Below are 71651 nucleotides of genomic sequence, written 5' to 3' on the forward strand. Positions count from 1 at the left end.
GATTTCATATGGATATGGAAAGCAAAAATCCCTCTTAAGATTCAAATCTTTCTCTGGCAATTGTTCCAAGATGCGGTTTTGACTCGAGAAGTCATGAAAAAGAGAAAATGGACAAGAAATCCCAAATGCTCTTTCTGCAATGAGGTGGAAACCTCACAGCATCTTTTATTTACTCCACCAAGGCAAAAAAGCTTCGAGAATGTGTTTACCTCCATCGACGACGAACTGATTCTACTCCACCAAGGCAAAAAAGCTTCGAGACTGTGTTTACCCGTTTGGTGGATCGCACTCCTGCGCGAGTGTCTTTTGCTCTCCTGTGTTTTGCCTACGAGCAGGGCGTTGTAGTACTGTTATGATTCCTGTTGGAGTTTTCCTTGATCTGGTTAGGTCTTGTGGTTTGCGTGATGCTAGGTGTCACTGGGTTTTCGCCCCGCGATGGGCTGCTCGATGAGGAGTGCTCATAGTGGGTTTCCGAGTGATGCTTTGATCTCGCCTTACCCCTTTCTTGCTTCCTTATGCTGTAGTCGTTTATGCTGGGTCTGTGTTCGTTGAACTTTAAACTTTGTATTTCCGTTATGCAATTAATGGAAAGGGGTTATGGCCCGGGTCAAAAAAAAATACAAGCGTCCTTGAGACTGCCCAACATCACAGATTCGTCCTTGAGAGTGCCCAACATCACAGGTGTTTGGCATTTGAATCTCCCTCCAAACTTTCCCCTCCATGTCGACTGTGGCTATTCTCTTATCAAGGGTAGGCAAATGGATAGTGCCATTCAGGAAGACCTGGGTGTATATACCATGATTCACGAGAGGATCTTTTGTCCACTTACTTTGCACATGAGTCCACCCTCCAGTTTCTGTCGAGTAGATTGACACTTTTCCGGAATCGTTCATACCAACCATCTGGCTCTCGGGGGCAAACACCACAAAGCGGGATGGAATAGCATGGTCGAAACCTAGGAAAGGGATGGGATCGGGACCTGGAAATCCGACAGGAGGCAGCACAGTCCACTCTTGGGTAGCAGGATTGCAGACAACATAATAGGATTCATCTCGCAGATTATCCGAGCAGCTGCACAGGAGAAGGCCGCCGCAGACGTGTTGGACAGAAATGTGGCGGTACCTTTGGCGCAAGAAAGGGAGAGAGGGGTCGACAAGTGGCGGACATCTTCCATTCAAATTGCGGAAATTGAGGACACGGGCGTTCTTGTAGAAGAAGCCGGAGAGGGTCTGTTGCGACCTCTTGCGGATGTCCGGGGCAGAGCAGAGGGCGAGCCACAGCTTGGACACGCACTTGAAGCGGCAGAGCGACCTGTAGGGCACACGCAAAAGGATCTCGACGAGGGCGCCCTCGGGGAGGCTCGGCATGATCTGCTGCTCTTGCTCCAGCTTCTGCACCTGCTTCTTCTTCACATCCTGTAAATGATGGAGATGATGACTCGTTTAGGCTCCCGATCCCCTTTCTTGGATCGACGACAATTGACGGGGCCAGTCGAGGATCTTGTTCTAAAAGAGAAAGAACATTGCAGAAGCATGGAGCAAACCTCGGAAGCCACCGGGACAATGGCGAGGAGCGGCGGCGTAGAATGGGGCAGAGCGTCTTCGTCGCGACGGACGATGGCCGGCGGGTGGCTCTGCACCGTGCAGCCATGCTCGCCCCCTCCTTCTCCTCCTAGCGGCATGACCTCCTCTCCGGCTGGCGCTAGGGTTCGTGAAATCGTGATGGGGCGTGACTGCGAGTGGAGTGGAGTGGCCCCGCTGATAATGGGCTCTCCGATTTTTTTCTTTATTAGCTGTGGTTCTAAAGGCGGCCCAATTGATTCTGATGATTTGTTGGCCCTCTCCACTGAATAGTCGAACAATTTTCTTGGTTGGTTTGTTAATCTACGAGCCGATGATAAAAAAAAAATTGCATCAGCAGAATGTGCATGTACTAGATATGTTTTGAATTACAACTTGTTGGCACCTGTTAGTCTTGCCTAGCTTTGTAGAAGAAGATATCAATATTCATACTATGAAATCAATATTATTAGATGCATGATGAAATTAATTTTCACAATATATAACTTTAGTATTGTGATGTCGATATTTTTTTACTAAAAAGTTGGTCAAACTTTACAATGCTTGACTTTGACCAAATCTTATATGCAGACTAAAAAGAAACGGAGAGAGTAATTAAACTCATTAAGCTACGCGTGAAGGGCGACCAACCAGCTATGCCACATGGCGCAAACTGGTTGGGCACGGTGAGAAATCTTTTGAATTTTTTTAGATGAAGATGTGGATTATTTTTTAAAATGTATTTTTTCTTTTTAGATGGAGGTGAGGAGCTCTGGTATTTTTTAAATGGAGGGTTGTGCAAAGTGGCACTCGCTGGTTGGCTGCGGTGATATTTTTTCCGTTTTACTTTTTTTAGATGAAGGTGAAGATTTTCTTTTGAGATGTTTTTTTAGACGGAGGCGATGACTCTATGTATATTTTGTTAAATGGAGACATGCGCATAGCTTTCTCTCAAGCGGCGTCACACCCCAACCACTAGTTTTACAATATAGTGCAACTACCTTCCGAGGGCGCACAAGGCAAAGACGCTTCTCTTGCCATTCGGCCCGCCTCCAGGCCCTCTCTCGCACTCAGTAGGGTGCTCTCCGGCTGGTAGCCACTGTTGACTGCTGGCCAAAGAGGACTTCGACGAGTCAAAGAGGGATGACTCATCGGCTAACTCAGGTACAAACCCGATGCCTTACTAATACTTAAGTGATTCGGTGCTATCTGATTATAGTAAGAGAGATTCTACTATTAAGGGGAAATTAAGAGAAAAATGAAGAGATGTAGACAAATTAACACATGGTCTCATGATTTTGAGGCTAGATGTGACGGGGAAATCCAAACTTCTTGAGTTATCTGATTAATAAACAGAAGCAGAGATTGTTGATTGGCCAGGAGGATATCAAAAGGAATGGGTACTACCCCCCCCCCCCATTTTGAACTATTTTGATGATAATTATGCTGATTTTGGGAAAATTACATTAATCTCCACCAGTGTTGTTGCCCTGAACAAAGGTGGAGGGGAATTGGAGAAATTGGGGGGGGGGCATTAAAGAGGCTGACGAAAATGGGTTTTGGGGGATCAGTAGGTAGGTTTTTAGATCATATTGAGGAGGAAGTGGAACTGGGATTTAGATGCTATGGGCCTCCAACTTTGGAAGCTGGCCTAGTAGTGGCCCAGAATTTATCCACTCCTGCTATATATATGCTGGAGAGGGCGAGCTTTTAGAAACATACAACTTCTCTAGGGTTACCCTGACAACCGCCGCCTGACTCTGCCATGTCAGTGAACTATGGCAACTTTCGAGGTGGATGGAGATTCGGTAGGGGTGGTGGAAGAGGAAATTTCCAGTACCAACCGAAGGATTTTGTTAACAAAGATGATGTGAGTTTCGTAAGAGATCCAATCCCCCACCCACAAAATAATAATTCGGGTAGGGGTAGAGGACAGATCGACGCAACTGTGGGTGGTGATGGAAATCTGATGCCAAGAAGGTCTCAGGCATTAGGTGGAAATCAGTCCTGGAGAGGTATGGTGGGTGAAATTGAGATAGTTGGTTCTTCTGGTGATAATAACAAGTAAGAACCTGAGAAGAAGAGGGATTAGATCTGGATCCAGTAGTAGCATGGTTCTTAATTTGGCCGCATCCCAACAACAGTAGCCCTTGGGCGCGCTGCTTTCACAAATACCCAAGACCATGGCTATTAGAGAACTGGATATAAGTGACAGAAATGGTGTAGGCAACAAGGGGAAGGATCATGTAGGTGTTGGAAATGGTGGTGGGGAAAATCAAAGCAACAAAGGATCATCACCTGGCAGTGGAAACGTGGGAGAATCTGGAGACTTCAAACATGATCACGGGCTTGGTAACTCTCTGTAAGGGAATGAGATGAATAAGAAGCAAGGGGGCAGATTTTGAAAGCAAGTTTATGGGAAATGTAAAGATCCCAGGCACTCTACCAGGGAATGCAAAGTGGGGCATTGTTTGATTTGTGGCAAGGATAATCACATCACAGAGGAGTGTAACTAGTTGTGACAGATGAAGCCCTTGCCAAAATACATTGGATATGCCGCCAAGGGTTTACGAGTGTTCTTGGTCCAAAGTGCTAAAGATATTTTGTTTGCTGATCATATTCATCCACTGGCCATTGTATCTTTGGAATCGATGTACTTGAATGAGACTGATTTTGTACAAGAATTTGGGGAGATGTTTAACTGGAGATGGAAATGGAGAGCTAAAAGCTATGGCCAAATCTATTATCTAATGAGGTTTCCAAACAAAGCAAGGCTGGTGGAGTTGGCTAAATTCAAAACTTTTAACCTGTTAGGAACTGGGGTAATGATCAAAGTTCAAGGGTGGACACTGGATCATTAGGCCATTGGCAAATTACACACTGCTTGGGTAAAATTTGGTAGTGTGGCTGGTTGTTTTAGGCACTTTTTTGGGATGTGTGAAGTAGCAGGGGCTATTGGGCCAGTGATGGAAATTGAAAAGGATACCAACACACAGGAAAAAATTAAAGCAAAAAATTGGAGCAAGAGATGTGGAGAAAATCTCACCTTCCTTTGAAATCACTTCAAATGACGTGCTAATTTTTAGAGTGACTTCTGAATTGGACAATGTGGTGGAAATGGGTTTGTATAAAGAGTTTAAAAGAAGTGAATCTCCTGAAGATGATTTGATGGACATGTATGAAAAAGAAGATACTAGGAAAAAAGCAAGGTAGGGGAAAACACCAGAGTGCATTTGACATTGGGGAGCTTGTCTTTGGCCCAGCTTGAAGAGGTTAATAAGAAAATAATGCAATGAAAACCTCCATTGAAAATTATTTTGGCCCCATTCTTCATAACCTAGCAAAAGAATACAAACCGGCTTGAAAAGGATATAGATGTAGTACTGAGAAGAGTTCAATCTTTGGAAGAGGAAAAGACAAGGCAAGCTGCTTTGTGGGCAATTGAGGGGAAGAAAATGATTTATTTAGAAAAATATAAGAAGATGCTGGAAGCTGACTTTGCTCAACAGCAATAAATGACACAACAGCTGATACGAGAGGATGAGAAAAGAGATCAAATGGAATTGGAGCATGCTAATATGGATGATGAGGAAATTGAGGGGTATGTGCAAGATAAGAAAAAAGCAACTGAATTTGATAAATATGGGGAGAACAGTGATTATAATGCTTGCCAAGAATCTGCGGAAAACTTTGGACAGAAGATGGCCGACAAACATGGACCTGAAACTAGAGATTTGGAGATTGGCAAAGAAGAGGAATTGAGAACAAGCTTCAGTATGAAGGTGGAGGACTTGGCCAAGAACAGAGCTGAAGCAAGGGATAATTATGGTAATGAACCTAACTCCCCTCCTTCTATATCTCCTTTAATGCATATGACATCTTTCATAGGAAATGGTTTAGGATGCACTATTGATATGGTAGAGAAAAACATTGGGATTATCCAAAAATGCAGGCTGCTAGAAAAGAGTTTTATTGGCAAAATATACTAACCAGAGAGAAAAAGGAAAAGGTGAGGCCAGCACTCCAATTCAGATTGATATTGGAGATGCTAATATGGCTGAACTCTGTTTTGATAAAGAACATTCAGACGCCAAGGTAGAAGAGAATTATCATGATCAATTGAAAAAAATATTTGTTGGGGAATTTTTTTCAAGAGGGATCACCAGCAATTAGCTATGTGAAACACTCAGTTGCTATCAACTTCCTTGAAAAATGGAGGAAGAAGACATAAAATTAGAGAGGCTAAATATTTGCCTCTTGTTTTTTGTGAAACTGTGTGTCTGTGGATATATAGATTTGGATAATAATAAACCATTTATATTGGAAAAATGAAAGGTTTTTTTGGAATGTTAGAGGATTGGGGCATGATCATAAAAATAGATATGTTAAGGATATGATTGTAGAACATAAACTTGACTTTGTGGGGCTGATGGAAACTATAAAAACTAGGTATTCCAAAACTGAACTCACTTTGTGTGTGGGGGGGTGGGGAGAAATTTTGAATGCACTTGAAATCCACCTAGTGGGAAATGTGGAGGTATTCTGGTGGGTTGGAATAAAGATATTTTTGACACTATTCGTCTTGAACATGGTGAATATTTTGTCAGGGTACATGTTTTTGATAGACATGCAAGTTTGAATGGAATTTAATCACTATCAATGGTGATGCTCAAATTGAAAGAAAAGCTAGTTTTTTAGCTGAGCTGGCTAGAGTCTATCATGATATTGCCTTGTTTGGTGGGGGGGGGGGGTTAATATCATTAGAAAGAGTGATGAGAAAAACAAACCTAACAATCCAGATCATTGGAGTTTTGTGTTTAATGTTATTATAGAACATGTTGGGCTTAGGGAGATGTCTCTAAATGGCATACAATACACTTGGGCTAATAATCTTCCTCATCCAACTTATGAGAAATTGGATAGGGTTCTATGTTGTCCAGATTAGGAGGAAAAATAACCCTTATCCATACTCCAGGCATTTGCTAGGGAGGCCTTTGATCATACTCCACTTTATATTTTGACACAAGAGCCCACACAAATACTGAACCAATTTTCATATCTAAAAATTCTTGAGTGCTTAGAGAGGGATTTAAGGATTTTGTGGTTAAAGTATGGAATGGGGAGTATAAAGTAGATAATTTGGATAGATGGTAAGAAAGATTCAGAAACTTGAGGAAAAAAACTAAAGGTTGGAATGAAAATGTGGATGCTTGGTATAGGAAGATGAAGAAAGAAATTATTGATAGACTTGATGATTTGGAATAAAATGCTGAAAATATGGGATTAACAGCTGCAAATAGAGATGAACAAAAAGAGCTAAGTGCTCAAGTATCTAGGCTTATGTAGTAAGAAGAACTTAAATGGCTTCGAAGATATAAAGATAAAGAGATTAAAGATGGATATGGGAACACTAGATACTACAATGCCAAAGTGAATGGAGAAGACGCATAAAATAAAATAATATCTTTAGAACAAGTAGAGGGGGTGATTGAGGGAGAGATTGAATTAATGGAGTATATTACTAACTTCTATAAGAGACTATTTGGACAGCCAGACGAGTGGAACATTATGCTGGGAGACCTAGATATGCCAAAAAATTCTGCTATAGAAGCTGTGGAGTTGACTGCACCTTTCTCTATGAAAGAAATTCATGAGGTGATTTTTGGTATGGAAAAAAACAAGAGCCTTGGTCCGGATGGATTTCCTGCTGATTTCTATCTAGAATTTTGGGATTTGATAAAATGGGATCTCAAGGACATGGTTGACGATTTCACTTCTGGCAAATTTGACATCACTAGGCTTAATTATGATACCCTAATCCCAAAAACCTCATATGCTAAACAAATTTAGAAATTTAGACCATATGCCTCTTGAATGTCAGTTTTAAGATTATTACTAAGGTTTTTCATGAATAGATTGAGTAAAGTGGTCTCTCATGTTATTTCTCCTACTCAAACTACTTTTGTTAAAGGGAGATTCATTATGGAAGGGGTTGTGGTACTTCATGGAGCTTTAAATATAGTACATTACAAAAAACAAAATGCTCTGATCATCAAAGTGGACTTTTGTTATCAAAATGTTGAAAATGAAAGGATTTTTCTGATAAAGGTGTGACTGGATTATGCTAACTATGAGAAGGGGACATGTAGGAGTTAGGGTTGATGATCAAATTGGGCCTTATTTCAAAACCTTTAAAGGCCTTAGACAAGGGGACTCTATGTCCCCCTTGTTGTTTGACCTTGCTGATTATGCTTTAGCTCTGATCGTGGATAAAGCAAAGAATGAGGGGGGTTGTTAAGGGGGTGCTTGGTACTCAGTGTAACATGGGGATAAACATGCTACAATATGATGATGACACTATTTTCTTACTTCAGGATGATCTTGATGATGCAAAAAAAATTGGAGTTCATTATTTGTGCTTTTGAGCAAATGTCTGGGCTTACTATTAATTTTCATAAAAGTGAACGGTTCCTTTTTGGAGAGGAAAATAATAAAAGACAGACATATCAGGAATTTTTCACTTGTGGCATGGGATCTCTCCCTATGAAGTATCTAGGGATGCCAGTGTCACACACTAGAATTAGAAAAAGACACTGGTCTGGGTAGTTGAAAAAAATGAGAAAAGATGTGAGTGATGGCAAGGTAGACTCCTAGGATCTATTGCTGGGAGAATAACCTTGGTGCAGGCCTGCTTGTCCAATATACCTCTTTTTTATGATGTCGTTTTACCCCATTCCTGCTGGGGTACTTAAGAAAGTAGACTCTTATAGAGCTAGATTGGTTTGGCAAGAAGACGAAGATAAGAAGAAATATCATTTGGTAAACTGGAAGACCTGTTGCAAACCCAAAGACTTGGGAGGTTTGGGTATTTTAAATTTAAACATTATGAATAAAGATTTACTTGTGAAATGGTTTCGGAATTTGGAAATGGAGGAAGGACTTTGGCAGCCAGTCCTCTAGGACAAATATGTAACTGATGGATGCTTATCCAGGACACAACATAAAAATGGAGATTCACAATTTTGGACTAATACTATTAAGGTCAAAGAGATATTTGACAGATTTTGTAGGAAAATTTTGGGGGATGGCAAAAACACAAGGTTCTGGGAAAGACATATGGGTAGATGATAAACCTCTGAAAGAGGCATATCCAAGGCTATATATGCTTAGTTTTGAACACAATATCAATGTGTCTGAAGCCTTGGAGAACGAGTGGAGATGATTTAAATTTAGAAGAACACTATATGAGGAAACCATGGAATTGTGGAAAAGCCTAGGAAGAAGATGTGAGGAGGTTAATATGGGAAGAGGTAGAGATCAGGTGGAGTGCATGCTAACTCCGGATAAACAATTTATTCTCAAGTCCTTATATAGACTAGAGATATTTTTAGAAGACCTTTTTATGCTAAAAAAACAGATGATCCACACATAATCATATCAAATCTTCAAAATGCATTAAAACGGAGCATCGATGGATAACAAACTATAGACTGGAGATATTTACTTGCATAAAACAAATGGAAATGAAGAGGTGAAAATAACGCAGATAATGTACTCTCAGTGACTTATATTAGCCACATCAGGCCCAAACGACTGGCCACAATAACTAGTGCTACATGACAGCAAACAGATGAAATGGCTAGGTGGATTCTTACAACTAACTAGTACACTCACCCTTACAAAGTTTGGCTAACAACATTGTTCAAAGCAACAAAGGCATATGCACCGAACTCAAGACTGTAGACATAGGAGTTGGGACTTCTCCACGCAATGCCAGGAAATTAGGAGAGTAGGCCCATGTCAACCACTAATTTCAGCAAAAGGTGTTGTCCCATGCTGAGCACGTAATGTAGCACTGGATCTCAGTGACCAGCTGAGGGCAATTCCGCAAAACAGGGAGTATAAGGCAAACCATTCATGCCTTTGGCGCAGATAACATGCACTTTTTGATTATCCATGTCATACGACAATGTCATGTTCTTCTTGTCGGTAAGAAAAATCACGTTGCAATCCGGATGAATTGCAAACATCGCATAAGAATCTCCATGTTTACGGCAATTCCTTCCAAACAACTCCAAAACCTTAAAAGTGTGCTTTAGGGTCCACTTTCCAGTATCATAATCCTCAAGGACCCAAATATAGAGTTGGCAATCATAAAAATTATCTGTCTTCCACGCATACAGGCGTCCTTGAGACTGCCCAACATCACATATGTTTGGCAAGTCATTTGGCATTTGAATCTCCCTCCAAACTTTCCCCTCCACGTCGACTGTGGCCATTATGTTATCAATGGAAGGCAGATGGATAGTGTCATTAAGGAAGACCTGTGTGTCTCTACCATGATCCACGAGAGGCTCTCTTGTCCACCTACTTTGCACATGAGTCCACCGTCCAGTTTCTGACGAGTAGATTGCCACTTCTCCGGAACCGTCCACACCAAACATATTGGGCTGGGGCGCAAACACCACAAAGCGGGATGGAACAGCAGGGTCAAAACCTAAGAAAGCGATTGGATCAGGACCTGGAAATCCGACAGGAGGCAGCACAGTCCACTCCTCGGTCGCAGGATTGCAGACAAGATAACAGGCTTCGCCTAGAAGATTATTCGAGCAGCTGCAGAGGAGGAGTCCGCCGCAGACCTGTTGGACAATAATGTAGAGGTACCTTTTGCCAAAGAAAGAGAGTGAAGGGTCGACCAGAGGCGGGCCTCTCCCATTCAAATTGCAGAAACTGAAACCTTCGCCTTCATCCTGGTAAAAGAAGCCAGAGAGGGTCTGTGGCGACCTCTTGCGGATGTCAGGGGCGGAGCAGAGGGCGAGCCACGGCTTGGACACGCACTTGAAGCGGCAGAGGGACCTGTAGGGCACTCGCGAAAGGATCTCCACGAGGCCGCCCTCGGGGAGGCTTGGCGCAGGCTGCTGCTCCTGCTCCCGCTCCAGCTTCTGCTTCTTCTCCTGTATAAATGATAACGGCTGGTTTAGGTTCCCGATTCCTTCTCTTGGATAACGGCTGCTTCTTCTCCTGCTCCAAGATTGGAAGGCCCTTGTTAAACAAAAGGAAGACTGGAGCAGCGCGAGCGAACCTCGGAAGCTACCGGAGCAATGTCGGGGAGCAGCAGCGTAGAATGAGACGGAGCGTCGTCGTCGCGGCGGACGGTCGCCGTCGGCTGACCCTGCAGCGCACAGCCATGCTCGCCTCCACCTCCTCCTCCTGGCGGCATCGCCTCCTCTTCGGCTCGCGGATCAGTGGCTCGAGGCAGTCGAATCGACCGTGGCGGCGCTGGCTGCCGCTGCTCGCCGGGGCTAGGGTTCGTGAGGGGGAATGGGGCGGCGGCTGTTATGGGAGCGTGCGTGAGTGCGAGTGCAGTGGTTGATTTGTTACTCTGCTGACAATAGACGGCCCAATGGACCCTGATAATTTGTTGGCCCACTCCGCTGAATAATAATCGAATAATTTCCTTGGTGCCTCTAAAAAAAAGAAGAACCCAAGCCACGCTGCTTGCTGCTCTGCTTCTTATTCTATCCTAGTGTTGCAATTTGTACTGAACTTAGTGTTGTGTTTTATGATATAGCCATTAGAAATATTTTGGTAGAGCAGTCTCTCAAGTGATTTGATAGAAAATGATGATTGTAAAGAGCATGGACTGAAAACATCGTGTGTCATGTCATGAGGTTCAGACTTGGGACTTCCAAGGGATATGCCTCTGATAAGCACTAAGCTGATTATATATTGTACTTATATCATGATTTGCATTGAAAGGGTAGAAAAAAAAACATAAGATTGTATGGTTTCTTTCAGAAAACTGAAGCCATCATGTTGTACTGCTCAGAAATAAAACCTACACGACTAGAAGGCACAATGGAAGGAATTGAAGAAGCATCCGCGGCTCATCAGGCAAAAGGTAAGCAGTTTTCTCTCCGAGTAAACATTTTTCTCTGGCTGCTTTCATCAAGGACAGGTTCGGCCAGCTTGACACACTAGTACCGGGTGGCTCAAATTTTCAAATGAAAATTTGAATATGCAATTAACTTATCGTACATAAGCCAATTCGAATGAAAATCATGATTTGAAGTGATGTGTGAGATCAACCTGAAGTGAAGTGATGTGTAAACAAGGAGCGCTATCCAACAACTGCTGGATGTATCACACACTGCACACTGGACTAAAATTTCAACGCCACACCAAGTGAAGATTGATTGTAGTAACTGAACCCCATCTTAATGCCAGAACAGGCGCCTGTCATGCTGTAATTTCACAGATTCAGCAAGAACTAAACCTTCAACCAACAAAGCCATGATAGGAAAACCAACCTTATCTTCAGATTCACGCAACAAATATTTCTACTTACTAAAGAGTTTACAGGATCCGGTTTTGTGCGGTCCTCGTTTCCAACAGTCAATGCGACATGTTCCGGTGTACACTTGCAGCACTTGGCATGGGAAATAGCATCCAGAACAGGTGCCTGGAATGCTGTAATGCCATCCTATAGCAGCTACACAAAAGTTAGAGGCCTGTCAAATATTTCTACTTACAAAGACTCTGCAGAATATGGTCCGTGGTCCTCATTTCGGACAGTCAGTGCACCATGTTTAGTGTACAACACTTGAAAGGAGAAATAATAAATATCTGCTATATGTAACATATCCATTGTGGTGATTATTATAAAAAACATTGTCGTGCTCAGCTTCCCATAAAGAGCAGGCCTCTAAACCAATGTTAAGCAACCAAAAACTTCAACACTCTAGTCAGGTTTCAGGAGGAGAATGATGAACTATATTAGACAGCAAGAATTCAAAGCACACTGGGAAGCATATGTAAAAAAAAAAATGGATGGTGAACTTGTACCCATGTTACCCCAGTCTTGCAACAAAGATGGTAGTCTCAGACTATAAGTGACTGCTTCCCCACAAAAGGTCATATTCCCCTGAGCAAAAACATATGAAAGAACTGTCTTCCAGGCCAGTTTAGCTGCACAAATTTCTAGACACCACCAATGGAACATGGAAGTCCACGTGGGTTACATAAAAGAAACTAATATGTCTTTACCCTACAAGTATATGGTGCAATATAGAAGAGACAATCCACAGATAATCTTCTCAAATCTTACAAAATGCTGCATAGAAACAGAGCTAGCACCGATGGATACATAAAAGTATATGGTGCAATATAGAAGAGACAATCCACAGATAATCTTCTCAAATCTTACAAGATGCATAGAAACAGAGCTAGCGCCGATGGATAACAAGCTATAGATTGCAGATATTCACTTGCATAGACAAGTGAAAATAAGGAGGTGAAAATGCAAACAATGTCAAACATTGATAATGTACTCTCACTGAGTGTCTTATATTATCATCCCACATCAACAGTTAACGAGTGGCCACAATAATTTAGTACTACATGAAAGCAAAATAGATTAAAGGACTAGGTTCATTCATACAACTACTTATTACTCTTACAAAGTCTTGGCTAACAAAGATTGTTCAAAGCAACAAAGGCATGAACCTGAACACCAACAGATAGGATAGGAACACCACACTGTAGATATAGGAGTTTGTTCATCTCTACGCAATGGCACGAAATTAATTAGGAGAGTCGGTCCATGCAACCACTAATTTTCGCAAAAGGTGTTGTCTCATATGGTGATGCTGCAGTGAATCTCAATGACCAGCTGAGGGCAATTCCGCAAAACAGGGAGTATAAGGCAGACCCTTCATTCCTTCAGTGCAGATAACAGTCACTTTCCGATTATTTATGTCATACGACAATGTCATGTTCTTCTTGTCAGTAAGAAAGATCATGTTGCAATTCGGATGAACTGCAAACATCGCATAAGAATCCCCATCTTCGCGGTGATTCCTTCCGAACAGCTCCAAGACATTAATAGTGTGTTGTAGGGTCCACTTTCCAGTACCATAATCCTCAAGGACCCAAATATAGAGTTGGCAGTGATGAGAATTATCTATCTTCCATGCATACAAGCGTCCTTGAGACTGCCCAACATCACAGATTCCTGACGAGTCGCCTGGCATTGTAATGACCCTCCAAACTTTCCCCTCAGCGTCGACTGTGGCTATTTTATGACCAATGCTACGCAAATGGATAGTGTCATTCAGGAAGACCTGTGTGTACCTACTATGAATAATGAGAGGATCCGTTGACCAGCCACTTTGCAGATGAGCCCACCGTCCAGTTTCTGAGGAGTAGATTGCCACTTCTGCAGAACCGTCGACACTAAACGTATTGGGCCGGGGCGCAAACACCACAAAGCGGGATGGAACAGCAGCATCGAAACCTAGGAAAGGGACTGGATCGCCGTCTGGGTATCCAACAGGAGGCAGCACAGTCCACTCCTCTGTGGCAGGATTGCAGACAACATAACAGCTTTCGTCTCGCGAAGAATCCCAGTTCCAGAAGCTTTGGTCTCGCGAAGAATTGGAGCAGCTGCAGAGGAGAAGGCCGGCGCAGACCTGTCGGACAGAAATGTGGCGGTACGTTTTGCGCAAGAAAGGGAGAGATGGGTCGACCAGAGGCGGACCTCTCCCACTCAAGTTGCGGAAACTGAGAGCATCGCCTTCATCATGGTAGAAGAAGCCGGAGAGGGTCTGTGGCGACCTCTTGAGGATGTCCCGGGCGGAGCAGAGGGCGAGCCACGGCTTGGACACGCACTTGAAGCGGCAGAGCGAGCTGTAGGGCAGCCGGGAAAGGATCTCAACGATGGCGCCCTCCGGGAGGCTCGGCGCGGTCTGCTGCTCCTCCACCCGCTGCTTCTTCTTCGCATCCTGCAAATGACAGAAACGACGGCTGGTTCAGGCTCCCGGTCCCCTTTCTTTCTTGGATCGACGACGGGGCCAATCGAAGATCTTGTTCTAAAAGAAAAGAAAGAAGCTTGGAGCAAACCTCGGAAGCCACCGGGACGATGGCGGGGAGCGGCGGCGTAGAATCAGACGGAGCGTCGTCGTCGCGGCGGACGGTAGAGCCATGCTCGCCTCCACCTCCACCACCTCCTCCTCCTCCTCCTCCTCCTGGCGGCATCGGCTCCTCTCCGGCTGGCGGCGCCGGGTGCTGCTGCTCTCCGGCGCTAGGGTTTGTGAGGGGGGATGGGGAGCGTGCGTGACTGCGAGTGGAGTGGAGGCTGGGATCCCGTGCGCCCGGTGTGTGTCACTCTGCTCACAATTGACGGCCCACTCCACTCTGGTTCTAAAGTCGGCCCAATGGACCCTGATAATTTGTTGGCCCACTCCACTTTTTGAATAATAATCGAATAATCTCCTTGGTTGGTTTGTTAATTTATTTATTATTGCGAGCCGGTGACAGAATTAGCTTGTCTTCGCATCAGCAACATGGTAACAATGATCCATGCCGGAATAATCAACTTCACTTGTCTCCCTGCCAAAATTGTTCTCCCCCGTTTTCCCCTTCTACATTGCAAATCAAATCCAATTTAAACTCCTTCCGCAAAAAAACAAAATCCAATTTAAACCCAGTCGTGCAACCTGCGACCTTCCTTTAGCTGCAACTTAAAAGCTCGATCAAAATAATTTTTTGAGGGGGGAGAAAATTTTGAAGCATAGAAATCTTCTATCTCTAAATAGCTAGCTAGCCCCCACTAGCCTATTTATCTCAACATGAAAGCATGTCACCTCATCATGAAACAGATGCTCACTTCAACATGCAACCATGCATAGGAAAAGCCCCACCTCAATATGCAAGTATGAATAACATTTTTCATTCTATTATGCTATTTGTATCTACTGAATTTTTTACAACTATACAATTGTCGAACACAATAAACCAAACATATTTTCCGTTTTATTTCTCATATTATTATTTCAAATATTCATGTCACATACTATCAAATATCTTTGAAATGTATTGCAAAATATTCCCGCAACAATGTGCGGGGCATCATCTAGTACTATGTATCTCTGAAAAGTATTTCCGGACGGAGGGAGTACAACTGTACAAGTTAAGGAACAATGATTCTATACGGTTATGTGCATATTTCAGCGAGAAAGAGATTTCCGATAGCCTGTTTCAGAGGGGCCTTGGAAAGCACCGGCGAAGGATAGTTTCCCGCCATATTTAAGAATTGGCCTGTCATAAAAGAAGAAATTATCAAGGCGGTTCAGTAATATTTTAGAACGGGACACCTCCCTGGCGGTGTTAATGAAACAGTAATTATCCTTATTGTAAAAATACTTGACCCGATGCAGCTCACTGACTTTAGGACTATAAGTATGTGCAATGTTATTTACAAGATAGTTGCAAAATGTTTGGTGAACATACTTTGAGCACTGCTTGATGAGATCATGGCAGTGGCGCCATATCAAAGTGTCTTTGTCCCATGGCGCTTAATCACTGATAATGCTTTGCTCACAATTGAATGACTTTGATCACTTTTATTCAACATGAGAAGAATTCGGAGAATAGCTTTTGCGCCTATAAGGTTGACTTTTCAAAGGCTTATGACAAGGTGGACTGGGGTTTCTTGAAGTAGACGATGAAAAATTTAGGCTTCGCTCGCTAGTGGGTACGATGGACAGTGACATGTGTTATCTCGGTGTAAGTGCATCTAGTGTCACCCCTAGTTGGTTTTGGAGTATTGACGATAAACCTAGTTAAGGGACTAATGTGTTTGTGAGAATTGCAGGCTAACACAGGTAGAAGTCCCTCATTGATTCGGTTTTACTACCAGAGATGACCCCTAAAAATGTATGAAGACATTGAAAACAATGGTGATACATGAAGATATTCATATTGAAGACTATGACAAGAGAAGACACCACGTGAAGCCTATGGAACTCGAAGACTTAGATTCTTTGTAGTTTATTTCATTTGTGTTGAGTCATAGGAACCACCGTACTGTTAAGTGGGGTCCAAGAGAACCAGTCAGAATGACTGAAGTGATGCCTAATTCAAATCCTATGTCTTCGAGCGAAGACTATGAGAGCAAATCTTGTCCAGAGTCGGACAAGTCAGCTTTACTTGCAGCCCAAGTAAAGTTGCCATGTGAGTTCAAAATCTGACCGTTGGAACACGTGTCAGTTCCTTAGTGACCCAGGGTCATTTCGGACAAATCAGGTCGGGTTGCCCAGTGGCTATAAATAGTCCACCCCCTTCAACCTTAAATGGTTGGCTGCTCAGATTTCAGTGCACGGCTTTTGTCGTTTGAGAGCAACCCACCTCGAAGCCTTTGAGAGAAAATTCCTAGCGAGGAGAAAAGCCCTAACCACCCAGAGCCAGAGTAAATTGGGCATCACTTAAGTCTTCGTGTCTGAGTGATCTGAAGACTTATTACACTTGAGGACTGTGCATCCTCCAGATGGTTAGGCGTCGCGTTCTGAGCATCCAAGAGAAATTGTGGATTGCCGGTGAATGAAGTCTATGAAGGTTTGGGAGTCTACCTTGAAGACTTACCAGAGTGATTGGGCGAGGTCTGTGTGACCTTAGCTCAAGGAGAAAACGGTGAGGACTGGGTGTCCTGAGCTGCGTGTTCAGGACTGGGTGTCCGGGACTGTGTGTCCTTTGGTTTAAATACCTAGCCGCTCCAACCAGACGTACAGTTATCACAGCAACTGGAACTGGTCCAACAAATCATTGTCTTCAACGTGTCACTGGTTTCATCTTCACTTCCCTTCAACTTACTGTTATTCATTGTGAAGCCATTGCATGCTTGCTCTATCTTTTGTCTTCACAACATAACTGTATGATTTGACTGGCTTCATAACTTCTTCCTATCTGATCCTTATTACACTGCAGCTACTTGTCATTGTGCTTTCACTCTATTGAATACTTGACCATGGCTTGTCTGGTGTAATCTAACTTCCGCTGCTTAAGTGATAGGCATATCTGTACTGTTTGTCTTCATAACTCTCACGTATTGAAGACTTTGATAAAAATCGCCTATTCACCCCCCCCCCCTCTAGTCGATATAACGCACTTTCAATTGGTATCAGAGCAAGGTGCTCCCTTGTTCTGTGTGATTCGGTTTAACCACCTGGAGTTTTAGCTATGTCGACTACAGGGATAATCAAAGTCTCTGATGCATGCCCCGTCTTCGATGGAACTGAATATCCTTACTGGAAGAATAAGATGCGCATGCATCTTGAAGCCATTGACGTCGACCTATGGTATGTCGTCGAAAACGGCATTCCCAAGGCTGGAGAAGGTGTCACTGCTGCTGATGTCAAGAAGTTCACTCAACTGGACTCTACTGCCAAGAATATCATCTGTGGTCATCTGACCAAGGGACAGTACGGCCGTGTGAGTGCCTTGAAGACTTCCAAGCTGGTCTGGGACTGGCTCTCCAAGGTCAATGAAGGCATCTCAACCCAGAGAGATCAGAGAATCAGTGTTCTTCGCAACCTCTTCAACCGCTTCAAGCGAAATGACAATGAGAATGTCCAGCACACATTTGACCGGCTCACTGACATCACAAATGAGCTTCAAGCCCTCGGCGCCACTGAGATCACCAAACATGAAATCGTCAAGACGCTGCTGAGATCACTCGATAGCTCGTTTGACATCCTAGCCCTGATGATTCAAGAACGTCCTGATTTCAAGACACTCGATCCGTCTGACATACTTGAGAGGCTCAACACACATGAGTTTCAGCTTTCTGAGAAAAGAGATATCTACGGTCCTAACTATGGGCGAACTCGTGCCTTGAAGGCAAAAGCTGTTTCCTCATCTGAAGAAGAATCTGACAGCAGTTCTGACGATCCTGAAGACATTGGAAGGGAACTTGCAATGCTAGTGAAGAAGTTCCAGAAATTCACCAAGAAGAAAGGCTTCAGAAAGTCTTCACGATCAAGCTCAAGAAATGATGAAGCTTCTGCTCATGACTACAAGAAGAAAACATGTCACAAGTGCAAGAAAACTGGACACTTCATCTCTGAGTGTCCACAGTGGGACAACGAGAACAAAAAGAAGAAGAAGAGCAAGGAATATGATTCTGACGACAAGAAGAAGAAGAAATACTCAAAGTCTTCTTCCAAGTCTTCCTCAAAGTCTTCATCACACAAGAAGAGTTCATCTGGCAAGGCACGTGCGTTTGTTGGCAAGGAAATGGATTCAGAGGAGGAGTCCGCTTCTGAGGAGGCAGAGGTGGAATCTGAGGAGGAGTCTGATTCTGGCATTGTGAGTCTGGCTACAGCATACGTCGCCAAGTCCATCTTCAACACTGAAGACAATGACTTCATCACCGACACCGATGCAAATGACAAGGACGATTCCACTCCTACCTACTGCTTCATGGCACGCGGTGCCAAGGTAAACTCACGCACTACTCACTATCAAACATCTATTGACGATGACTCTGATTGTGATTCAAAACCCAGCTACAAAACTCTTGCTAAAATTGCAACTGAACAACAGAAAGCCATGGAACATATTCAAAAACTGTTAGACAGAAGCGATGATCTATTGGGTGCTGAAATGACTCGATCTGAATCCTTAATTGAAGACATAAAAAATCTTCACGTTAAGTATCAAGAACTTGAAGATCGTCATGATACTCTCTCAACTACTCATGAAAAGCTTTCCTATGATTATCTTCAAAGGAAGCAAGAACTTGAGAAATTGAGAGCGGCTCATGAAGACCTTCAAAAGGAAAACAAGTCACTTCGCGCCGAACAGATCAGTTCCGCTCAGGAAGGATTTGAACCACCATGCCTTAAATGCATTGAGCGTGATAATGCTACTTCTGTTGCTGAATGTTCCACTGCTACTGCTGTTGCAATATCTTCAACTGTTGAAGTGGAAACTAACCCCTCTGCTGAGGATACCACTGCTATTGCTGATGAGAATGCTAGGTTGAAGACATTGCTTGAAACAGGGATGTACAAAAGTCTCAAAGGACATCCGACATTGTGCGATGTCCTCAAGAAGCAGATTCTGAACCGAAACCCTAGGAAAGAGGGTGTTGGGTTCGTGAGGAAAATTAATGCAGATGGCTCTTACTGGAAACCTGAGAAGTACCCCAAAACCACATTGGTTGCTGCAAAGGAATCCTCAGTAGATCCATCCAATCTATCTGGCTTTACTTGTGCTAACCCCATTATCATTGATGAATCCTTTGATGCAAACTACAAACTGTTTATGAATCAGAATGGTGAAGTATTTGCTAAGTACATTGGTACTAACTGCAGCAATGGACCGCCTATGAAGAGGATCTGGGTTCCAAAAACGTGTCTGGAGAATCTTCCTGTGAATGTCTTCATGACACCTCACTTGAAGAAGACAAACCTCAGACCAAAGGCGTCATACGTTCCAAAGGCTTCATACAGACAGAGGACTCATCTGAGTCGCACTAACGCAAATGTTTTGCAGGGAAACCATACTCAGGCATATGAATATGAGAGCGGTTCATCAAACCGTCATGTTCATATGACCAAGAATTATTCTGCCTATTTTTATGAGTACTATAGTTCGCCTGCTAGACTGTTTGCTAGGGCTCCAAAGCCAAAATTCTCAGATGCTGCACTTAGACTTATTGCTTCTAAGCCACCCTTGAAGATGTGGGTGGTTAAGAAAGCTTAACTATCTTTTGCAGGGAAAGGTCTCCAGCAGAAAACCAAAATCTTCTGACACTATTGCTGGGGACCTTAAAAAACTTGTGGGGTGCAAGATCAAATGCCCGAATGGCATCACTATATATTTCGTTCCTGAATCGCATGCTACTCTCCCTATTAGTCCTAACCTGGATTTAAGTTTTCATAACCCACTGGTTCGTCAAATGTTTCTGCTTCACAATACTCTCCGTGAAGCCTATCCCCCTAACTGCACTGTAGGGTACGACACCAGCGGCTTCAGAATGGATTATTGACAGTGGGTGTACAAATCACATGACTGGCAAACGAAGTCTTCTTATGGACTCAACCTTACGTCCATCTGACAAGAGCCACATCACATTTGCTGACACTGGTAAAATTAAGGTATTGGGTCTAGGTAGAGTTGCAATCTCAAAGGATCAACACATGGATAAAGTCATGCTTGTTGAATCCCTTGGCTTCAACTTAATGTCTGTTTCAATGCTCTGCGATTTGAACATGATCGTAATATTTGGAAAATATCGTTGCCTGGTACTAATGGAATCTGACAAGTCTCTAGTGTTTGAAGGGTATCGGAAAGATGATTTGTATGTGGTAGATTTCTCAGCAGGGCCACAGCTTGCAGTATGTCTTCTGGCAAAGGCTTCAGAATGCTGGCTTTGGCATCGGAGACTTGGGCATGCTGGCATGAGGAACCTCCACACCCTTGCAAAGAAGAAGCACGTCATAGGCATCGAAGGCGTCAAGTTCAAGAAAGACCACTTATGCGGTGCCTATGAAGCAGGGAAGATGACAAGGGCAAAACACCCTTCGAAGACAATCATGACCACTACTCGACCCTTCGAACTGCTTCACATGGATCTGTTTGGTCCCACTCACTACTCAACTTTTTCCACTACTGCTTGCCTCTATGGTTTCGTCATTGTTGATGATTATTCTAGATATACTTGGGTGCACATAATCCTTTACAAGACTGAAGTGCAGGATGTCTTCAAACGCTTCGCCAGTCGAGCTATGAACAATTATGGCGCCAAGATAAAGCACATCAGAAGTGACAATGGCACTGAATTCAAGAACACTGGCCTTGACACATATCTTGATACTTTGGGCATCACACATGAATTCTCAGCCCCGTACACGCCACAGCAGAATGGCGTCGTCGAACGCAAGAACAGAACACTCATTGAGATGGCCAGATCAATGCTAGATGAATACAAGACTCCAAGAAAATTCTAGCCTGAAGCCATTGACACTGCATGCCATACAATCAACCGTGTTTATCTTCACAAGCTTCTGAACAAGACATCTTATGAACTCCTAACTGGCAAAAAGCCAAATGTCAGTTACTTCAGAGTATTTGGCGCAAGATGCTGGATCAAGGAACCACACCACACCTCAAAGTTTGCACCAAAAGCACATGAGGGCTTCATGCTTGGATATGGAAAGGATTCACACTCCTACAGAGTCTTCAATCTCTTCCACTACAAAGTGGTTGAAACAGTGGATGTGCGGTTCGACGAAACCAATGGTTCACAAAGAGAGCAACTGCCAAATGTGCTAGATGAAGTTCCAGCTAGTGAATCAATCAAGCTTATGGGAACTGGAGAAGTTGTACCTTCTGAAGCACATCCTGAAGAAGAACTTATCATCTCAGCACCTGATCCACATGAAGACAATGCTCAGCCTGAAGATATTCCTCCCAATGACAACACAGATCAGCAAGAGCAAAGTCTTCGCCCTATACATCCTTGTGTAGCCAGTGAAGTGCAGATCGACAGAATAATTGACAGCATCAATGCACCTGGTCCACTCACTCGATCAAGGGCAACTCAACTGGCAAATTTCTGTGGGCACTTCGCATTCGTCTCAATTTCAGAACCCAAGAAAGTTGAAGAAGCATTTATGGAACCTGAATGGATTCAAGCAATGCAAGAAGAGCTTCAACAGTTTGAGCTGAAAAATGTATGGGAATTGGTTAAGCGTCCTGATCCACGGAAGCATAACATAATAGGCACAAAATGGATATACCGCAACAAGCAAGATGAGCATGGCCAGATCGTCAGAAACAAAGCTCGCCTCGTTGCTCAAGGATACACTCAAGTGGAAGGCATTGACTTCGATGAAACCTTTGCTCCTGTGGCTAGACTTGAAGCCATACGTATTCTGCTGGCTTATGCAAATCATCACAACATAATTCTGTATCAAATGGATGTGAAGAGTGCCTTTCTCAATGGCAAGATTGAAGAAGAAGTATATGTTGCACAACCACCAGGGTTTGAAGATCCAAAACATCCTGACATGGTATACAAGCTCAATAAGGCACTGTATGGCCTCAAACAAGCCCCTCGGGCCTGGTATGATACACTCAAATACTTCCTGAAGAGCAAAGGCTTCATACCTGGTTCCCTAGATCCCACTCTCTTCACGAAGACATATGATGGTGAACTATTTGTGTGCCAAATATATGTGGATGACATTATCTTCGGCTGCACCAATCAGAAATACAGTGAAGAGTTTGGATATATGATGCAAGAGCAATATCAGATGTCCATGATGGGGGAGCTGAAGTTCTTCCTCGGTCTTCAAATACGGCAACAACGCAACGGCATCTTCATATCACAAGAGAAATATCTTAAAGAGTGTCTGAAGAAGTTCGGTATGCAAGACTGCAAAGGCTTCACAACACCAATGCCAGCCAAACATCATCTGAGTCCCGACGACAATGGTAAAGAGTTCGATCAAAAGGTATACCGCTCCATGATTGGTTCCTTGCTTTATTTATGTGCATCTAGGCCAGATATCATGCTTAGTGTTTGCATGTGTGCTCGATTCCAAGCGGCACCAAAGGAGTCGCATCACTTAGCTGTGAAGCGAATTCTTTGATATTTGGCTCACACCCCAACTCTAGGATTATGGTATCCAAAGCGCTCAGAGTTTGATCTGGTTGGATTCTCGGATGCTGATTATGCTGGTGACAAGGTTGATCGGAAGTCTACGTCAGGCACATGTCACTTTCTGGGCCGATCACTTGTATGTTGGTCTTAAAGAAGCAGAACTGTGTATCCCTCTCCACTGCTGAATCTGAATACATTGCTGCTGGATCTTGCTGCGCTCAGCTTCTATGGATGAAGCAAACTCTCAAGGATTATGGCATTCATCTGAAGCAAGTGCCACTTTACTGCGACAACGAAAGCGCCATCAAGATCGCCCACAACCCAGTTCAGCACTCGAAGACAAAGCACATTGAAATTCATCATCACTTTCTCAGAGATCATGTTGCAAAGGAAGATATTGATATCATACACGTCAACACTGAAGATCAATTGGTAGATATCTTCACCAAGCCCTTGGATGAGAAGAGATTTTGCAAGTTACGGTGTGAGCTAAATATCTTGGAATCATCAAATGTCCTGTGATCAGGCACACATCCTAACACTTATGCATATTGATGACTTAGGTGTGCAACACACGAAGTAACGTATATCTTCAATCAATGAAGACATACATTCTAAGTGTGAATACATTAATGTGGAAATTGACTTCAGAGCGCCACGATAATTGTGCGCCGTGTCTGAGTCTAATACTTCCTATACGGTGGGTAACGCCACCACCAAACGTTCCATTTTGAAGTGTTTCACTCATGGCGTTACTTGCAATGTCTTCACATTTGGTTTGGCTTCAATCTCAACATGTCTTCATGATTATCTTCACTACGTGGATTATCTAGATATATATATATATATATATATATATATATATATATATGTACTAGTGTTCTGTCCTCTACAGCATTCACTTATAGCTATGTCTTCTTGTTTGAATCTTTTGAACTAAGTGAATGTGATCGGACCCTAACCTCTCTATGCTTTCTATCTCAAACTCTATCTCTCCAAGTCATATGCATTCTATTGAAACTGTCGAATGTCTTCTCTGCGTCCTTGTCAGCAGAAGACACAGAGACAAACTTTAAAATTGTTTTCAATGCTCATCCATCCACAAGAAATCCGGAGAAGTAGGAACGACCACACGACAATCCAGGCGTGCGTGGGATGTGGAACTGCCCCTGATATTCCGCATGGTGGACACATGTTGTTAAGATGCGAAACGCCAGGGGCACCTGTGTAATAGCGCAGTACCGCCTCTATCCCTATAAATACACGATTCACTGCGGTCATTATCTCTTCTTCCACCCTCGCACGAACCCTAGCGCCACCGCTAGCTCTCAACGATGCCGGCGACGAAGCGCTTCACTGCCGCAACCTCTCCGATGCCGTTTTCACGCCGACCGCGGACATCATCCTCTCCGCCGTCGCCGTAGGTGTCTTCCGTCGCCATGTTAGGGCACGGAGGATCGAACTGCTCGGTGTCATCAGACTCAGTATCTGCTGGAGGGTCATTCACGGCAGTCCCTAGTACTCGGATGTGGGTGATGAGGCCTTCAAGATTTGCATACGGACCGATGATATTTGGTTCTGCGTCACGTGTGCCGTCAGCTCTTGGTGAGGAGGGACCAGGGTTGAAGTCTAACCCCAGCTTCTTCTTGTTTTGATTTGCAGAGTTCTGAGCAAACTGGAAGTTGCGCTTGAACAGGTTGTCATCGCGACACCAGAGTAGTGTTGATGGATGAGCGTCAGCAGGCTGCGGTCCTCGAACCATGCATGGGTAGAAGCCTTGAGCAATGGCTTCGTCTCTGGACCTGGGTATGAGATTTTTGTACAGTACGTCTCCCCATGGGTTCTTGATGGCATACCTCTCCGCATATTCCTGGGTGACGAAGTGGTAGTGGAACCATTGCTCTGCCCAATATCTTCGAATCCATTGGATTCGAGTCTTGCGCTGAACATAGTTCTCTTCAAGATCAGTTTTGTACATCTCTGCCAATTCATCAGGCAGATCCTTGGATGTTCCCCCACGTCTCTGTCTGCCTCCCTTCCTTGCTGCTGTTACTGAAGCCATAAACCTTAACTTGGAAGGCTTCAAAGAGTTCAAAGGCTTCAAAGGCTTCCTTTTACTTGACCAACAGGAACTGGCTTCAGGTGAGTTGATGTGATGTTGTAAGTACTCTGCAAATGAATGCAGACTATGAGAACCAAAGGATTCTCCCACGGACATGTACCTGTGACAGCATTAAGGTGCGAGGGAAGGGGAAGAGGTCATATGCATTCTCAGAAGATTTTGAAGATAAATCGGTTTAGAAGACATTGACCTCAGCGTGCGAAGACATTCACTCATAGAAAAGAAGTTGGTTCCAGATTTGTACAAACCCACAGATTAGTACAAGTGAGGAATCTAACTACTTCATGAAGCACAAGTGAACATACTAGGCAGGTTATGAGATGTAGACTGATAGAGATCTAACTTGTGTGAACAGAAACTTCTTATGGCAGAAAGTGATCGAACTATAGGATCAAAAGAGGCTGTAAAAAGAGGTTTTATTTACCACACTTGGAACTGCTAGACGAAGTGGGAGATGAGGCCGAAGCTAGGAAGAGGAAACACTCTGAAGCCTCTCCTTCTGACCCAACCACCAAGAAGCGCAAGACCAAGAAATCTCGGGCTGCTCCCACAGAGCCCTTGATAGTTGAACCCCTCTCAGTCATCTATCCTGACGCAGATCGTCAGTTGACAGTTCATGAGCCTACTCCCACAGAGGCTCCTGACGCTGAAGATATTCCAGCAGCCAACCTCAACGCTGCTGAAGACATTGGTCACCAAGACAATGTACAAGGTGATGCAGCCCTTCCTCAGCTTGAGACAAGCGAACTGATCAGCATTGGTCGTCCGACGCCAATTGCACAAGATGCATCGTGGGAAGATCGCCCACGAGAGGAAGACAATGAGGCCCAGCCCACTCCAACTCCAACAGCGTCGTCTGCATTCCGTAGGCTTCGCAAGGGACCAAGGCCTCAGGAGTCTGCTGAAGACATTCCGGCTGCATTAGCCGAAGAGAATGAAGAAGAACCACAAGCTCCAACTCCCCCGCTCCAACAAGAAGCAGTTCTCCAGGAGAACGTGCCTGAGTTCGTCCCTCCCACTACACGTGTGGAGGCTGAAAATGTTGAGGCTGCCACAGACAACACTGAAGCTAATGTGGAGCCCTCCCCAACAACAGCTTCAGAAGACACTGAAGCTACTGCTCCTGACACTTCTGTGCCTGAGTCTGCTGCCGGTCCCCAATTCAACTATCATGTTGCGCACAGGCCCCAGGTCCAGAAGCCGATCCCACGACTGCCAAGGTTCCCAGGTCCTGCATCAGCTCCTGGCTCCTTCAACATCAACAGCTTCAGGGCAGATAACACGTTTTTCAACAGCTCCAAGAACCCTTATTCAAGGGAACGGATTGTATCAGATAGGTTCTGGAGCTATCAACAGCGCAGCTATTATTCATGCATCCTATACAACCAAGGTCGCATCTTTCCTCACAAGCGCCTTGAGGTTGAAGCTGTTGCTGGCCTGCCTGGCCTGGAAGACGCACTGGATTGCTTCAAGAAAGTGGGTCTGCTGCCGTTTATCACTGATGAAGAGCACTGGAATGAAGAGCTTCTGCTTCAGTTCTATGCCACCCTTCATATCAAAGGCTACAACAAAGATCCGAAGACTTGGGTCCTGGAGTGGATGACCGGCAATATCCATCATGAAGCCAATGCTTTCGATATCATTGAGCTTACCGGCCTTCCCACTCCTGGAGAATTCTTCGAAGAAGGCTGCCAACTCCATGCTGAAGCAATTGAGAGCATATTTCAGCGTCCTGAGCCAAATATGAGTCAGATGCTCTCAATGATGAAGCCATTGCCTCATGATGCACCCTATCCAACTGAGTTCTTCGTTGAAGACTTAGAGTACCTGCCCAGAACCATATATCACATCATCAGGCAGACTCTATGGCCCATTAAGGGACACTCTCCATATGCCAAGATTGAAGGTGCAATGAAGACTCTCATATTCTGCATTCTTCATGGAAAATGCTTCAACGCACAGGATCTCTTCATCCACCTACTTGCAGCGTCTGGCTCAGATTTATTTGGCTTGAAGTTTTATGCTCCTTGGGTTATGAGGCTGATCAAGCTTCACTCTGCGATTTCATATCAGCCCTCAGCCCGCAACCATCGAATCTTCTTGCTAGATTTGGACACCTCTGCTGAAGCTATATACCCTGAGCCTGCCAAGCAACCATTAAGTCTTCAAAATGCAGAACACCAGAGCTTCACTCAGAATGTTGACGGTGTTGAAGCCATCTCCAGAGTATATCCGTTGGATGGCACCACACATGCACCTGCATCTACTGAAGCCACTGACAGCACAGCTGCTCAGCGACCCAAGAAGCGCGCTCGTGCCCTCAATGACCGAGAGCTTCTTGTGGCCCTTCACCAAAAGCAAGATAGGCATCACGACTGGTTGAAGAGACAGATGAAAAGCCTCTTGGTGGATGTCAACCGCCTCAGGAATCTTGCCACCAAGAATGCATTCGTTGCTCATGAAACTTGTCGCCGCACCTGGAAAGGACTCTCAATGATGTGTTCTGAAGCTGAACTTCAAGAGGTTGGCTTCAAAGAGCAATTCAAGTTTGACTCCACACCTCCTAGAAGAGCTGTGATGCGAAGCACACCATCACTTGAAGATTCGGAGTTCTCTTCCTCTGCTGCCACGGTGAATGCACGGATTATCGATGAAGAGGGCGACACTACATCACCTCCACCTCCTTCAGCACGCATCAACTCTGCACCAAGCTCATCTGCACCGCCAAACACTTCCACCGACCCTGCTGCGCCTGGGAACGCGTAGAAAACTCTATGTCTTCAAACCTTTTTGGTCATCACTGACAAAAGGGGGAGAAGCATATGATGGTTTAGTCTTCAAGCGGGTCACTATGGGCGGGTGCCTTTATATTTTGCTACATTTTGCTTCGTGCTTACAACTCCCGTTTTTGCTACATTTGCTTCTTTGAGTTGTAACACTTAGACTTGATGGTCGTCTGCTACATGTTTGTCACTCTGTTATGCGAAGATAAATTCCGCATGTGCGACGATAAATTCCGCACTTAGATCATTCTGCAGACGTCCATTTTCCATTATGCATGTCATTATCTTCGTATACTCTTACATGCATAGTGGATTGTCATCATAAGTTGAAGTGGATCTCCACAAGTACAACCTGCCATGTGCAATTGCATTCAAGAAGCAAATTACTTATATGCACATCTTCAGGGGGAGCCCTTGCAGCTTATGAAGACAATTCCTTTACAATTTCACAAATTATGTTCCCCGTTGAAAACTTCAACTAGTTTGTCATCAATCACCAAAAAGGGGGAGATTGTAAGTGCATCTAGTGCCACCCCTAGTTGGTTTTGGAGTATTGACGACAAACCTAGTTGAGGGACTAATGTGTTTGTGAGAATTGCAGGATAACACAGGTAGAAGTCCCTCATTGATTCGGTTTTACTACCAGAGATGACCCCTAAAAACGTATGAAGACATTGAAGACAATGGTGGTACATGAAGATATTCATATTGAAGACTATGACAAGAGAAGACACCACGTGAAGCCTATGGAACTCGAAGACTTAGATTCTTTGTAGTTTATTTCATTTGTGTTGAGTCATAGGAACCACCATACTGTTAAGTGGGGTCCAAGAGAACCAGTCAGAATGACTGAAGTGATGCCTAATTCAAATCCTATGTCTTCGAGCGAAGACTATGAGAGCAAATCTTGTCCAGAGTCGGACAAGTCAGCTTTACTTGCAGCCCAAGTAAAGTTGCCATGTGAGTTCAAAATCTGACCGTTGGAACACGTGTCAGTTCCTTAGTGACCCAGGCTCATTTCGGACAAATCAGGTCGGGTTGCCCAGTGGCTATAAATAGTCCACCCCCTTCAACCTTAAATGGTTGGCTACTCAGATTTCAGTGCACGGCTTTTGTCGTTTGAGAGCAACCCACCTCGAAGCCTTTGAGAGAAAATTCCTAGCGAGGAGAAAAGCCCTAACCACCCAGAGCCAGAGTAAATTGGGCATCACTTAAGTCTTCGTGTCTGAGTGATCTGAAGACTTATTACACTTGAGGACTGTGCATCCTCCAGACGGTTAGGCGTCGCGTTCTGAGCATCCAAGAGAAATTGTGGATTGCCGGTGAACGAAGTCTGTGAAGGTTTGGGAGTCTACCTTGAAGACTTACCAGAGTGATTGGGCGAGGTCTGTGTGACCTTAGCTCAAGGAGAAAACGGTGAGGACTGGGTGTCCTGAGCTGCGTGTTCAGGACTGGGTGTCCGGGACTGTGTGTCCGGGACTGTGTGTCCTTTGGTTTAAATACCTAGCCGCTCCAACCAGACGTACAGTTGTCACAGCAACTGGAACTGGTCCAACAAATCATTGTCTTCAACGTGTCACTGGTTTCATCTTCACTTCCCTTCAACTTACTGTTATTCATTGTGAAGCCATTGCATGCTTGCTCTATCTTTTGTCTTCACAACATAACTGTATGATTTGACTGGCTTCATAACTTCTTCCTATCTGATCCTTATTACACTGCAGCTACTTGTCATTGTGCTTTCACTCTATTGAATACTTGACCATGGCTTGTCTGGTGTAATCTAACTTCCGCTGCTTAAGTGATAGGCATATCTGTACTGTTTGTCTTCATAACTCTCACGTATTGAAGAATTTGATAAAAATCGCCTATTCACCCCCCTCTAGTCGATATAACACACTTTTACTCAGTAAGAAATTATGTTAAAGTCAATGGCAATCTTGAATTCATTTGCACCGTCGTGTGGGCTTCGACAAGGTGAACACATATCCCCGATTTATTTTTGTTTTGTTGCCCGGGAGCTCTCTACGCTGCTTCAACAAGGAGTGGAGACACATGATGTTCAACATGTAAAAATATGTAGTGAGGCGTCAGGAGCAGTGGCGGAGGTAGAGGGTGGACAGGGTGGGCCACGGCCCACCCTGGCATTTTTGGAATAGCTTTATAGCATAGGAAAAATGGTAAAAAATATTAAGAAAAAATATTTTTTATGAACACTTCTATTGTTGGCCCACCTTGGCCCATTGGGCTAGATCCGCTACTGGTCAGGAGTATTACAACTACTATTTGTTGATGACAATATCCTTTTTTCAGAGCTAATTTAGCCTAGGCATAGTATGTTAAGGGTGTCATTCATTGATATAGAAGAGCAATAGACCAGCTAATAAACCCACAAAAATGTTATATACAGTTTCGGTACAACTGCCTTATGGAGACATAGATTGTGGTTAAGCGGGAGTTGCAAGTTCAAAATTCTGAATTTGAAACGGAATTGTCTCGGTTTACCAACCCTGGATGATCGTATGAACGAAGGGAAGTTCCAGATGTTGCAGGCAACCCTAACTAATTGCTCGGCAGCTCGTCCGCCAGGCTGTGAAGGAGGCTTATAAATGAATTGTTGAATTATATTTGGGTTGTGTTGAATTGTTAAACCGTGCTTTAATTTTGGTTGTGCTGAATCATTGAATTGGTGATGATTTGAACATTTGATTATGTATGCTATATAATCTAGCGTGCATGAGTTTGCATGAAAATGAGAGTTTAAATATGAAGGGTGTGGTTGTTCGGGCAAACAATGAGAAGCAAGTCGACGCTGCGACATGTCCGCGGACATTTAGGGAGCCGGATTTGCCCACTCTAGTTATAGACGCTCTACAAACATTTTTTATTCCGAGTTCAGCTGTCGCAAGATTGATGCCATCGCGCGACCATTTCTTATCACACGATGCACGTCAGCACTTAAGGAAGCCTCAGTGCGACGACCTAGCTAGCTCGTCCATGTTCCTTGCGCGACTAAGTTTTTTTACCGGAGCGTTCAATTGCTTTCTCTGAGATTCGTGCCAGCCTTTTGTGTATAAAGTAAAAATAATTTACTATGCAATACAAGCAGTAGACAAAGGAATACATCTGTGCATGTTAGATGCGTGGCAGCTTTAGATATGACTTGGTGGAAAAGGACGGCGTATGGGTTTTCTCCCCCAAACAAAGTAGTTGCATTTTATTTGCTGATCATATTTTGAATGGTTAACAGCTTATGAACCAAATTTCCATTAATGAATTTTTTTGTACATTTGAATTCAGGGTGATAAGACCTTTAAAACAAGACCGGTCTTGGATACAATTTGGCTAGATTGAATTTTTACTGGTTCAATTAATTTCACATTACAAAAAATAGGATTTTACTCATTTCAATTAACAGAGTTTACTCATTCCAAAAAAATTATTTCACTAATTTGAAATACGGATTTCACTCATTTACAAATTAATTTTATTATTTCAAACTAATATTTCATTTATTTCAAACAACTGATTTCACTCAGTTGAAAAAACTTACTTCACTCATTTCAGAGAACACATTAGATTCACTCATTTGAAGTACTATATTCCACTCGTTTAAAAAACTTATTTCACACATCACAAAAAAAAAAATATTTTCAAACTTTGTTTCACTCGTTTCAAGAAACTAATTTCACTTATTTCAGAAAACACATTACATTCAGTCAATTGAAATACTATATTTCACTTGTTTCAAAAAGTGATTTTACTCGTTACAAAAGATAGATTCCGCTCATTTCACTAGTTTCAGAAAACACATTACACTCACAATATACAGAAATAAATAAGGATTTTTCACAAAAAAGAAATATTTCAATTAAAAAACTATTTTACTCATATAAAAAATATCATTCAAACACATATTTCTCTGCAGTAATTAAAATCTATGAAATTAGATTTTTGAACTAAGTGAGATCTATGAAAATAGCTACTTTTTCAAATGTGTGAAACATGTTATTTTTAAATCTGACTGACATAAGCAGTTTCACACAGAGTGAAATAACATGTTTCATATGTTCCATATATAGAGTGAAATAAATTTCGAACACTGAAATAAGCAGTTTCACATAGAATATATAGAGTGAAATAAGTTAACTGAAATGTTGAAAATTAAATGTATTTGAAATCTATCCAAAATTGATCTTGTTCTAAAGGTCTTGACACCCGGAGATCAAATATATAAAATATTTCACATATGTAATTTTGGTTTAAAAGATATTAATGGTTGAAAATGTCAAATGAAATTTAAATGGGTACCTTTGTTATGGGGGCCAGAGGAGGAGAGTATGTCTGAGCCATGCATGCATCGTACTGACAAAAAGTGCTGACAAGAGTTGACAAGACGTTTCATACATGATGATGTTCAACAGAATACAAATAAATAGTAGTATGCATGTAGACAGCGTGCACCAATCTCCAAAAATTTAAGGATGAATTTAGCACCGGTACATCCCTGCACCGGTAAAAAGAGGTTTGCGGTTCCTTGCAGCCTCCGACATTGACCGAGTATGAGTTGAGCTCTTGTCTCAGCATGGCCCAGTGATAAAAATACAGTGGAGAAAGTAAGCAAGATCGGCCATCTTTTCCAAGCGCAGAGGCAAAGTTGTGCACGAGGAGGGCGTGCGGCATCGACCAACTGCAGCCCAGCGGCGCCGGCGCATCTTCTCTCCCCACGCCGTCCCGGTGGGAGTCCTCCGTCCCTGTCAGGTTGATCCCTTCTTCCTCCCTCCAGTCCTAGGCCCTAGCTCGACGGCGGGTTGGTTAGTAGGGGAGTGGCAGGAGGTGGTCGGTGAGGAGCGAGGAGGAGCTCGACGGCGTGTCCTCTCTGAGATGGCACACCCTCGCCGACGCCGGTGAGGTAGGGCCGGCCGATGGGGGGAGGCGCCGGCCGAGCGAGAGAGCTGGGACGCTGCTTGCTGCTCTCTGCTCTGCTTCTTATTCTGGTTGCTGCCGCTGCTTGCTGCTCTGCTTCTTACCCTATCCTAGTGTTGCAATCTGTACTGAAATTATTGTGCTGTATCATTGTATGGTATAGCCATTAGAAATATTTTGGTAGAGCAGTCCCTCGAGTGATTTGACAGAAAAAAAACTTGATATAAAATGCAAAATTGTGAAGATCATGGACTGAAAACATCTAGTGTCACGAGGTTCGGACTTGGGACTTCCAAGGGATATGCATCTGATAAACTCTAAACTGTAGTTGCTATTGCAGATTATATATGGAACTACTCTCTATGTTTACTTTTACAAGAAGTTTTATACAGTTCAGACAGTGCCTAAAACAGTTCAGGGTCAGCTGTCTATAACGTCTTATAAAAAACAACGGAGGGAGTAGTAAATAATTTCTGCTATATAATCATTTGCATCAAAAGTGCAGAACAAAGCATAATACTGAAAGTCTTTTTCTTTCAAACAGCTCAAAAGCCATTATGCAAGTTCCTTCTATTGTAGTACTCATAATAAGCAAAACCTACAGGACTAGAAGAAGCCACAATGGAAGGAAGCATCAGCGGTCCATCAGAGAAAAGGTAAGCAGCTTTCTGTCTGAGTAATAGCAGATTGATGCCTCATTTAGAGACAACCACCTGTTTATTGATTAGTTGCACTCTCATCGTTATATTTTTTCTCTTAGGGTTGCCGTGGTGACCGGAGGGAACCGGGGGATGGGGCTGGAGATATGCCGGCAGCTTGCGGCTCACGGGCTCACCGTCGTCTTGACGGCGAGGGACGAGAAGAGGGGCACTGAGGCAGCCGAAAAGCTCCGGGAGGAGGGGCTACCGGATGTCATGTTTCATCAGTTGGAGATCAGCGAGCCCGCCAGTGCCGCTCATCTGGCTGCTTCCATAAAGGACAAGTTCGGCAAGCTTGACATATTGGTACAGTTGCTTAAATTTTCAAATGAAGTTTTCAATTTGCAAAGGATTTGTGATACAGAAGGCAATTTCAACAAAATTGATGATCATCGCACTCACGCACACCCATAGTAGCCGGAAACGGGTAACGGTGGGCCGTCCCTCGATCTGGATTCATCGACCCGGAATCAGATTCGGGAACAAGGGTCGATTCGGTAAGATTCGATGCGGATTCGGTGTTTCCGCAGCTGGATCGTCGATTCAGGTTCGGCGACTCGACAGTCTTGGTTCTTGAATCGATCGAGTAAGCAAAAGGTCAGCCATATCAATCACGAACTCCTCGTTTTAATTTCTGCCCCGTTCTTTTCCACTCCTCTAAATAACTCCTTATTCTGCTCTCCAATTACTCCAAGGCTGCTAATAAATTTTCCATTGGGAAGGAGATAATATATTTTAGTCTTCATGAATCGACGATGCAGCCAGTTCCCTGTATAAGTACTCCCTCGGTCCCTCCCAGCCAGTTGCTCCCCGCACCCGTAAAGATTCACGTTTCTCGTTCCATGGTACCGTACCGGATTCATCATACCGGAATTGATTGGATCGCGTTTCCGTTTTAGAAAAATCGTTCTAGAGATGTATACCCTCACTGTACCCTATTTTTTCCAGCCCCCGACTCTCGTCCCCCGTTCCCGTTCCTCGTTCCCACCGTACCGGAAACATGGCAACTATGCGCACACCGCACCGCAGGTCAACAATGCCGGAGTGCTCGGGGTGACCACGGACGTCGGCGACCCGGCAACCCTCCAGGAGACGGTAAATTTGTCTCCGATATATATGTCGCATTCCCTTAAAATTCACTTTTGGAGTACATTGAGATCACATTTAGATACTGCTTTGCTTTGGACCGTTTGGAGCTGAAGTACTTACTGAGGTTGTTTGGTTGCATCCATGTCCATCACTTAACAACAGCTTGCAGGCATGGATGGGATGGAGAGAGCCGAGTGGCTGAGGCAGCGGACCACGCAGACCGCCCAGGATGCAGAGGACTGCCTGAGGATCAACTACCACGGCAACAAGACCGTCACGGAAGCCCTCCTCCCGCTCCTCCGGTCCTCCTCCGACGGCAGAATCGTCAACGTAACCTCTGCCTGGGGCTTGCTCAGGGTACACACCTCTCATCTCCATGTAGAGTATTTCACAACAAATTGAAACAAATTTGCTCACATCACACCCTGGCTGTTCACCTTGCAAAAATGCAGTATTTCAGCGGCGACGAGCTCCGGCGGGAGCTGGACGACGTCGCAAACCTCACGACGCAGCGGCTCGACGAGATGTCGGGCCTGTTCCTCGAGGACCTGGGCACGGGCAATGGCGCGCTGGAGCGCCGCGGGTGGCCGGCCGACCCGGTGTACGCCGCCTACATGGCGTCCAAGGCGCTGGTGTGCGCCTACACCAGGGTGATCGCCAGGGAGGAGGGCGCTGCGTTGCGGGTCAACTGCGTGCACCCCGGCTACGTCGTCACCGGGATGAACGACTACACCGGCATCCTCACCGCCGCCGAGGGCGCCGCCGCCGCGGTTGTAGTTGCGCTCGCGGAGAAGGGGGGAGTCACCGGCGCCTACTTCGATCGCACTGAACTGGGAGCGTCCTTTGTGTGATTTCTCCGTGGAGCAGTTGTTAGCTGGATATCTTTTTCAATAAAGTTCAATCTACTTAATATTACTTGATCTTTTGCAATAACACAATGTCATGAGTTGGTCCAGATATCTAGAATTATGTTTTGTTCACTTCTTTTTCTTTCAGAACTAGAATATTTCCAATGTCAAGGTAAATCTTTTGAAACTACTAGCAAAGTGTACGTGCAAAGCACGTCAACAAATATACAGCAGGGGGAGATGCATTCTCGACATTTTATTTCCTTCGATGCGAATATAGGAAACTCTATAATCGAGATTGTTCTAACTTTAGAATCAGATTCTTGGCATGAGAAAAAGATGCTTCTAGAATAGTATGGATGATAGAATGCAGGTTCAATTAAAAGATCACGAGTCAGAATCCTCTGAGATGAAAACTTTATCCAATGGATGATACTCTTCAGACTTGTCAATTCTCAACCATTGGATGAAGCATATCTAATGGCTGACATTTGAAGTTATTGTCACACTATATATTGGTATAGGTATATAGACTAGTAGCATACGTAAGCAGATAGATCATGTACTGGAACAGTGCACATAAGGCATGAGCAATGAACCAAATTGATATTTTTCTTTTCATTCTTTTTACACCAGACAATTTACAAACATCAATTATGTACAAGGAGCTCCGTGGTAGGCCAACATGCTAATACCTTGTACCTACGTGAGAATACACCCGAGAAGGACACCGCTCACTATGTTTCGTCGAGCTTTGGTTCAAGGACCACAGCGATCTTCTCCTTCTTATCTCCGCGCAATACTTCCACGGTCACCTTTAAAAGAACAGAAGCGAGTATCTTAGCAGCCATCAAGGGAAAAAAATGTTCCTGTTGAACATGGGTGAAAGCTTACCGTCTCTCCGACTTTGCACTGATCCAAGATACGGTACAGGTCGCTTCCATTCGCAACCTTAGTACCATTAACAGAAGTAATTATGTCCCCGAGGATAAGTCATCCGTAGGCATCCCGTTTCGTTGATTGCAGACCCTGCATACAACATAGCAAGCAGAAATATTTAGCCGCACAAGTCCTGTACCGCAGAAACGTGTCTAACAAATGCATTTCACAATTATATAGAAGGAACAGAAAATACGAGTTTATTCTACACATAAGTTTGGTTCTTATCAAATGAATTACTGCTCTGTTTCTTAAGCTATTCTTAGTTCCGACAATCAGAGAAGGCACATGAGAACATTGTTCAACAGATGCTATAATGTACTGGAGTAACAGTAGAAGGTTTTCTCATGCTAGGTGCAAAAAGATTGTTTACTGAAACTGAAACAAAATAAGAATTTGACTACTGTAAAAATATCTCGTGGTTTCCAATCAAGTTCCATTGAATTTGCATCAAACATGTGTATAATATAGATGGACAGTACCGCTTTGCCAGCTGGTCCGTTTGGGGGAGCATCCAAGACAAGCACTCCACTCAATCCAAGCTGCTCCACAGATTGGTCAGGGGCAAATTTTATCCCCAAAATAGGTCTTGTCACTTTCCCAAATTGTATAAGCTGATCCACGATACCACCAACCTGAATATGGTCGAAATACATGCTTTGTAATAAGCAAGAAATTTATAGGAAAAGAAGACCCAGAACAAATCCAAAATTATGAATTAAGCTGAGTGACATACTGTATCAACTGGAATGGAGAAGCCAACCCCAGATGATGCTCCTGAAGGTGAGTATATAGCAGTATTTACACCTATCAGGTTTCCAGAACTATCAAGAAGTGGGCCCCCGCTGTTACCAGGGTTGATAGCAGCATCAGTCTGTATTACATCCTGTATAGGACGTCCAGTTGCAGCTGAACTAATTTCTCTCCGCAATCCACTGGGGGAAATCAGAAGAGAACAAATAGAAGTGTCTCAGTTTACCAAAGACTGAACAAAAGAATCAGCAAACGAGGAGTCAATTCAACCAATCAATAATACTACACCTGATAACACCTGTTGTAAGAGTGTGGTCAAGGCCAAACTGCAAATATATAAATAACAGATGTCAGACAGTAATCAGTAGTTGCTTAAAGTAACATGCACATAATTGAAAGAGAAGCCCAAATAACTGAATTGTTTAAATCAACTCTTTCCATCCATGAACTATACTGAAAATTTACAAAAAATATATATGCCATACATAGTTCCTTAGCATAGAATCTGTTTGGCATATCGGTGGTTGGACACATGGACATGGACATGGTAGAGTATTTTCATTTCCAATGCTATTGCTACTGAACATAATCAGGATAAGAAACAGGCTGGCCCTACTGAAATTTCAACACAGGTTCAGGAGTTGAAATGAAAAGAAATTACTAAGGAACACAAAATGCAAGTAACAAAAACACTGAATGATTGATGTCAAATTTGCACATCAGCCGACATGTAGAGATAAATCATAGAACAACTGGTGTAAGAAGCACTCACAGGGTTTCCTATGGCATAAACTTTCTGACCAACCAGTAGGTCTGCTGACACACCAACTGGTAAAGGTCTTAGTTTATCCTTTGGTGCTTCGATACTCAAAACAGCAACATCCTTGTCCTGGTCAAATCCGACAACTTGCGCTTCATACACCGACTGATCAGCAAGCGTGACCCTACATAAAACTAAAACGGTAATTTCACTTCGCCATGATACAATTCAAGACAACCCTGTCATAAATATTCAACAAGATGGTAGCATACTATCTGCAGATCTGAGTAAATTGACATCATGTGAAATTAGCAAGGAAGCAAACAAAGCATGACTAACACGTAAATAAGGTTTAGAAGAAACCAAAGTGCATAGGTCATTGTTAGCATTTCGCATCAAAGTCTCGGATCTAGCATTAAGTACTGGATGAAATTATGAAAGATGGAATCCAAAATATAGTCACTATAAAGCTTCAAAGATGTGTCACTGTGTCAGGCTAAACATCTACTATAACTAACCAACAGCCTACAACCTATGGATATATTTGCTACGCACAATGAATCCAAATGATAACAAGTCATTAGCACGAGCATTAATGGTTCACTGTGCTATTAAAAATAAGCAACCACGTCCACATTGCCCATGCTTATATCAATGTCCAGTTGCGGTTCTGCAACTCTGGTTTCCCCTGTTTATTCATTCGTTATAGTTCTTAGTTCTTACAGTTACAGGTCCACAACAACTGCACCATTCTATGAACCTTCTATAAAAGTAAAATCTAGCAGAATTGTCATGCTGATTTGAATTTTTCTGAAGAATATTGGTAGCGACTGGCTCTATTAAGTGTTAACCGACACACAAAACAGTCGGGATGGGTGGACACGCTGGTAAAGGTCTTAGTTTATCCTTTGGTGCTTGAATACTCAAAACAGCGACATCCTTGTCCTGGTCAAATCCGACAACTTGCGCTTCCTACACCGACTGATCAGCAAGCATGATCCTACGTAAAACTAAAATGGTAATTTCACTTCGCCATGATACAATTCAAGACAACCCTGTCATAAATATTCAACAAGATGGTAGCCTACTATCTGCAGATCTGAGTAAATTCACATCATGTGACATTAGCAAGGAAGCAAAGAAAGCATGACTAACACGTAAATGATGTTTACACGAAACCAAAGTGCATAGGTCATTGCAAGTCTCGGATCTAGCATCAAGTACTGGATGAAATTATGAAAAATGGGATGCAAAATATAGTCACTCTAAAGCTTCAAAGATGTGTCAGGTTAAACATCTACTATAACTAACCTACAGCCTACAACCTATGGACATATTTGCTACCCACACCGTATCCAAATGACAACGAGTCGTTAGCAGCGAGCTTTAATGGTTCACTGTACTCTGCTATTAAAACTAAGCAATCACGTCCACATTGCCCATGCTTATCAATATCCAATTGCAGTTCTGCAACTCTCATTTCCCCTGTTTAATGTGTATTCCTTCGTTTGAGTTCTTACAGCTCCACAGCAATCACACCATTCTACTCCCTCCGTTCCAAATTACTCGCCGTGGTTTTAGTTCAAATTTGAACTAAAACGACGACGAGTAATTTGGAACGGAGGGAGTATGAAGTATGAACCTAGGATAAATGTCATATCTAGGAACGGGCATGCTGTGATTTGAATTTTGCTGAAGAATATATCGGCAGCGAGCAACTCTGTTAAGCGTTAACCAACCTGAGGTCCGAGGCGCCACGGATGACATGGAAATTGGTGACGATGTGGCCGAGCTTGTCCCAGACGAAGCCGGAGCCGGAGCCCTGCGGCACCTCGAGCACGTCCAGCGTGAAGGCGTCCTGCCTACACACCAAACCAAAACAGAGGCCCCAAGCTTCTTCGCATTAGGCGCCAAGGCCAAACAGATGGACACACCGTGGCAATGGAAGGGAAAGGGGGCGGGGGAGGATGGGCCCAGCCATACCTGACGGCGAGGTTGGTGATGTAGACGACGGAGGGGGTGTTGTCCTTGAAGAGGCGCACGGTGGCGAGCTCGTCGGCCTGCAGCTTCCGCGGCGTGGCGACGACGAACGCGGACGCGGCCCCGGCGTCCCCGAGGAGCAGCGCGGCGGAGGCGAGCGCGACTACCAGGGGCCCCGCGGCGGCCGCCAGCGCCCGCCGCGCGGCCTCGGCGACGGGGCCCACCACGAGGTCGCGCAGCGGCCTCCGCAACGAGGCCGGGAGCGCGAGGGGGCCGGCGGGCGGCCTGTTGGCCGCGGCGCGCGCGATGTGCCTGAGGGAATGGCGCGGGCGCGGCGGCGGGCGGGCGAGCGGGGAGGGGGCGGAGAGGAAGCAGGCGGCGGCCATTTGGGAGTGGGGGGAGAGCAGCAGCAGCAGCAGCCGCGGGCTGGAGCTCCCGTGGAATCGGGATGGGTGAACGCGCTGCGCTCTCGTTGGTCGTGTGCTCCGCTTATTGTCAAACTTTTTTTTTTTTGCTTTGTTGACTAGCGAATGTATGTACTACTGCCACTGGCGTCTTCGTTTTGGTTCGGGTTGCTTCCGATCCGTTCTCTCCCTCTCCTCCGTGTGTTTTTGTTTTGTTTCGTTCCCACTGTGGCCCAGGCCCACGGGGGGGTGGCTCTCGACGGTTCATGTATCTGCATAGAACCATGCCAGGTTCTCTCATTCTAATACTTTTGCTAGATTTTTCTAAAGAAAAAAAAATAGTCCCTCCGTCCCACAATATAATACTCCCTCTATTCTTAAATATAGGGTGTATAATTTTTGGCATGGAAATTAAAGAATGCACGTGGAGGGAAAATTTTCCAAGTTTTGGGCTAGATTACACGTAACTAATTGACATGAGAAAATAGAAAAGCTTGCCTAATATAGGGAAATGTAATCGAATCCTTAAAAAATTATCCAAACGAGTGGCGCAACACAATACACCTTATATTTTGAAATTTTTTTCTCAAAAATCTATACACCTTATATCAAAGAACGAAGGGAGCACATTTTTACAAGCTAAAAATAGCATAAAAATAGTCCATATCGTGGCACGGAGCCGCCACGGAGGGAGTACTCTGCTAGATTCAGCCCGGTCACGAACGGGAACGGAAACTGATTCGTGCGCAAGCTCTCTGGCATGAGTAAGGTGCGAGCACACTAGCAATGGAAGTGTATGCGATCCGCGAGACGCTGCCCCACTAGCGTTGGACCTTCGTATCGAAAAGGCATCTCCCCAAGCAGGCCACCGCTTACAAGGCACACACCTAGCAACGGGCCATGCAGAACTAGATAGCAATAGTTTGAAGGAGGAGAGGGGCAGGATAAACGATGCCTCCAAGGAGAAGAACAATGTCTGCGGTCGGCGGCAGCGGTGGCCAGACCACGCTCTGGCAAGGCATTTGACGACACCCCACCCTCCAACCTCAGGTACCATCGTAGACAACCCCTGATCACACACAGTGGTCTTTGGCAGATGGATACCCCTGGCGGCCTTCCGACATGAAGCCAATCGCAACATACCTCTTGGTCTCGAGATGACCTCGCATACCAACATGCCAGACATTAAAAATAAGCAAATTGAGGTACACCATTGATGAGTGTATTTTTACACTTAGTTCCATTGTTGTTTAAATCGGATATTCCAAGAGAATCACTTCGATATTGTTACTAATCTACTAGATGTAAATAGGACACCCCTACTACCTGATTTCTTAACATGCAAGCTATTCACGTCAACAATTGCCATGTCAGCATGCTGCTGCGGCCTCGTGGGGTGTAGTCGATGTGTTTTCCCAGCTGAGTTTCTTCCACCTGGGTCATGTGTTGTATGATGCCAACAACCTGGGTTGGATAGCTGGCTTTGTCGGTCATTTGTGGAAGCCCATCTGACTAACGCAGCCCTGTATGGCTTGGTTATCTTCTGCTCCGACCCTTGCTCTCTCTGTCTTCTGCTAGCCGCAACTCTCTCTCCCTCCCTCCCTCTCTCTCTCTCTCTCCCCCCTCTCTCTCTTCTGCCTCCACAACCGGTGTGCTTTCTTGGCCAAAAATCACGAATGCATATGAAATGACAGAAGCGCCTCTTCACCTTCCACCTTCCTTTCAGTTTCCATTCCCCCTTCTAATATACCCAAACCTCATCCTCCCCATCATGGTAGAACTCCACTCCTGATCTCACCACATTACCACATCGTCGCATCCCCTTACATTTTCTTGCTTAAATTCGCCCAAAGGCCAAAGGAGCAGGCGCCCTCCGATCATGTTCTTCAAGCCACCATCATATGTTACATTCCTCCTCATTATTTACCAATTTGAAAAGCCTCCGCTCCAGCTATATTATTTGTATGGGTATGATTTGTATGCCAGGATCAGAGTTTAGTTAGTTGTTTCAACAGGGCCTAAAAACATGGGAGTTTCCCATTGGAGCGTCACATGTTGTGGAATCGATCTTAATTACTCAGCCCATGATTTCATGAAGCAGTGTGGGTACTAAGCATGGCGCAACTGAATGTCCGATTCCGATTTGAAAGCACATTTTCTCCCTTGGTAGTTTTGGTAATCAATGACAACACACATATTGTTGGACTAATAATTTTATCTAGTATGTTTCAGACAAGTTCAACGGTGGCATGACAAGGACATGGTGATGTTGACCCCTTCAAAATACAAAGGATAAAGATTGGCACAACTTCAATACTCAAATTTTTTGGTTAAGTGATCCAAGATCACATTGAGTCCATAGGAAAGCCAATACTATTAAAAGGGGATTGAGGTTTTGATCATGACTCAATTGCTCAAGTGCTTAGTGGTATTGCTCCAAAACCCTCAAATATTTATCCATTTCCATCCTCTCCAATACCCTAAAGTTGATCTCAGTCCCCCCGAAAAGCTCTCATTTGGACCCACCGAGATTACCATATGCACTGCCATATGCCAAACCCTAATACTTTGGTGTAACCGAAATGGATCTCGGTCTCACCAAGATGGCCTAGCCAAGTTTCTGTGATGAAGTTGCTTCATTCAGGAGTCACCAATATGAACCGATCGGAATTTCTAAAACGAGGTCTTGCCCTAGTCATTGCACTTCGGTCCCACCGAGCTGGTATGATTGGTCGCACCGAAAAACCTAACTGTCGTGGTTTTGTCACGGCAGATGTCCTTAGTGTCAGGACTTAGTCGCGAGGCCAACGCATCTATGTGGTAGCTTGAGAGGGGTTGAGTGGGACGAGAGACGCATGATAGATCAACACACAAGACAAGGATTTAACAGCTTCGGGCCCCGGGAAACATCATCTGGTAATAGCCCTACATGATGTTTGTGGCTAGGTCTCATTATCATCACGAGGGAGTCGCTGGTAAACCGACTCTTTGTGTCTAGCCCTAGAGATTGTTTCTTCTTGTTTGTCCCTCTTTGGGGAGCCCTGCCCCTCCTTATATAAGTTGAAGGGGCGGGTTACATGTAGAGTCCAACTCGGACTTAAGACTTAACTATTTTGACTTCTCTTCATGGGCTTCTTAACATCTTGGGCTTCATAACGTCTCGGGCTTCATAACGTCTCGGGTTTCATAACCCCTGGCAACCTAGTTATCACTATCTGCCGGGTTATGACTGGTGCCGGTTTATGATGGTCTGCTGGTTTATGATGGTCTGCCGGTTTATGATTGTCTGCTGAGGAGGTGTTTGTTTTCAGGGACTTTTTGTGTAGGGACTAGAAAAAGTCCCTCTTAGAGACTTTTTTACCAAACGGGAGGGACTTTTTAGGGACTAAACTAGGCATTTGGGACTAAATGAAGAAGACTCTCAAGGAGAGTCTTTTTGGGACTTTTCCAACAATGCCCCTCCATGCACCTATTGGCCCGCCACCCCATGGTGTTGTTTGATTGCTATTTTTCTATATACTAGGGGCAACATGGTCATTTAATAACCTCTAGGAAGGGACTAGAGACTTTTTAGTCTCTGGAAACAAACAGGGAAGGACTTTTTAGAGACTAGGGACTTTTTAGTTGGGACTAGAAAAAGTCCTAGGACTAGAGAACCAAACAGTTATCATCTGACTTAACTCCTGCCGCGTTATCATCTGGCTTAACTCCTGCCGGGTTATCATCTGACTTAACTCCTGCCGGTTTACCACCTGCCGGTTTACCACCTGCCGGTTTACCGTCCGTCTGAGCCATCTGTCTTAACTGTCTGTCTTAACTGTGAGCCGGTTCATCAACCTGCCGGTTTACCAAGTCCCAGCCGGGTTATAACTGCGGCCGGATCATACCGCGGGGTATATCCCCGACATTAGCCCCCAGTTTAAGTTGGATTTATCCATGTTAAACTGATCCTGAGCATCCTTAAATCCTTGTCATTTCTTTCTAGAAAATCCGGGTCAATAGGCCATCTTCGTAATCAATTTGCTGACATTGGTTTGTCATAGAGAAATATTATGAAGAATAACTCCTTTGACTCAGCTCCCACTGCTTAACAAAAATATTGGTCTTTGAAATACTCATCTAATCTTCAGCCGGTTTAAGAATGTAGAACTTGTCGGTTTACAAATATTGATGGCACCGGGTCATAATTGTAGTTAACATCAAGCTTGAAAATATACCTCTTATATGCCTATCACTTGTAGCCCCCAAGTCTTAAGAAGGTAGTATAGCAACAGATTAAGACTTTCTTCAATATAAATATCACAAGCGTGAAGAAATCCAAGTTGTTCATCTCAATCACCAGTCAGAACTAAGTATTCCACATATGTAGCCCCCAAGTGCTGGGTTGTCATGCTTGCAGCAACCTGGGACTTGAAATTGCCTTATACTCATAAAACTTCAACCAGTGTAGCCCCCAAGGTCCGGATCATTATGCAATAATGTACAGGGACTTTATAAATATGATCATGTATACTTTGAACAGCAACGTGTAGCCCCCAAGGGCCGGCTCATAATATTGAGCTGGGACTTTATAAATACTTCATTGAAAATAACATCATATGATATAATCTTCCATCATGGGGCTTGAACCCACGTCCATGAGGTTAAGAGCTTTGTGCTTTACCAACTAAGCAGTGGATCCTTCAATAATATATGAAAATTTGAGTACCTTGAATTGTTTGACAGGAGCAATTGGTAGCCCCCAAGGGCCGGCTCATTATGATATGATGAGTCGGGTCTTCGATAAGACTAATAAAAATGACTTTGCATTAGCCCCCAAGTGTCATGGTGCATGCTTGCAATGACATGAGACTTGCATATTTGATGTAATCTCAACTTGAATAATGTAGCCCCCAAGTGCCGGGTCGTAAGCCTGCAGCGACTCGGGACTATTCCTTCCATTGTGGAATAAATCATATCCATCGATAAAATAATATCCATTGCGCTAAAGCGACTTTGAAAACCTCAATCATAATATTGGTTATTCATAACCATAACAAAAATCCAGCCAGGTTGGCTATTTGAATAATATAACCTGGTTTGAAAACCGGTTCTTGCAATATAAACCAGTATATCTATGCAGATATGATGTATGCTATGATGATGTAATGATGATGCAATGTATGATGAAATATATGATGATGTATGTGTATGATAACAGAATACTTCAATGAAACTAGCATGATAGCCACTGGAGTATCCTCACTTTCTGTAAGCCGGCTCTCACATGACCCAATCGATGTTTTAACCTGGATAAGTTCAGGGTCTTGTTTAAAGATTGACTTACCGAGAGTACACGAGGTCGGAGTAGCATCATGCAAATATGCAGGTTTAACCAAGTTTCAATGAAGGCGGCTTAGTAGCCTGGGTTCATCCTCGCTATCTATAAGCCGTGCCCTCACATGACAAACCGGCGTTTTAACCTTAACAACTTCATGGTCTTGTTTTAAAGATTGACTGTTAAGAGTTCGCTGGGCCAATCAGGATTACCTGATGAAGAAGCAGCTGGCATACAGGCAGGATGACCCGGAAGGGTTATGTCCTCTTTGGTGAATGCACCTATGTTTGAACAAGATAACCTAGTCAAAAGGGTAGTAACACCATGCTCTCTTTGGCGAATACACCTATGTTTGAACAGGAAGCCCCCAAGTGACATATTCGGTCAAGAGGGTAGTAATGCTATGTTCTCTTTGGCAACCTTAACTCGAACTTGCGAGAGATGAATTCTTTTTGAATCGGATGTTAAACCAGATATTGAGAGCTTCAAAGCTTTATAGGAGAGAGATGTCTCTTGAGCCGAATTTTAAACCGGAATCTTCATTTTGAGCCGGAAATTTTCTGACGGCCTTTAAACTCGAACTTACGAGAAGTTAATTCCTGTTTGAACCGGACATTCTTAAACCGGATTTGAGAGCTTCAGAGCTTTGCGGGAGACAGATTTCCCTTGAACCGGATTGTAAACCAGATATTTGAGAGCTTTAGTGAGATGACTTGCCTTGAGCCGGATTTTAAACCGGAATCCTTTCTGATGACCCAGAACTTCATTGAACCGGATTTTGTAACTGTCATATACTTTCTAAGCCAAAAAAATTTCTGCTGGCCTTCAAATTTTCAACAATAGGGTAGTAGCCTCCGGGATCGGGTTATCTTTCCCTCCAACGTCATGGGGTTCTTGAATTCACTGAAAACCGGCAACATTTGCTGAGTCATATCATTGTAGCCCCCGAGTCTCAAGGTGACAATACAAAAAAATACACTTCCGTGATGATACGTGTTTGTCACAGTAGGTCGCATTTTCTTTCATCCATGTACATCCATGACGATTTTATGACAGAATCAAGATAGTCGTACCTGTGCTGTAGTAGAAGTGTTCCATGAAATTACCAAAATTATCATCACGAAAGTGTCCACTTCCATGACGACAAATCGCGCATCACAGAAGTGCTTTCGTCAAGGGTGACTAACACGTGGCATCCACCGTAATGGAACGCCGTTAAGCTATCGGGTCGGGTTTTGGATCCGATAACCCGTTAACAGCCCCGACCAATGGGGATTTTCCACGTGTAAAATCATCATTGGCTGGAGGAAACACATGTTGGCTCATCGCTGGGACAGATGTCATCCACTCATTGGACAGAAGGCACCTATGATACGTTGACACGTGGCACGGCCCAACAGAGGCCCATTCCTGTGAAAAGGCCGGCCCGTTTGACTTGGTCAAAAGGTGGCGGGCTGGCCCATGGAAAGCTTATTAACGGCCTGTTCGCATATAGCCCATTTACAGCCCGCTAACCCAAGGCACGTTACACCCTATTCGAATTAGGCCCAGTAGCGTCATCTGGGCCATCCAATATGATTCCAGCCCGTTTTCACTTCTGGCCCATGTATGACCCATGACGTCTTTCAGCCCATATGAGGCCCTATGTAACTCTTGGCCTATTAACGACCCGTGGTGAAACTGGCCCGTAATGAACAGTGTATCACTTTACACCCATTAACGGCCCGTGGTGAAACTGGCCCGTAAAGAATAGTGTATCACTTTATACCCATTAACGGCCCGTTATTCTGTTGGGCCGTTTCCAGCCCATGTTATCTTTCGGCCTTCTCAGAGCCCATTTATTCTTGGGCTATTTTCCAGCATTCGTTTACTTACAGCCCGTTACTGTCATTTTCTGCTTGTGGGCCAAATTCAGCCCGTGGTTACAGTCGGCCCGTTTGTGGTCCGTTAATATGTTGGGACGTTTTCATAGCGTCATCAAATACGGCCTATTAACGATGGCCCGTTATGGTCGGCCCATGAACGGACGATTCCAACTCTAGCCCGTTTACGGCCAGAATGCAGTTCGTTTGGCCCATGTTTGGCCGATCGATCATACGGAACGTATAAGGCCCATTGATGATACAGCCCGTAGAAGGCCCATTGTTTCTACGGCTCGTAGAAGGCCCATTGTTTCTACGGCCCGTAGAAGGCCCATTATTTCTACGGCCCGTAGAAGGCCCACTGTTTATATGGCCCGTAGAAGGCCCACTGTTTCTATGGCCCGTAGGAGGCCCAGTGTCACTACAGTAAATATTAGCCCATGGTTATTGTGGCCTAGTTTAAAAAATAGGTTATTGCAGCCACTAGCGAACCGCAAAAAAAGAACTGCACTGACTACAAGCAAACAAATAAACAAGACAACAAGGAAATAAATAAGCAAGCAACTTACACTAGGCTATCACGGCTATTACACATATTACATCCACTAGGCATCAAAGTTTGCCACTAGTGCAAATATAGGGAAACGCCGCAGCAAAACAAGTCCAGAACTGAAACCACTTCAGAAGAGCTCAAGAAACAATATCCTGGGTTCCCATAATGCTGGAAAGATGCTTAGCAAGCTTATTAACATTCTCTTGTTTGGCGCTTAAGTCCTCCAGCGCTTGCTGTTGCACCAGAAAGTATGCATCTGAATTCTGCAGGGACTTCCTCAGTCCTTCGGCTTCCTGTCGCATAACATCTGATCGATGTCTTTCAACTTGAAGTTGAGACTCAAGAAGCCGAACTGATTCAGGCAACGAGTTCAAAGAGCTGGTCCAGCAGTGGTAGCCAGTAACTCGAACACTACATCAAGACAGGACTTTGGGGTTGTCTCAGTGTCTCCAATATAGTTTTTATTAGCTTTCTTGGAGACCAACAGGGATGTCTCACTATCTTGAACCTTATTTGCATTACTTCCTTTACCATTGCATAACAGGGTACTCTTCTCTAATATTTTATCCGCGTTCGAGAAGAGAAACAAACAAACACATCCCAGGTTTAGAATGTAGTATATGAAACTCATTTTGGTAAACCAGTTCAGTAGTAAGGTGGACAGGATAACAACATGAAACAAACATATATCTATGTAGTATGATCACTGTATGGTCTATATCATTCTAGTTTATGTTGCCAAATCAAGATAGATACAGTTCGAATCATATCTATTTAAGACAAAGCAGCATAGACAGAATATAAGTGTGGGAAACTACACAGCAATAACAACACTTGTAATGTGCATGTCATGAGAACATAACTGTTTATTCAATAGAAACTGAAATCAACATAGAGCAAGTTACAACAACAAACAGCCAAACACGTTGAAGAAACAGGTTTAAAACATACCTGTTGCGCCATTGGAGTTTCAATTGCATCCTTCAAATTTGAAATTAGTTGGTATCAGTAAATACAGTAATGCAAGAGCAAAGTAGTATGAACCTAGCTACGGAACCTGACCTGAGAACAATTCTTCTTCTGCTTTAAGCGTTGACTTCGGGTTCGGAGTGGTGGTCCTCGTGATTTGGGCACTGCAGTTGCCTTACTAATTGCTCGTGTTTGGGTGCTCTGTGGTGGAGACGGTGCTGTGTCAATGGGAACTGGGTGTCTATCTGCCCGGGTTGGGGTTAGAAGGGGTGTAGCTGGTTCTCTGTCCAATTGGGTAGGGGTACAATCTGCATGAGTGTGGGTTATGTGTGGTGGGGCTGGTTCTTGGGCAAGTATAACCGTCGTTCTATCTGCATCGACAGGTAGCATGATCTTTTCTGAAGACCGTGTTTTTACTCCCACAGATACTGCCATCACCCCCTCCAATTGAAATGGCTGATAAACAAGAAAAGTAATTGAATGTACAGACATTGTAAGATAGACATGTGCAATGGATAGTAGGGAAGAAAACAGGGCATGAAATAATTCACATTTATGTTGTCTAAGCAAACAGAATAGCAGGACATAATTTGACATATATGATGGCTAATGAAACAGGATAACATGACACAATTTCACATGTATGATGGCTAACTAAACATGATAGAATGACATACTTCAAAATATGATGACTATGTAAACAAGATGACATGATATAACTATACGGTGTGTCTATTAAAGTGGTTGGCATGCCATAAATCACAAACATGCCATTGATGGAAACATGATGGCATGATATAATTCACGGATAGAATGACATAATTTAAAATATGATGACTATGTAAACAGGATGAGATGATATAACTATATTATGTCTTTAGAAAATGGGTTGGCATGCCATAATTCAGATACATGCTGTCTATGTAAACATCATGGCATGCCATAATTGAAATATATGATTTATATACTAAGGAAGTGAGCAGAGGGAAATCACATATATGATGTGTCAACTAAGGAGATGGCATTCAATATTATGTATATGATGTAAAAACTAAGCATTGCAATACAACATATGCATTATATGAGTAATATAACCCTGCCAAGTTTGAGCATACACCTCAGGGGGATAATAGGACCGGTCATCTGCCTCTGAATCCTCCTCTGAAGAGCTATCTGTAACCAACAAGATATCTGCTTCAGCAGGTAGCATTGTCTGCTCTGAAGACCTTGTTTTCACTCCATATTTCTCCATCACCAATTCAAATGGCTGATGCACAGGAAGAGCAGTTGAATATACAAACATTGTCGACAAAAGCAATGAGAAATACAAAAAAAGGGCGGCATGATATAATTCACATATATGACGCTTGCCTAAACAACATGGCATTTCATAATTCACATACATAATGCCTTGCAACAAGATAACACTGCATAATTCACATATATAATGTCTTGCAACAAGATGTCATCGCATAATTCACATATATGGTAATTAGACACTAAACAGGTGGCATTCACACAAAGCATGTCTAAACTAAGAAAATGACATAGCAATGCAAGATACCATATGCACGATATGAGCAACATAACCCTGCCAAGTTAGGGCATGCACCTCGGGGAGAAATATGACTGGTCATCTGTCTCTGAATCCTCCTCGGAGGAGCTATCGGTAACCAACAAGACATGCACTTCGTCAGATAGCATTGTCTGCTCTGAAGACCTTGTTTCCACTCCAGATTTTTCCATGACCGTGCCGAATGGCTGATGCAAAGGAAGAGTAATTGAATGTACTAAAATTGTTGACATATTTAACACGTAATAAAAAAATGATGGCATGATATAATTCACATATAAGATGACTGGCTAACCAGGGTGGCATTGCAAAATTCACATATATGATGCCTGGCTAGACAAGATGGCATTGCATGATTCACATATACGATAAAGAAACTAAACAGATGGCATTGACACAAAGCATGTCTAAACTAAGCAGATGACATCTTTAATGTATACAGTAAGCAATGCAAGGCACCATATGCATGATATTACCAACATCAGCATGCCAAGTTAGAGCGAAGACCTCATGGGGTAAATAGGAGTGATCTTCTCCTTCTGAATCCCCCATCAGAACAGTTATCTTCCTCTTGATTACAATCTGAAAATGGGTGGAGGGCGGCTGCCTTTGCGCCCACCATGGAACGACGTCTGCATGAAATTTTATTGCCACGCAAGGCTCGTCTCTTTTGCTCTACATGATCAGTTCCATTGTGTACAATAACTGGCATGCATAGGAATAAAACATAGTGAGATTATGTAAGGAGTGCATGCACAAATCCAGAGTGTGATGGTAGCAAACTATGGATAGACCCAAAACCAATGATAGCAGGCAGATAATAGCTTTAGTTAAAAAATACAGATAATGACTCCTTTAATGTTTGTTTGCACCCAACATGAAAATCATAGTAGACACTGGAGATTAACCAGATAGTAGATAGATAGTACTGACTGCTGCCCCAATATGTAGCTCACAACCATTTTAAAACTCAAGTTTCAGCATTAGTTTGGACCTGACTCAGAGTCTAATAGGTGAACACGACGATAATGTAGCATGTCATCATATTAAGCGACGCATAACATAAGCAGACATGGAAGAGTGCAACCTTTCGTGCGGACCCGTGTAGTCCTCAAGGTCATCTGCTCAGTTGATGATGGTAATGCAGTTGCCGTGGCTGCCGGCGGCGGGAAAGAAGATCTGAGGCGGCGAAAGACAGTCTAAAGAGCGAATCCCTGCTGTGGTGTACCCTTCCATCATTGGAGCAGCTGAGCTGGGGTGGAACACAGCGCCGCAGGAGCAGGACAAACCACACAAGGTTTTCTTTGACACATATCTGTAACAGAAGTAATTGAGTAAGGGCTTGTTTGAATCTTGAGGATTCTAACAATGCAGGGATAGGAAATAGATAGGAATAGGATAGGAATGCACGTGCAAAACAAAGAATTTAAAAACACAGGTGAGGGAGTCCTGGATTAGGGGGTGTATGGATGGCCGGACTATACCTTCAGTCGGACTCCTGGACTATGAAGATACAAGATTGAAGACTTCGTCCCGTGTCCGGAAGGGACTTTCCTTGGCGTGGAAGGCAAGCTTGGCGATACGGATATGTAGATCTCCTACCATTGTAACCGACTTTGTGTAACCCTAACCCTCTCCGGTGTCTATATAAACCGGAGGGTTTTAGTCCGTAGGACAACATACACAACAATCATACCATAGGCTAGCTTCTAGGGTTTAGCCTCTCCGATCTCGTGGTAGATCTACTCTTGTACTACCCATATCATCAATATTAATCAAGCAGGACGTAGGGTTTTACCTCCATCGAGAGGGCCCGAACCTGGGTAAAACTTTGTGTTCCTTGCCTCCTGTTACCATCCAGCCTAGACGCATAGTTCGGGACCCCCTACCCGAGATCCACCGGTTTTGACACCGACATTGGTGCTTTCATTGAGAGTTCCTCTGTGTCGTCGCCGTCAGGCTTGATGGCTCCTATGATCATCAATGGCGATGCAGTCCAGGGTGAGACCTTCCTCCCTAGACAGATCTTCGTCTTCGGCGGCTTCGAACTACAGGCCAATTCACTTGGCCATCTGGAGCAGATCGAAAGCTATGCCCTTGGCCGTCAGGTCAGATTTGGAAGCTTAAACTACACGGCTGACATCCGCGGGGACTTGATCTTCGATGGATTCGAGCCACTGCCGAGCGCGCCGCACTGTCACGATGAGCATGATCTAGCTCTGCCGCCGAACAGTGCCCTGGAGGCCGCACCCGCATCGGCTTCGACCCTTAATTTGGAGCCAACTGCGCCGATCGAGGATGGGTGGTTGGACGCCGCCTCGGGGGCTGTGATCCCAACGGCGATCGAGCCGAACACCAGCCCCACACTCTGCGAGACTCGTGACTCCAAGGAGCCGGACTCCTCTCCGGACTCCAAACCCTCCGCGCCCCTGCCGATCGAATCCGATTGGGCGCCAATCATGGAGTTTACTGTCGCAGACATCTTTCAGCACTCGCCTTTCGGCGATATTCTAAAGACACTGAAGTCTCTCTCTTTATCAGGAGAGCCCTGGCCGGACTACGGTCAGCAAGGCTGGGATTCAGACGATGAAGAAATTCAAAGCCCACCACCACCCACTTTGTAGCCACTGTCGACGACTTAACCGACATGCTCGACTTCAACTCCGAAGACATCGACGGTATGGACGCCGATGAAGGAGACGATGAAGAACCAGTGCCTATCAGGCCCTGGAAAGCCACCTCGTCATATGACATATACATGGTGGACACCCCAAAAGAAGGAGATGGCGATGGAACAACGGAGGATGACCCCTCCAAGAAACAGCCTAAGCGCCAGCGTGAGCGGCGCCGCTCAAAATCCCGCCAAAACAAATACGGTGATTCCAGCACGGGAGATAATAATACTCCGGAAAGTGCCGAAGAAAACCCCCTCCAGCAAGATTTAGCATAGGAGGATGGAGAAACCAGCCATCAGGAGAGAGCGGCAGACAGAGAGGTCGAGGACGATAATTATATGCCTCCCTCTGAAGACGAGGCAAGCCTCGACGACGATGAATTCGTCGTGCCAGAGGATCCCATCGAGCAAGAGCGTTTTCAACGCAGGCTTATGGCCACGGCAAGAAGCCTCAAGAAAAAACAGCAACAGCTTAGAGCTGACCAAGATTTGCTAGTCGACAGATGGACTGAAGTCCTTGCGGCCGAAGAGCATAAACTCGAACGCCCCTCCAAGAGCTACCCAAAGCGTAGGTTGCTACCCCGATTAGAGGAGGAAGCACTTGACGTGGCCGACCGGCCACCTCGTGGCTGCGACAAAGAGGCCTCTCGGCCCTCCACTCAAGCCGCACCCCGTTCCAAGGCACGAGAATATGCGCCGGACTTACGAGATATGTTGGAGGACAAGGCAAGGCAAACAAGATCGATCTACGGATCGCGTGGGCGCCCCATGGCTCACGACGGTAACCGTCACGCCGGCCACAAATTCGGCAGGGCCAAACACAGTAGACAAAGCTCATTGGAGCTACGTCCTGATATAGCCCAGTACAGAGGCGCCGCACACCCACTATGCTTCATAGACGAAACAATGGATCATCAAATCCCCGAGGGTTTCAAACCCGTAAACATTGAATCATATGATGGCACAACAGATCCTGCAGTATGGATCGAGGATTATCTCGTTCATATCCACATGGCCCGCGGCGATGATTTCCACGCCATCAAATACCTCCCACTCAAGCTTAAAGGACCAGCTCGGCATTGGCTTAACAGCTTGCCAATAGGATCAATCAGTTGTTGGGAGGACCTCGAAGCCGCATTCCTCGACAATTTCCATGGCACTTATGTGCGACCCCTAGACGCCGATGACCTAAGTCACGTAATTCAGCAGCCAAAGGAATCGGCCAGACAATTCTGGACACGGTTCCTAACAAAGAAAAATCAAATAGTCGACTGTCCGGATGCTGAGGCCCTAGCAGCCTTCAAGCACAATATCCGTGACGAGTGGCTTGCCCAGCACCTTGGACAGGAAAAGCCGAAGTCTATGGCAGCACTCACGACACTCATGACCCGCTTTTGCACGGGAGAAGACAGCTGGCTTGCTTGTAGCAACAATATGACCAAGAACCCTGGTAATTCGGATACCAGGGACAGTAGTGGCAGGTCGCGTCGCAACAAGCAGAAGCGCCGCATTAACGGCAACAATACTGAGGATACGGCAGTTAATGCCGGATTCAGAGGCTCTAAATCCGTTCAGCGGAAAAAGCCATTCAAAAGGAATCCTAGGGGCCCATCCAGTTTGGACCGAATACTCGACCGCTTATGCCAGATACATGGCACCCCCGAAAAGCCGGCCAATCACACCAACAGGGATTGTTGGGTGTTCAAGCAGGCAGGCAAGTTAAATGCCGAAAATGAAGACAAGGGGCTGCATAGCGATGACGACGAGGAGCCCCGGCCGCCGAACAACTGTGGACAGAAGGGTTTTCCCCCACAAGTGCGGACGGTGAACATGATATACGCAACCCACATCCCCAAAAGGGAGCGGAAGCGCGCGTTAAGGGACGTATACGCGGTAGAGCCAGTCGCCCCAAAGTTCAACCCATGGTCCTCTTGCCCGATCACCTTTGATCGAAGGGACCATCCCACTAGCATCCGTCATGGTGGATTCGCCGCATTGGTTCTAGACCCAATTATTGACGGATTTCATCTCACTAGAGTCCTTATGAACGGCGGCAGCAGCCTGAACCTGCTTTACCAGGATAAGTGCGGAAAATGGGCATAGATCCCTCAAGGATTAAGCCCACCAAAACGACCTTTAAAGGCGTAATACCAGGTGTAGAGGCCAACTGTACAGGCTCAGTCACACTTGAAGTGGTCTTCGGATCTCCGGATAATTTCCAAAGCGAGGAGTTAATCTTCGACATAGTCCCATTCCGCAGTGGCTATCACGCACTGCTCAGGCGAACCGCATTCGCCAAGTTCAATGCGGTACCGCATTACGCATACCTTAAGCTCAAAATGCCAGACCCTCGAGGAGTAATTACGGTCAATGGAAACACCGAACGCTCCCTCCGAACGGAGGAGCACACGGTGGCCCTTGCAGCAGAAGTACAAAGCAGCTTCTCCAGGCAGTTCTCCAGTCCGGCCATTAAACGACCGGACACCGTCAAGCGCGCCTGGAGTAACCTACAACAAGACCGCCTGGCATGACCCGAGAAGGCGTAGCAATGCGGCCCCAACCCCAGCCCTCGCAAAAATGCGATACTAGTACTTCGCGTACATAACTATGCTCTAGAAATACCATGGGTACATGGGGAGGGGCACCATCACGGCACGCCCGAAACATGGCTTAAACCGCACCAGGGGCTGCCGATTTTTTATTTTTCTCTTACTTTCAGGACTCCACTCTTCGGAAGGCCTGTTCGGCAGTTCAATTGCCGCACAAACGATGCAAGAACCAGGGAAGCAGACAAGCCACGCCGCATTACGGAACTCCCAGGTGGTCTCTATCATGAGCAGTATACCTGTTTCACATACTATTCCGCAGCTTGCCCCTGGAACGGACATGTTACATAGTCCAACCTTTTGCTTATCGCATTATTTGTATCGTTCTGCTTTGATCGCAACCCTCTTTAATAAACAATGCATAGCTTTTGTCTATTTTTGCATTACTCTTTTTTAATATATGTTCCTTAACGACATGTTGCATCCGTACACTTTGGTACGACCAAAATACGCCAGGGGCTTTAGTACCCCTCAATATGGTGTGAGAAGTCCGAACGCTTTAACAAGTGCGTCACCCCGAACTTATAGCATTATATGCATCGGCTCCGAATCATGTCTTGGGTCAATAGTTGGGTTTGCCCGGCTCCTATGTTTTGGTGCCTTACGTTCCGCTATATCGGCTAAGGTAGCACTAGGAGAACCACTGCGATTGTGCCCCAGTTGAGCTGGGTCGAGCACCTCAGTGGAGAAAGCTAAAACTAACTATCATGATGAAGCGAGAGTTGGTCGCTGTTCGAGAGGTTTTTCGAGTCCCTAAAGACTTATGCCGCTTAGGGCGAGGAGCCGGCCCTGTCCGGCCAAGGCGTGGATAGCGCCCCGAACTTGGTCTTCCGAATACCAGGGGCTTCGCCGAAATTTAAAATTATAGAATTCTATGGCTAAGTGAGAGTGTTCACGCATTATAGTCTGATTGCCTTGTTCGTTGGGCTGAGCGCCTCCCTCAAAGGACCCAAACATGGGAAAAAGAGCGCTCAGGTTTATCCCCAAACACCCCAGCACTAGCGGCACGGGGGCAGAAGCCGACGACTTGCCATCTCGCAGAATTGATAAACAGCCGCACAGAAGGTAATATTTTAAATTCCAATAGCATTGCTTAGCGGATATGAACAAGTTTTCAGCGCACAAGACAAAACGAGCAAGTTTCACTCAAAAATTACATCCCTAGAACATTCATCCGCCACAAGGCAGGCACCCTTCAGAACATCCTTATAATAATTCTCGGGCTTGCGATCCTCTTTCCCCAGCGGTGGCCCGTCCTTCACAAGCTTCTCAGCATCCAGCTTGCCCCAGTGCACCTTAGCACGGGCAAGGGCCCTACGGGCACCTTCAATGCAGACGGAGCGCTTGATGACTTCGAGCCTTGGACAGGCCTGCACCAGCCGCCGCACCAGCCCGAAATAGCTCCCAGGCAGAGCCCCTCCAGGCCACAGCCAAACTATGAGGCCCTTCATGGCCTGTTCGGCTGCCTTGTGGAGCTCGACCAATTGCTTTAGCTGGTCGCTCAGGGGCACGGGGTGTCCGGCCTCAGCATACTGAGACCAGAACACCTTCTCTGTCGAGCTGCCCTCCTCGGCTCGATAGAATGCGGCGGCATCGGACACACTCCGGATTCGGGTAAGTAACAAGTAACTCACGTTTATGTGTTTGCTTTGCATAAAGAATGCCTTACCCGCCGCTATCTTCTTCACCTCATCCAACTCCTGGAGGGTCTTCTAGGATTCGGCCTTGGCATACTTGGCATTTTCAATATCCACCGCGAGCTCGGACGCTCACGTCTTTGAGTCAAGCTCCAAACTCTCATGTTTTTCCATGAGAGCCTGGAGCTCTTGCCGTACCTTGCCAACCTCGGCCTCATACTTCTCCCGCTCGGTGCGCTCCGTGGCTGCCCTCTTCTCGGCCTCGACCAACGCTTGCTTAAGGGTCGCCGCCTCAGACATGGCCCCTACAATAGCCACGATAATCCTGTCATTTTTTGCAATTGCACCTTTTTATATATATTTAAACAAGGTATTTCTTACCTTCATTGTCCTCGAGCTGCTTCTTGGCACGCCCGAGCTCTTGCTCGGACCGCTCGAGGTTCTGCTTTAGCGTGTCCACTTCCGCAGTCAGTGCGGCGGATGCAAGCAGAGAAGCTTGCATACGCATATTGACTCCTTTTTGTTAGACTCATGCGAATTTGATTCGATCCTCTATTCGGCTTTTCTTCCCGAACGCCAAACAGAGCATCAGGGGCTACTGTCTATGCGGTAATATTATTTACACATTCTTTACTTACCTCAAAGCCTGTTAAAAGGCCAGTACAAGCTTCACTCAGTCCGCTCTTGGTGGACTGAACCTTCTGGACCACCGCACTCATAATGGTGCGGTGCTCCTCGTTGATGGAGGCGCCTGGGAGCGCCTCCAACAGATTGTCCGGCGCCTCCGGTTGGACGGGGGTCACCGACATGGTGGGCTTGCTCCTCTTGGAAGGAGGTCCCCCGCTGGACTCTGGAACCTTTGAAGGTTCCGGAGTGTTGTATGGCCTAGAGCCGAACTTGGAGCCCTGGGGGGTTTCATCCCCTTTACTCCTGGAGTCCGGGAGGTCGCTTCGCGGCGCCTCCAGGACCACCTCCTCCCGGCTTGGAACCTGTTGGGACAACACTTCGGTGTCGTCCGTAGGGCGGGGGGAGGAAGCCATCGGAAGCGAGTTCACATACGACGAGTCTAGTGAGCCGCTCGACGACGCGTCGAGCCGGTCCTTGGGTGGGCTGCATAAACATATTCGACATAAGGGAAAGCTGTGCAATAAACGAATACTATGAATTACTCTGGTATCCAGATACTTACGATTTTGCCAGGGGCTTGGCCCTGGGCGGCGACTCCTCTCCGCCGTTGTCGGCGTCGGTAGAGTAGTCCGTAGGAAGGGTTTTCCCCTTCTTGGACCCTCCGGCCTCCCCAGAGAGGGCGGCCTTCCTTTTATTCTCTCCTCCCGCTGGAGGGGGAGAGTTCTCTGGGCTTGGGCGCTGGAGCTTGAGTGCGCGAGAATGGATAAGCAAGGGAGGATGAAGGCGTAGATGAAAAGGTGGATCCTTATCCCCTTATATGGGTGGACGCAACTACGTGTCCCCACCAGCCTGGTAAAACTCGCTTATCTCCAAGTGCCATAATCAATGGCGCTGTTGGGTTACGCATGCCCGTATTGATGAGAATCCCAGAATAAGGGGACACGATCTCTGCTTTAACAAGACATGCCAAGGAATCCGCCTCGCATGACGCACTGAGGTGGGATAATGAAACGACTCGGATAACGGCTTGGCCATGGTGTGTCACACTACGGAATACGTCTGCAGATTAGATTTGTGTAAATATTATTCTCTCTATGGCAATATGTGGAAACTTATTTTGCAGAGCCGGACACTATCTTTGTGTTCAAAATCTTCTATGAAGTACTTAGAGGAGGAACCCGCCTTGCAATGCCGAAGACAATCTGCGCGCCGGACTCGTCGTCATTGAAGCCTGGTTTAGGGGCTACTGAGGGAGTCCTGGATTAGGGGGTGCCCGGATGACCGGACTATACCTTCAGCCGGACTCCTGGACTATGAAGATACAAGATTGAAGACTTCGTCCCATGTCCGAAAGGGACTTTCCTTGGCATGGAAGGCAAGCTTGGCGATACAGATATGTAGATCTCCTACCATTGTAATCGACTTTGTGTAACCCTAACCCTCTCCGGTGTCTATATAAACCGGAGGGTTTTAGTCCGTAGGAAAACATACACAACAATCATACCATAGGCTAGCTTCTAGGGTTTAGCCTCTCCGATCTCGTGGTAGATCTATTCTTGTACTACCCATATCATCAATATTAATCAAGCAGGATGTAGGGTTTTACCTCCATCGAGAGGGCCCGAACCTGGGTAAAACTTCGTGTTCCTTGCCTCCTGTTACCATCCGGCCTAGACGCACAGTTCGGGACCCCCTACCCAAGATCCGCCAGTTTTGACACCGACAACAGGATTTCTGCCAATCTGGGTGTTTGATTCACAACAATTGGAAGATCACAGGATGCAAAAAAGTATGGTGAGATTAAGTCAAACCAGAAGAAAATGTACGGTTATAATGCTATTATGCTACTATCTCTTAGCCTTGTGCTTGATGAATAGGAATATGAAAAGGAGGAGAAGTGGAAATTAGAATTCCTACAGTTTTTCTTTCAAGGAGACACTAAAGGAACAAATCCTACAGTTTTCCTTTGCTCCATTCCTTTGCACCAAATTCATGAAAAGTAGTACCATAGGAAACTTTCCAATTCCGATGTTTTTCATTCAATTTTCCTTTCAAGCATTGGCGATTCTAGTAGGCAGGCTTGAGCAAGGAAAATCCTACACTAAAAAAATGTTTTTGTGCTACTTCTATTACTTTGGACCCAGGCCACTGCCATACTAGCTCAACTCCTAGGCCCATCGACAAATGCACAACTCAAATGCGCAGAGATAAATAATGATGGCGTTCAAGAGAGTCCATCACGGATAGCTAATTTGCCTGGTACCTCACTGCTTGTCATATAGTAGGATAAAATAATCGTATTTCCCGTTACTACGAGTGCTCAGTGGAAAATATATAGAACATGTAGAGCAAAAAAGAGATGCAACAAGTGTACAACCTCTTTGGCGAAGCCATGTCGATCTCAGCGTGATTGGATTGGCCGGTGAGGATGCTCTAGCAGACTTGGCTGTCAGAGGAGGGGAAGAAGATCTTAGGCGTCTGGAGATGGAGCCCGAGGTACTGCTCTGCTGTGATGGAGGGTTTCGTTGTTGGAGCAGCTCCGGTGAGTTGTACGACGCTGAGGCTGAAGCAGGACAAGAGAGACAACGAACAACGTTAACCTGAGCGGAATTCTAATAGCATCTCCAATACATGGCGTAAAATACATAACCACAAAGTGCTAGATGTAAAATAGATCAACCGCTCATCTCTGAATTTAACTGTCGAAACTGAATTTAACTGTCGAAACTAAACTTAACTGTCGAAAGTGAACTTAACTGTCGAAACTGAATTTTGCTGTCGAAACTGAATTTTGCTGTCGAAACTAAACGCACTAGCAAGGTGAGGCTACATGTTGGTCGACTGAATTTTTCATCTCTGGTCAGTCGATTTTGCAGCCGTTGGATACGAAATCAAGGGCCTGCGGTTCATCTTCAACCTCCACCCCCCCTGAGCCGCCAGCCACCACCGGCCAAACAGCAGCCCCCCGCCGCCCGTGGCCGGCGGTGCGCCGCCCCGCCCGCCCTAAAACACTCCCCACCGCCGGTCCGCCGCCGCCCCGGCCATCCCTCTAGGTCCCCTCATGCCGAGCTTTTTCTCAGGCGATCCCCACGACACCGCCCCGCCAACGCCCCGCCACCGCCGGCGACCACCGCCCCCATCCTGAACCCTAAGATAGATAGTGGGTTACCTCTCCGGCGATACCCCCTCCCTGCTGCGGTTGGTTCTTCCTTTACCCCGGCGAGCCCCCCACCCCCTGAAAATCGACTGACCCAAAAGTCGATTTAGTCGACTGAAGTGTAGCTAAATCAGAGCAGCATCGCAAGCAAGAGCAAGAGCGAGAGCAGCAGCGCGAGCAAGAGCAATAGCAAGAGCAGACCAGGCAGGGGACCGAGAGCAATAGCAGAGCAACAGCGCGAGCGAGAGCTAAAGCAGCAGTAGCTCGTACTGATGTGGACGTCGCCGCCGAGGGAGCGATGACGTGGAGGAAGTGGCCGGCGACGTCACCGTGGATGGAGCCGCGCCGTGTCGGCTCGGGACCGAGCGCCGGCAGCATCATGAGATTGAATCAAGAAGAAAAATGCGGTGATTAGTGTACAACCTCTTTGGTGGCGCCGATTAGGCCGCAACTTCATCCGAGGAAACAATGATGATGATGCTCTTCCGGTGGTGCAGGTGAAGACGGCGGTGTGGAAATGGAGGTGGCGCGAAAGACGAGGGGAATGTTGGGGCAGCTCCTTGGAGGTGGAGGATGGGGTGGCTGAACCGGCGGGACGATGAGATCGACGATGGGTCCTCATCCGGTACGGTGGATGAGGGACGTCGAGGTGTCGCTGTGGACGACGTCGTCGGGGAAGAGGCTCCGGCTGGGTGGCGGATGATACGTCCATTTTGCATCATGCTTTTATATCGATATTTATTGCATTATGGACTGTTATTTCACTTTATGTCACAATACTTATGGCTATTCTCTCTTATTTTACAAGGTTTACATAAAGAGGGAGAATGCCGACAGCTGGAATTCTGAGCTGGAAAAGGAGCAAATATTATAGACCTATTCTGCGCAACTCCAAAAGTCCTGAAACTCCACGGAACGTCTTATAATAAATAAAGAAAAATCCTCGCAAAAGATGAAGGCCAGGGGGCCCACACCCTTCTCACGAGGGTGGGGGGCGCGCCCCCCTACCTCGTGGCCCCCCTGGTGGCTCTCCGACGTCCATCTTCTCCTATATGAGGTCTTTCGATGAGAAAAAACAGAGAAATGAACTTTTCGGGACGAGACTCCGCCGCCACAAGGCGGAACCTTGGCGGATCCAATCTAGAGCTCCGACAGAGCTGTTCTGCCGGGGAAACTTCCCTCCCGGAGGGGGAAATCATCACCATCGTCATCACCAACGCTCCTCTCATCGGGAGAGGGCAATCTCCATCAACATATTCACCAGCACCATCTCATCTCCAAACCCTAGTTCATCTCTTGTATCCAATTCTTGTCTCAAAGTCCGGGATTGGTGCTAGTAGGTTGCTAGAAGTGTTGATTACTCCTTGTAGTTGATGCTAGTTGGTTTAACTGGTGGAAGATCATATGTTCAGATCCTATATGCATATTATTACCCCTCTGATTATGAACATGAATATGCTTTGTGAGTAATTACGTTCGTTCCTGAGGACAAGGGAGAAGTCTTGGTATGAGTAGTCACGTGAATTTGGTATTCGTTTGATATTTTGATAAGATGTATGTTGTCTAGACTCTAGTGGTGTTATGTGAACGTCGACTACATAACACTTCACCATTATTTGGGCCTAGAGGAAGGCATTGGGAAGTAATAAGTAGATGATGGGTTGCTAGAGTGACAGAAGCTTAAACCCTAGTTTATGCGTTGCTTTGTAAGGGGCTGATTTGGATCCATATGTTTCATGCTATGGTTAGGTTTACCTTAATACTTTTGTTGTAGTTGCGGATGCTTGCAATAGAGGTTAATCATAAGTTGGATGCTTGTTCAAGTAATTGTTGGGGAACGTAGTAATTTCAAAAAATTTCCTACGCACACACAAGATCATGGTGATGCATAGCAACGAGAGGGGAGAGTGTTGTCTATGTACCCTCGTAGACCGAAGCGGAAGCGTTGACGCAACGTAGAGGAAGTAGTCGTACGTCTTCCCGATCCGACCGATCCAAGCACCGTTACTCCGGCACCTCCGAGTTCTTAGCACACGTACAGCTCGATGACGCTCCCCGGGCTCCGATCCAGCAAAGCTTCGGGGATGAGTTCCGTCAGCACAATGGCGTGGTGACGATGATGATGTTCTATCGACGTAGGGCTTCGCCTAAGCACTACAACGATATGATCGAGGTGGAATATGGTGGCAGGGGGCACCGCACACGGCTAAGGATCGATCACGTGGATCAACTTGTGTGTCTAGAGGTGCCCCCCTGCCCTCGTATATAAAGGAGCAAGGGGAGGAGGTGGCCGGCCAGGGTGTGGCGCACCAAGGGGAGTCCTACTCCCACCGGGAGTAGGACTCATAGTTGGACTAGGAGAGAGAGGGGGGAAATAGGAGGAAGAGAGGAAGGAAAGGGGGGGGGGGGCACCGCCCCCTTCCCTTGTCCTATTCGGACTAGGAAGGGGAGGGGCGCGCGGCCACCTCTTGCCTCCTCTCCTCTTCTCCCTTAAGGCCCATGTAGGCCCAATAACCCCCGGGGGTGTTCCGGTAACCCCCCGGTACTCCGGTAAAATGCCGATTTCACCCGGAATGATTCCGATGTCCAAATATAGGCTTCCAATATATTAATCTTTATGTCTCGACCATTTCGAGACTCCTCATCATGTCCGTGATCACATCCGAGACTCCGAACTAACTTCGGTACATCAAAATGCATAAACTTATAATAACTGTCATCGTAACGTTAAGCGTGCGGACCAGGCATGTCTCTTTACTCGTTCTGTAATGCATCATCCCACAACTAACTCATTAGTTGCATTGCTTGCAAGGTTTATAGTGATGTGCATTACCGAGAGGGCCCAGAGATACCTCTCCGACAATCGGAGTGACAAATCCTAATCTCGAAATACGCCAACCCAACATCTACCTTTGGAGACACCTGTAGAGCTCCTTTATAATCACCCAGTTACATTGTGACGTTTGGTAGCACACAAAGTGTTCCTCTGGTAAACGGGAGTTGCATAATCTCATAGTCATAGGAACATGTATAAGTCATGAAGAAAGCAATAGCAACATACTAAACGATCGGGTGCTAGGCTAATGGAATGGGTCATGTCAATCAGATCATTCAACTAATGATGTGACCTCGTTAATCAAATAACAACACTTTGTTCATGGTTAGGAAACATAACCATCTTTGATTAATGAGCTAGTCAAGTAGAGGCATACTAGTGACACTAAGTTTGTCTATGTATTCACACATGTATTGTGTTTCCGGTTAATACAATTCTAGCATGAATAATAAACATTTATCATGATATAAGGAAATAAATAATAACTTTATTATTGCCTCTAGGGCATATTTCCTTCAGTCTCCCACTTGCACTAGAGTCAATAATCTAGATTACACAGTAATGATTCTAACACCCATGGAGCCTTGGTGCTGATCATGTTTTGCTCGTGGAAGAGGCTTAGTCAACGGGTCTGCAACATTCAGATCCGTATGTATCTTGCAAATCTCTATGTCTCCCACCTGGACTAGATCCTGGATGGAATTGAAGCGTCTCTTGATGTGCTTGGTTCTCTTGTGAAATCTGGATTCCTTTGCCAAGGCAATTGCACCAGTATTGTCACAAAAGATTTTCATTGGACCCGATGCACTAGGTATGACACCTAGATCGGATATGAACTCCTTCATCCAGACTCCTTCGTTCGCTGCTTCCGAAGCGGCTATGTACTCCGCTTCACATGTAGATCCCGCTACGACGCTTTGTTTAGAACTGCACCAACTTACAGCTCCACCGTTTAATGTAAACACGTATCCGGTTTGTGATTTAGAATCGTCCGGATCAGTGTCAAAGCTTGCATCAATGTAACCTTTTACGGTGAGCTCTTTGTCACCTCCATATACGGGAAACATATCCTTAGTCCTTTTCAGGTATTTCAGGATGTTCTTGACCGCTATCCAGTGATCCACTCCTGGATTACTTTGGTACCTCCCTGCTAAGCTTATAGCAAGGCACAAATCAGGTCTGGTACACAACATTGCATACATGATAGAGCCTATGGCTGAAGCATAGGGAACATCTTTCATTTTCTCTCTATCTTCTGCAGTGGTCGGGCATTGAGTCTGACTCAACTTCACACCTTGTAACATAGGCAAGAACCCTTTCTTCGCCTGATCCATTTTGAACTTTTTCAAAATCTTGTCAACGTATGTGCTTTGTGAAAGTCCAATTAAGCGTTTTGATCTATCTCTATAGATCTTTATGCCTAATATGTAAGCAGCTTCACCGAGGTCTTTCATTGAAAAACTCTTATTCAAGTATCCCTTTATGCTATCCAGAAATTCTATATTATTTCCGATCAGTAATATGTCATCCACATATAATATCAGAAATGCTACAGAGCTCCCACTCACTTTCTTGTAAATACAGGCTTCTTCGAAAGTCTGTATAAAAGTAAATGCTTTGATCACACTATCAAAGCGTTTATTCCAACTCTGAGAGGCTTGCACCAGTCCATAAATAGATCGCTGGAGCTTGCACACTTTGTTAGCTCCCTTTGGATCGACAAAACCTTCCGGTTGCATCATATACAACTCTTCTTCCAGAAATCCATTCAGGAATGCAGTTTTGACATCCATCTGCCAAATTTCATAATCATAAAATGCGGCAATTGCTAACATGATTCTGACAGACTTAAGCATCGCTACGGGTGAGAAGGTCTCATCGTAGTCAACCCCTTGAACTTGTCGAAAACCTTTTGCGACAAGTCGAGCTTTGTAGACAGTAATATTACCGCCAGCGTCAGTCTTCTTCTTGAAGATCCATTTATTCTCAATTGCTTGCCGATCATCGGGCAAGTCAACCAAAGTCCATACTTTGTTCTCATACATGGATCCCATCTCAGATTTCATGGCTTCAAGCCATTTTGCAGGATCTGGGCTCACCATCGCTTCTTCATAGTTCGTAGGTTCATCATGATCTAGTAGCATGACTTCCAGAACTGGATTACCGTACCACTCTGGTGCGGATCTCACTCTGGTTGATCTACGAGGTTCAGTAGTATCTTGTTCTGAAGTTTCATGATCATCATCATTAACTTCCTCACTTATTGGTGTAGGTGTCGCAGAAACAGTTTTCTGTGATGTACTACTTTCCAACAAGGGAGTAGGTATAGTTACCTCGTCAAGTTCTACTTTCCTCCCACTCACTTCTTTCGAGAGAAACTCCTTCTCCAGAAAGTTTCCGAATTTAGCAACATAAGTCTTGCCTTCGGATTTGTGATAGAAGGTGTATCCAATAGTTTCCTTTGGATATCCTATGAAGACACATTTCTTCGATTTGGGTTCAAGCTTATCAGGTTGAAGCTTTTTCACATAAGCATCGCAGCCCCAAACTTTCAGAAACGACAACTTTGGTTTCTTGCCAAACCATAGTTCATAAGGCGTCGTCTCAACGGATTTTGATGGTGCCCTATTTAACGTGAATGCAGCCGTCTCTAGAGCGTATCCCCAAAACGATAGTGGTAAATCAGTAAGAGACATCATAGATCGCACCATATCTAGTAAAGTACGATTACAACGTTCGGACACACCATTACGCTGTGGTGTTCCGGGTGGCGTGAGTTGCGAAACTATTCCACAATTTTTCAAATGTACACCAAACTCGTAACTCAAATATTCTCCTCCACGATCAGATCGTAGAAACTTTATTTTCTTGTTACGATGATTTTCAACTTCACTCTGAAATTCTTTGAACTTTTCAAACGTTTCAGACTTATGTTTCATTAAGTAGATATACCCATATCTGCTTAAGTCATCTGTGAAGGTGAGAAAATAACGATATCCGCCACGAGCCTCAACATTCATCGGACCACATACATCTGTATGTATGATTTCCAACAAATCTGTTGCTCTCTCCATAGTACCGGAGAACGGTGTTTTAGTCATCTTGCCCATGAGGCATGGGTCGCAAGTACCAAGTGATTCATAATCAAGTGGTTCCAAAAGTCCATCAGTATGGAGTTTCTTCATGCGCTTTACACCGATATGACCTAAACGGCAGTGCCACAAATAAGTTGCACTATCATTATCAACTCTGCATCTTTTGGCTTCTACATTATGAATATGTTTATCACTGCTATCGAGATTCAATAAGAATAGACCACTCTTCAAGGGTGCATGACCATAAAAGATATTACTCATAAAAATAGAACAAGCATTATTCTCTGATTTAAATGAATAACCGTCTCGCATTAAACAAGATCCAGATATAATGTTCATGCTCAAAGCTGGCACCAAATAACAATCATTTAGGTCTAATACTAATAAGGTAGATGTAGAGGTAGCGTGCCGACCGCGATCACATCGACTTTGGAACTGTTTCCCACGCGCATCGTCACCTCGTCCTTAGCCAATCTTCGCTTAATCCGTAGTCCCTGTTTCGAGTTACAAATATTAGCAACAGAACCAGTATCAAATACCCAGGTGCTACTGCGAGCATTAGTAAGGTACACATCAATAACATGTATATCACATATACCTTTGTTCACCTTGACATCCTTCTTATCCGCCAAATACTTGGGGCAGTTCCGCTTCCAGTGACCAGTCTGCTTGCAGTAGAAGCACTCAGTTTCAGGCTTAGGTCCAGACTTGGGTTTCTTCTCTTGAGCAGCAACTTGCTTGCCGTTCTTCTTGAAGTTCCCCTTCTTCTTCCCTTTGCCCTTTTTCTTGAAACTAGTGGTCTTGTTGACCATCAACACTTGATGCTCCTTTTTGATTTCTACCTCCGCAGCTTTCAGCATTGCGAAGAGCTCGGGAATAGTCTTGTTCATCCCTTGCATATTATAGTTCATCACGAAGCTCTTGTAGCTTGGTGGCAGTGATTGGAGAATTCTGTCAATGACGCAATCATCTGGAAGATTAACTCCCATCTGAATCAAGTGATTATTATACCCAGACATTTTGAGTATATGCTCACTGACAGAACTGTTCTCCTCCATCTTGCAGCTATAGAACTTATTGGAGACTTCATATCTCTCAATCCGGGCATTTGCTTGAAATATTAACTTCAACTCCTGAAACATCTCATATGCTCCATGACATTCAAAACATCGTTGAAGTCCCGATTCTAAGCCGTAAAGCATGCCACACTGAACTACCGAGTAGTCATCAGCTTTGCTTTGCCAGACGTTCATAACATCTGGTGTTGCTCCAGCAGCAGGCCTGGCACCCAGCGGTGCTTCCAGGACGTAATTCTTCTGTGCAGCAATGAGGATAATCCTCAAGTTACGGACCCAGTCCGTGTAATTGCTACCATCATCTTTCAACTTTGCTTTCTCAAGGAACGCATTAAAATTCAATGGAACAACATCACGAGCCATCTATCTACAATCAAACATAAACAAGCAAGATACTATCAGGTACTAAGTTCATGATAAGTTTAAGTTCAATTAATCAAATTACTTAAGAACTCCCACTTAGATAGACATCCCTCTAATCCTCTAAGTGATCACGTGATCCAAATCAACTAAACCATGTCCGATCATCACGTGAGATGGAGTAGTTTCTTTGGTGAACATCACTACATTGATCATATCTACTATATGATTCACGCTCGACCTTTTGGTCTCCGTGTTCTGAGGCCATGTCTGTATATGCTTGGCTGGTCAAGTATAACCTAAGTATTCCGCATGTGCAACTGTTTTGCACCCGTTGTATTTGAATGTAGAGCCTATCACACCCGATCATCACGTGGTGTCTCAGCACGAAGAACTTTCGCAACGGTGCATACTCAGGGAGAACACTTCTTGATAATTTAGTGAGAGATCATCTTATAATGCTACCATCAATCAAAGCAAGATAAGATGCATAAAAGATAAACATCACATGCAATCAATATAAGTGGTATGATATGGCCATCATCATCTTGTGCTTGTGATCTCCATCTCCGAAGCACCGTCATGATCACCATCGTCACCGGCGCGACACCTTGATCTCCATCGTAGCATCGTTGTCGTCTCACCAATCTTATGCTTCCACGACTATCGCTACCGCTTAGTGATAAAGTAAAGCATTACATCGTGATTGCATTGCATACAATAAAGCGACAACCATATGGCTCCTGCCAGTTGCCGATAACTCGGTTACAAAACATGATCATCTCATACAATAAAATTTAGCATCATGTCTTGGCCATATCACATCACAACATGCCCTGCAAAAACAAGTTAGACGTCCTCTACTTTGTTGTTGCAAGTTTTACGTGGCTGCTACGGGCTTAAGTAAGAACCAATCTCACCTACGCATCAAAACCACAATGATAGTTTGTCAATTTGACTCCGTTTTAACCTTCGCAAGGACCGGGCGTAGCCACACTTGGTTCAACTAAAGTTGGAGAAACAGTCACCCGCAAGCCACCTTTGTGCAAAGCACGTCGGGAGAACCGGTCTCGCGTAAGCGTACGCGTAATGTCGGTCCGGGCCGCTTCATCCAACAATACCGCCGAACCAAAGTATGACATGCTAGTAGGCAGTATGACTTATATCGCCCACAACTCACTTGTGTTCTACTCGTGCAAATAACATCAAACCATAAAACCTGGCTCTGATACCACTGTTCGGGAACGTAGTAATTTCAAAAAATTTCCTACGCACACGCAAGATCATGGTGATGCATAGCAACGAGAGGGGAGAGTGTTGTCTATGTACCCTCGTAGACCGAAGCGGAAGCGTTGACGCAACGTAGAGGAAGTAGTCGTACGTCTTCCCGATCCGACCGATCCAAGCACCGTTACTCCGGCACCTCCGAGTTCTTAGCACACGTACAACTCGATGACGCTCCCCGGGCTCCGATCCAGCAAAGCTTCGGGGATGAGTTCTGTCAGCACAACGGCATGGTGACGATGATGATGTTCTACCGACGCAGGGCTTCGCCTAAGCACTACAACAATATGATCGAGGTGGAATATGGTGGCAGGGGGCACCGCACACGGCTAAGGAACGATCACGTGGATCAACTTGTGTGTCTAGAGGTGCCCCCCTACCCCCGTATATAAAGGAGCAAGGGGAGGAGGCGGCCGGCCAGGGTGTGGCGCGCCAAGAGGAGTCCTACTCCCACCGGGAGTAGGACTCCTAGTTGGACTAGGAGAGAGAGGGGGGAAATAAGAGGAAGAGAGGAAGGAAAGGGGGGGGGGCGCCGCCCCCCTTCCCTTGTCCTATTCGGACTAGGAAGGGGAGGGGCGCGCGACCACCTCTTGCCTCCTCTCCTCTTCTCCCTTAAGGCCCATGTAGGCCCAATAACCCCCGGGGGGGGGGGGGGTTCCGGTAATCCCCCGGTACTCCGGTAAAATGCCGATTTCACCCGGAACGATTCCGATGTCCAAATATAGGCTTCCAATATATTAATCTTTATGTCTCGACCATTTCGAGACTCCTCGTCATGTCCGTGATCACATCCAGGACTCCGAACTAACTTCGGTACATCAAAATGCATAAACTCATAATAACTGTCATCGTAACGTTAAGCGTGCGGACCCTACGGTTCGAGAACAATGTAGACATGACTGAGACAGATCTCTAGTCAATAACCAATAGCGGGACCTGGATGCCCATATTGGCTCTTACATATTCTACGAACATCTTTATCGGTCAGATCGCATAACAACATACGTTGTTCCCTTTGTCATCGGTATGTTACTTGCCCGAGATTCGATCGTCGGTATCCAATACCTAGTTCAATCTCGTTACCGGCAAGTCTCTTTACTCGTTCCGTAATACATCATCCCGCAACTAACTCATTAGTTGCAATGCTTGCAAGGCTTATGTGATGTGCATTACCGAGAGGGCCCAGAGATACCTCTCCGACAATCGGAGTGACAAATCCTAATCTCGAAATACGCCAACCCAACATCTACCTTTGGAGACACCTGTAGAGCTCCTTTATAATCACCCAGTTACGTTGTGACGTTTGGTAGCACACAAAGTGTTCCTCCGGTAAATGGGAGTTGCATAATCTCATAGTCATAGGAACATGTATAAGTCATGAAGAAAGCAATAGCAACATACTAAACGATCGGGTGCTAAGCTTATGGAATGGGTCATGTCAATCAGATCATTCAACTAATGATGTGACCTCGTTAATCAAATAACAACACTTTGTTCATGGTTAGGAAACATAACCATCTTTGATTAATGAGCTAGTCAAGTAGAGGCATACTAGTGACACTAAGTTTGTCTATGTATTCACACATGTATTATGTTTCCGGTTAATACAATTCTAGCATGAATAATAAACATTTATCATGATATAAGGAAATAAATAATAACTTTATTATTGCCTCTAGGGCATATTTCCTTCAGTAATAACAGCACCCAAGCACC

At 45.1% G+C, this 71651-nt stretch overlaps 4 protein-coding genes across 7 annotated transcripts; 1 reads left to right on the forward strand and 3 right to left on the reverse strand.

Annotated features, from left to right (window-relative positions):
• Positions 1 to 9096: 9096 nt before the first annotated feature.
• On the reverse strand, positions 9097 to 10888 carry LOC123181982 (F-box protein At5g07610). Its single transcript, XM_044594408.1, has 2 exons — positions 10642 to 10888; positions 9097 to 10513 (listed from the first exon to the last, which is right to left on the reverse strand). The coding sequence occupies exons 1-2, from the start codon at positions 10777 to 10779 to the stop codon at positions 9422 to 9424; spliced, it is 1230 nt and encodes a 409-aa protein (XP_044450343.1). The 5' UTR covers positions 10780 to 10888; the 3' UTR covers positions 9097 to 9421.
• A 1965-nt stretch (positions 10889 to 12853) lies between these two features.
• LOC123068953 (putative F-box protein At5g42430) lies at positions 12854 to 14702 on the reverse strand. Its single transcript, XM_044491663.1, has 2 exons — positions 14460 to 14702; positions 12854 to 14341 (listed from the first exon to the last, which is right to left on the reverse strand). The coding sequence occupies exons 1-2, from the start codon at positions 14592 to 14594 to the stop codon at positions 13220 to 13222; spliced, it is 1257 nt and encodes a 418-aa protein (XP_044347598.1). The 5' UTR covers positions 14595 to 14702; the 3' UTR covers positions 12854 to 13219.
• Positions 14703 to 32445: 17743 nt separating this feature from the next.
• Positions 32446 to 35605, forward strand: LOC123181990 (short-chain dehydrogenase/reductase 2b). Of its 4 annotated transcripts, none has more exons than XM_044594417.1 (6): positions 32446 to 32673; positions 33443 to 33494; positions 33599 to 33842; positions 34485 to 34631; positions 34788 to 34982; positions 35078 to 35605. In XM_044594417.1, exons 2-6 carry the CDS (start codon positions 33460 to 33462, stop codon positions 35474 to 35476), a joined length of 1020 nt encoding a protein of 339 aa, XP_044450352.1. In that variant the 5' UTR covers positions 32446 to 32673; positions 33443 to 33459; the 3' UTR covers positions 35477 to 35605. The 4 variants fall into 4 exon arrangements, with proteins under 4 accessions (XP_044450352.1, XP_044450362.1, XP_044450368.1 ...); XM_044594433.1 differs by lacking the exons at positions 32446 to 32673; positions 33443 to 33494 and adding exons at positions 33951 to 34133; positions 34232 to 34381 and having other exon boundaries at positions 33661 to 33842; XM_044594441.1 differs by lacking the exons at positions 32446 to 32673; positions 33443 to 33494 and adding exons at positions 33951 to 34133; positions 34298 to 34381 and having other exon boundaries at positions 33661 to 33842.
• Positions 35606 to 36060: 455 nt separating this feature from the next.
• Positions 36061 to 40349, reverse strand: LOC123182015 (protease Do-like 1, chloroplastic). Its single transcript, XM_044594450.1, has 8 exons — positions 39909 to 40349; positions 39665 to 39787; positions 37938 to 38109; positions 37454 to 37491; positions 37149 to 37347; positions 36895 to 37047; positions 36368 to 36502; positions 36061 to 36288 (listed from the first exon to the last, which is right to left on the reverse strand). Exons 1-7 carry the CDS (start codon positions 40289 to 40291, stop codon positions 36467 to 36469), a joined length of 1104 nt encoding a protein of 367 aa, XP_044450385.1. The 5' UTR covers positions 40292 to 40349; the 3' UTR covers positions 36061 to 36288; positions 36368 to 36466.
• Positions 40350 to 71651: the final 31302 nt, after the last annotated feature.

This window comes from Triticum aestivum, chromosome 1A, assembly GCF_018294505.1.
Source record: "Triticum aestivum cultivar Chinese Spring chromosome 1A, IWGSC CS RefSeq v2.1, whole genome shotgun sequence".
Taxonomy (NCBI): domain Eukaryota; kingdom Viridiplantae; phylum Streptophyta; class Magnoliopsida; order Poales; family Poaceae; genus Triticum; species Triticum aestivum.

Bases quoted from the DNA above. Each gene is read 5' to 3' on its own strand.
- LOC123068953 (XM_044491663.1), bottom strand. From the start codon at position 14,594: ATGCCGCCAGGAGGAGGAGGAGGAGGAGGAGGTGGTGGAGGTGGAGGC. The intron at 14,342-14,459 runs GTTTGCTCCAAG...TGTCATTTGCAG, and splicing joins TCGTCCCGGTGGCTTCCGAG to GATGCGAAGAAGAAGCAGCG.
- LOC123181990 (XM_044594417.1), top strand. From the start codon at position 33,460: ATGGAAGGAAGCATCAGCGGTCCATCAGAGAAAAG. The intron at 34,632-34,787 runs GTAAATTTGTCT...ACTTAACAACAG, and splicing joins CGGCAACCCTCCAGGAGACG to CTTGCAGGCATGGATGGGAT. The intron at 34,983-35,077 runs GTACACACCTCT...GCAAAAATGCAG, and splicing joins CTGCCTGGGGCTTGCTCAGG to TATTTCAGCGGCGACGAGCT.
- LOC123181982 (XM_044594408.1), bottom strand. From the start codon at position 10,779: ATGCCGCCAGGAGGAGGAGGTGGAGGCGAGCATGGCTGTGCGCTGCAG. The intron at 10,514-10,641 runs GTTCGCTCGCGC...TCATTTATACAG, and splicing joins TTGCTCCGGTAGCTTCCGAG to GAGAAGAAGCAGAAGCTGGA.
- LOC123182015 (XM_044594450.1), bottom strand. From the start codon at position 40,291: ATGGCCGCCGCCTGCTTCCTCTCCGCCCCCTCCCCGCTCGCCCGCCCG. The intron at 38,110-39,664 runs GTTGGTTAACGC...AGTTTTATGTAG, and splicing joins CGTGGCGCCTCGGACCTCAG to GGTCACGCTTGCTGATCAGT. The intron at 37,048-37,148 runs GTATGTCACTCA...GACCATATTCAG, and splicing joins TCTCCATTCCAGTTGATACA to GTTGGTGGTATCGTGGATCA.